Source organism: Podarcis erhardii (assembly GCF_964252035.2).
Source record: "Podarcis erhardii genome assembly, chromosome: W".
NCBI classification, from domain to species: Eukaryota; Metazoa; Chordata; class Lepidosauria; order Squamata; family Lacertidae; genus Podarcis; species Podarcis erhardii.
This window is the reverse complement of record NC_138506.1, coordinates 11232489-11304577: the sequence shown is the minus strand read 5'-3', so window position 1 is coordinate 11304577 and position 72089 is coordinate 11232489.

Here is a 72089-nt window from a genome sequence, read left to right as displayed (position 1 = left end):
TGGTAAAGGAAGCCTATGGAGGACAGGGCCTAAAGCGCGCCCCCGAGCGGTGACCCCGGGGGAGTCCCTAGTTGACGTGCATCAGCAGGGCTGCCCCTGCTGGTGTTAACCCTTCCCGGTCTTCAAGCAATCAGGCTGAAGCCGGATAGTTGATAGGACCAATGCCTAAGCCAATACCGCTCATCACCTGTAACCAATAAAGTTGTGGCCTAATTTTAACCCATTAACCTAAATTACTGTGTCCTGTGTCTTTATTTCTACTGGTGGGAGGCGGGATCTCGCCACGCAACACGTTTTACTGCTTTCCAGGCACTCACAGTGGGTTTAGACACTTGCCTGCTCAAAATCCCTACTGCGTAGCTAATATCAGGCCTGCTCCACTGTGATATGTACAGCAAACTCCCAATAGCTGATTGATACAAATCAGGTTGCTCAAACTCAGAGCTTTCATCAGCTTGCAAAGCCTTAACAAAACCTAAATCCATGGGAGTAGTTGCCCCTTTGCAATCCTGCATTCCGTAAATTGTTAGCTGTTGTTTGATTTTCTTTTCCTGGCTAAGCAACAAACTGCCATCTTCTGCCCAGCACACGTCCAGAGCAAGATAACTTCGCAACACCAAGGTCTTTCACTTTGAACTTTTTGGATAACTGTGTGGAAAACACTTTGATCTGTTTATCTGTCTTAGAGAAAAATAACAAATCATCAACCAAGACCAGACAAAACTCTTGTTTATCCTTATCACCATGCACATACAGACAACTGTCTGCAACGCTGTGTTGGAAACCTAAAGAAACTAGAGCCACATCTAAACACTTGTTCCAATTTCTTGCAGATTGTCCTAGGGGCGCATCAGAAGATGGCTGACAATAACATCTCTCCGACCCACACGAGGTAATTTGGAGGCTGTGATGGGAGTAAATAGCCTCCCTACCCCCCCCCCCCAGGATTGTGGGGGAGGACTGCCCTTGCCTGCTGTGCCCTATACCACCCCCAAATTTGTGGGGATGGGGGCACTAGGCACAATGCCCTCCTGTGGGATTTCGGCGCTCCTGGACGCCGTCTGATCTGCGCCACTAGCTGCAAGAACTTCAAAAGAAACAATTTGGATGAAGTGAATACACATATTTAAAGGAAGGAGGGGGAGTAAAGACTGCTAACAGAAGAGATCTCTGATAAAACAAGACGAGTCGGAGGAACAAGTATAAATCATGAGAAGATACACCAAGACTCGGTATGCCAAAGGGACTGATGGGGGAGGGGGAAAAAAAACTTTCCTTTCTTTCTTTTATGTGATTAAACAAGAACCCCCCCCCCCACAAGTCAGAAATGTCGTTTTAAGGACTTAAGCTGTGGATTTAAGGCTGTGTGGAGATAAACTTTCAAACCAAAGCATGTTTTAAGAGCGTGGAATGTATAAGGGCTCTGGAATGACGCAGTTAAAAATGCCATCACCATATTGGGAAGTTCTGTCGGAGGACTTAAGTCTGGGAGGAGAAATGGAGAAATAGAGCTGTTTTTATATTATGGGTGAAACTCCTCAGAGGGACTTAAGAGCAACAGTTCTGTAATTAATGATGGAAAGAGCGATGTTATCTATGAAGGCAATGATATATGGAAACCATCTCGATTTGAGGATTGGAAGAACGGAAAAATTCACACAGGATTATTATTGGTGTTTATCGGCTTAAGGAGACTATCAGAAGAGATCATAAAGAAAAAAGGGGAAATATATGAACAAGATGTGAAGTGGAAACAGCAAGATAAGACTGGATAGAAGTATGAACTTTGTTTGGACTGATTTGGACATTAACGCAGTAGCAAGAAGATGATCAGAATCCCCTTTCGGATCTTGAAATATGGGTCCCCTCAACAAAAATTTAAAATTCGGCTTTGTAATTCAGAATTTATGTGATGTGATTTGATTTGATTTGATTGGCCGGTTAATAAAAATTATTTTTTTAAAAAAAATAATTCTTGCAGATTCTCGTAAACCATACAGTGCCTTGTGAAGTTTGTACACGTTGCCTGACCCAGACTCAAAACCAGGGGGTTCTGCTAAATAGAGTTCCTCACTCAAACTAGCATGTAAATAAGCTGTCTGGATGTCAAAGTGGTTTACTTTTAACTTGCGTTTCACTGCAATTGCCAGCAGCAGATGCAAACTCTCGCTTCTAGCTGTGGGAGCAAACACTTCGTCAAAATCAAGCCCCGGTCTTTGGGAAAAACCCTGAGCCACTAAACGTGCCTTGTACTTAAAATCCCCAGTGGCTAACAGCTTGAGCTTGTAAACCCACCTGCACCCCACTATTTTAGCTCCTTCCGGTGGTGGTGTGGGCGTAAACACTTCATACTCAACTAGAGAATCCATTTCCTCTTGCATAGCGCTTTTCCAGTGCAAAACCTGGTCCTCTGGTAACGCTGTGCCCTATACCACCACCTGTTTGTAGCTTTGAGGTTCAGCAGCTACATGAAAAACATTAGCAGTACCAGGCTTAAAACGATCTGGGGGTACTCCTTTATTCTCCCTCTGAGACCTTCTGGGAGTGAAACTGTCTTCGCTTTCACTGTCATCCCCCTCAGATTCTCGCCCCCCTTGAGGAGAGTGGAATTCCTCCTTTGGCAAAAACTGACTGCCATTCTCATTAGTCTCAACAGAAGAATCCTCTTCTTTGTCTGTGTCTGGTTTTCTTTTAGCTCTCAAAGATTCCCCCTTTGATATTTGAAACCAAACCTCAGAATTGGCATGCAGCTTCTCCCAGCCGCTATGCTCACAGAACGTAGCATTTCTTGAAACAACCAGCCCATTTTTACCAACAGCAAACCTGTAACCTTTGCCCAAATCTTGGTAACCTACAAAAATAAGCTGTTGCGCTTTGGGATCACCCTTTTCCCTCTGTGCTCGAGGCACATAAACCCATACTTTTACACCAAAAGTACGCAAATGATCAACTTTGGGCTTTTTGTTGAACGATTTGAAATAGGGCATTGTTCCAATTGATCTATGAAAAATGTGATTCTGTACATAACACGCAGAAAGAAACGCTTTGGCCCAATAAGCTTTTGATAGACCAGCATCCTCAAGCATTGAGTGCATCATCTCCTGAAGACTCCTATTCTTTCTCTCACATAATCCGTTTTCTTCCGGACTATAGGGGTTCGTTTTTCTATGACCTATGCCCTTTGTCTGTAACCAGGACTGAAAAGGTCCAGACATAAACTCGCCTCCTTGATCAGACTGCACCTTGGCCACCTTGAAAGAAAATTGCTTTTCAACATAGTTCACCCAGCTTTTGAACTTGGTAAACACTTCACCTTTGTGCTTCATGGGGTAGACCCAACAAAACCTTGTGGCATCGTCAATGATCGTTAGCACATAACGTGAATTACCCCTGCTGAGTGCGAAAGGACCCACCACGTCAGCATTCACAAGCTGAAATGATCTTTTGCTCACCCTTTCACTTCTGGAATAAGACCCACAGTGGCTTTTAACTTTTTTACACACATTACAATCAAGGAATTTGTCACAACCCTGTAACACACACCCATCACTCAATTGTGGCATTTTGGTTACACTCTGCCAATGGGCATGACCTAATCTCCTGTGCCATAGATGCAAATATTTTTTATGAAAACCTTCATTTTTACATACAGGTTGTGTGTCATTGCTAGCTAGTACAAACTCTTGAACACAGTTTTTTAACACAAACAACTCATTTTCTGCCAGAGCCCTCCCCAATGTCTCTCCACCTTTCTGGATCTCACAGTAACTGTCCCGAAAGAGCACTACAAACCCAGCTTTCAGTAGACTGGAAATGGACATCAGATTGCTCCTCAGCGGACTTCCAGAGGCGGCGCCATCGGCAATCGATCGGGAGGGAGAAGCCCCGCAGAAATCGGGTCTCACCGCTACAGCGAAGCGGGAGACCCTTCCGAAAACCGCAGGTGGGTGAAGCCTGCGCCCGTGGGACTCGACGGGCACCTTTGCGCCCCCCTCAAACTTGCAAAGGAGCCCTGCAAAGGGCTCCGGAGCGGGACGGGAGTGCGGCGCAGTGCTGAGAGTTGATCGCTACTTCCGCGGAGCGAAGCTGCACAGCTGTTGTCAGAGAGCGCTGTCCTCTTTCCTGTGAAACTTCGATTTGAAACAACTACCCGTGAGTAGGAAATTGGAAAAGACTGAAAGATCAAAGGAATAGTTCCTTTGATCGAGAATTTGAACTTGAATTTGGCACTGAAGCGGGAAGGCGCAAACAGGAAGTCCGCCTTTCCGGTCTTGTAAATAGATCTAAAGCAAAGACAATGGAACTATGAACTGTGAAATTTGACTTAGAAGGATTCAAATTTCAATGCTAGATAAAAGAACCCCCACACCGAGTTGAGGGAGGGGGGTGAAGGAAAACATCTAATTTTCGGGAAAGAAAGGGAAAGGAAAAGACCACAGCTCTATCCTTGATATCGACATGCCCCAAAACACCAGCAAGGTCGTTTTGGGCACGCACCGTTTATAGACTTTGAAACTTTAATGTGAACTCTGTGAGCTCTGCAAGGAAAACTGAAAGGAAATTTTAAATTTGCCATTGTTTTATTGTAACAATTGGAAGTTGGGGAAGAGACTTTTGGAAACAAGTATTGCTAAGATAAATTGTTACTGTGCTCCCCTAGAGGAACTTTGTGTCATAACTGGGGATTTTCCACTGCAGCTGGCTACTCTCTTGCTACAAAAACAAGCCTGAACTCTGAGTGTGACCTTGGTTCTCAGACATAAAGTAATGGATCAACTGCAACCTCAAGATAAGCCACAGGAAAAATCAACAAGGATTAAAACCAGACAGCAGCAACGGAGACCATCATTAGCAGCCCCTTCTGCCCCAGAAAAGGAAGATACTATACAGCTGGGAGCAAAAGGAACGGGGTCTGAAGAGAATGTTTCCGCAACATTAGACAAAATACTTGGGGCCCTACAAAATTTGACAGTTAAAATTGACTTAAATACTACAAGTATTAATGATTTGGGCCAGAAGGTGAATTTAAACACTACAAGTATCAATGACTTGGGGCAAAAGGTGAATTCCAATACACAGGCTATTGACAGGGTGCTGCAGGAATCTAAAGAGACAAAAAGGATTGCTGAAGACGCGAAAGAGAAGGTGTTGGCGGTAGAAGAAAAGATACCGCCAATTAACAAACAGCTAGAGGACCATAGGGCACAATTGTCTATGTTTGAACTTAAGGATAAACAGACCAATCTGAGGGTCAGGGCGGTACCGGAATTAGAAGAAGGTGACCTGGGTGATTTTCTCACACAGGAATTTGAAGAGTTTTGGGGCCTGGACCCGGATAAACAAGAATTTAAGATAGTGAGTGCTTTCAGGCTTGGGAAAAACAGAAGGAAAAATAGGGCGAGAGACTGTTTGATTACTTTTAGATCAAAAGAAGAGAGAGACAAAATACTGAGTCTCCACTACAAGAAATCACTGGAAATAGAAGACGCCAGAATAGAAATCTTCAAAGACATCCCAAAATATCTACTGGATCTTAGGGCCAACTACGGAGACCTAGTGGACCTGTTAAGAAGAAATAGCATTATTTTCAGGTGGGAATTCCCTCAGGGTCTGTCTTTCACTTTCAGAGGGAAAAAAGTAAGGATAAGATCAGAAGAAGATAAAGTGAGATTTTTGAGAGACTACGAGAAAGATCTACAAAAAGAGGCTGAAGAAAAAGAGCCGAAAGCAGGACCATTAGACCTAGGAAGGCACCCCTTGGGATTGGACGAACCAGAAAAAGCGACACTGCCGATGGAACAAGAACAGTTACTGGGAGCAGTTGGAGGAAAAGCCAAATAACTACAACATGTCTCTGCAGATATTAACTTGGAACATTAGGGGTTTAAATTCCCCTGACAAGAGGAAAAGAGTCTTTCACCTGTTGAAAAAAAAACAATTGGACTTGATTTGCCTGCAGGAAACTCACGTAACTAGATTACACAGGAAAGTATTAGTAAATAAAAGATTAGGCCAAGAATTTATTTCATCAGACAAAGTTAAAAAGAGAGGAGTTGTGATCTACGCAAAAGAAAGTTTATCACCAAAATTTATCATCAAAGATGAACATGGAAGATTTGTGGGTATTGAAATACAATTTCAAGGAGAGAGACTCTTGATAGTAGGAGTATATGCACCAAATGAGGGGAAATCTGAATTTTTTAAGAAACTGCATGAGAGGTTGCTGGACTTTATGGACTGTAATATTATTTTGATGGGAGATATGAACGGTGTAGTGTCGACAAATATGGACAAGTCTGAAAGACAGATAGTGACAAAAGATGGAAGACTACCGAAAACTTTCTTTGAAATGACAGACAATATGGACTTAATTGATACTTGGAGAACTAAGAACCCCCTAGGTAGAGAGGGGACCTTCTTCTCTGAAGCCAAAATGACCTGGACAAGAATTGACCAAATCTGGATAACCAGAGGAATGACTCCTAAGATCCGAAAAGTGGAAATCTGCCCAAAAACTTGCTCCGACCATAACCCTGTGAAGATGGAAATGAAATCAACATCGACTGGCCCCTTCAGATGGAGGATGAATGAAACCTTGTTTAGAGATCCAGAAATTATTAAGAAGGCCAAAAAAATTATGAAGGACTATTTTGAAATAAATTTGAAGACCACTGTGGAAAAAAGAGTAATCTGGGACGCAAGCAAAGCTGTAATGAGAGGGTTTCTGATTCAACAAAATGCAATAAGAAGGAGAACTCAAGAGGAGAAAAAAGGAAAGATTCTAGAGAAAATAAGAGAAGGAGAGAAGAAGCTTAGAGCTAAACCAAAGTCACAGGAGATTCTGAGAGAAATTAAGTTATATCAAGTTCAATATATGAAAATGATAAATCAGGACATAGAATGGAAAATTAAACAGATGCGACAAAAGACTTTTGAATCAGCTAATAAATGTGGAAAGCTTCTAGCGTGGCAGTTGAAGAAGAGACAAAAATTAAATACTGTTACCAACCTTGAAGTGGATGGAAAGAATATACAGAATCCACAGGAAATTAGAGACTGTTTCCAGAGATATTTTAAACAATTGTATACACAAGGGCCACAGAATGAGATTAAAATTGATCAATTTTTGAATTCTAATGGATTACAAAAAATTTCTAAAGAAAGTAAATTATTATTGAACTATAAAATAAAATTGTTTCCTGCTTGGCAGGGGGTTGGACTCGATGGCCCTTGTGGTCTCTTCCAACTCTATGATTCTATGAAAATATCCGATCAAGAGGTAGAAGGTGCCATCCAGAATATGCAACTGGGCAAGTCTCCGGGGCCGGATGGGTTAACCTCCAAATACTATAGAACACTGAAAGACTATCTAATTCAACCATTAAAGGAGGTTTGTAATGAAATTATGGAGGGGGGGAAAGCGCCAGAGTCGTGGAAAGAAGCTTATATCACACTTATACCGAAAACTGAATCTGAAAAGACACAGCTTAAAAACTACCGCCCCATATCCCTGCTTAATGTGGATTACAAAATTTTTGCTGATATTTTGGCCAAAAGACTGAAAAAAGTGCTAGCAGAGGTGATACATAAAGACCAAGCTGGCTTTCTCCCTGGTAGACATCTATCGGATAATACGAGGAATATAATTGACATTCTGGAAAAGCTGCAAGTGAATATTAACTCAAAAGCAGTATTGATATTTGTAGATGCAGAGAAAGCCTTTGACAACATTGCTTGGAGTTTTATGAAGAAAAATTCGCAGGGGACAGGGGTGGGAGAAAACTTTGAAAACGGTATAGGTGCGATTTATTCAGAACAAAAGGCTAAATTGATAGTTAACAATGTGGTGACAGAAGAAGTTAAAATTGAGAAAGGGACACGGCAAGGCTGCCCAATTTCCCCACTGCTTTTTATTTTGGTCCTGGAGGTCTTGCTGAACATGATTAGAAGGGACCACCAGATCCAAGGTATCCAGGTCGGAGTTAAACAATATAAACTTAAAGCCTTTGCAGATGACCTAGTACTGACATTGTAGGAGCCAGTTTCTAGTACTAAAAGGGCCTTGGAACTAATCAAAGAATTTGGTCAGGTGGCAGGCTTTAAATTGAACAAGTCAAAAACTAAGGTTTTGGAGAAAAATTTAACGCCGATTGAGAAAGAGAGGTTTCAGAAGGAGACAGACTTAACATTAGTAAAGAAAGTAAAATACCTAGGGGTGAATATGACTTCCAAGAATGTTAACTTATTTAAAGATAATTATGAGAAGTGTTGGTCAGAAGTGAAAAAGGATCTTGAAATATGGTCAAACTTGAAGCTTTCCTTACTTGGTCGAATTGCTGTTATTAAGATGAATGTATTGCCGAGAATGCTGTTTTTGTTTCAATCATTGCAAATCATAGACAAGATGGACTGTTTCAAGAAGTGGCAAAAGGACATTTCTAGATTTGTCTGGCAGGGCAAAAAGCCCAGAATAAAATTTAAGATACTTACGGATGCGAAAGAAAGAGGAGGGTTTGCCCTGCCGGACCTTAAATTATATTATGAATCAGCAGCATTTTGCTGGTTGAAGGAATGGCTGCTTCTTGAGAACACAGACATCTTAGATTTAGAAGGTTATGATAACGCCTTTGGGTGGCATGCATATCTGTGGTACGGAAAGGAAAAAGTGCATAGGGCTTTCAAAAACCATATTGTCAGAAAAGCACTGTTCAATGTCTGGATTAAATATATATATATTTTTTATAAATATTTATTAAAATTTTTGAATATAAATGCACAAATAATAAACAATCTTACTTCTGTCACAAACATAGTTTCATCACTTCTTTGGGCTCCCTCGCATCTCCCGCTCCCATTTGCATCGTTAAAAGATTTTTCCAAACAAATTATCAACTTGTTTACAATCTCGTGTCCACTCATTCAAATATAATCTAGCAATTCTTCCAAAATTTTTTATATTTTCTTTAATCTCACTTATCATCAAATTTAAATCTAATTTAGTGGTGGCCAATTTTTTATAATCTAGCATCCTTCTTAACATTCAACCAAATTACAATGTTTTTGTAGATACATCTTAAATTTCTTCCAGTCTTCCTCCATCTTCTCTTCTCCCAGGTCTCGGATTCTGCCAGTAATCTCGGCCAGTTGCATATAATAATAATAATAATAATAAATTTTATTTATATCCCGCCCTCCCCAGCCGAAGCCGGGCTCAGGGCGGCTAACAACACTAAAACAGTACAACATTATAAAACATTATAAAAATGGATTAAAATGAATTAAAATCAAAATTGATGGCAACCATAAACTAAAGTTTTGTAAAGATTGCCAGAAGAGGGAGTCAGGCTGCGCCCTGACCAAAGGCCAGGTGGAACAGCTCTGTCTTGCAGGCCCTGCGGAAAGATGTCAAGTCCTGCAGGGCCCTTGTCTCTTGTGAGAGAGCGTTCCACCAGGTTGGAGCCGCAGCCGAAAAAGCCCTGGCTCTAGTTGAGGCCAGCCTAACCTCTCTGTGGCTTGGGACCTTCAAGATGTTTTTATTTGAAGATCGTAAGTTCCTCTGTGGGGCATACCAGGAGAGGCGGTCCCGTAGGTACGAGGGCCCTAGGCCGTATAGGGCTTTGAAGGTTAAAACCAGCACCTTAAACCTGATCCTGTACTCCACCGGGAGCCAGTGCAGCTGGTATAGCACCGGATGAATGTGATCTCTAAGCGAAGACCCCGTAAGGAGTCTCGCTGCAGCATTTTGCACCCGCTGGAGTTTCTGGGTCAGTCTCAAGGGCAGCCCCACGTAGAGCGAGTTACAATAATCCAGTCTGGAGGTGACCGTCGCGTGGATCACAGTGGCTAGGTCAGGGCGTGAGAGGTAAGGAGCCAACTGCTTAGCTTGGCGGAGATGAAAGAATGCCGCCTTTGTTATAGCTGCAATCTGCGCCTCCATGGAGAGGGAGGTATCGAAGATTACACCCAAACTCTTAACGGACGGTGCTGGCACTAATTGCACCCCCGCAAGAGATGGGAGTTGCCCCCTCAGCCCCCTGTCGTCCCATCCCAGCCAGAGGACCTCTGTCTTCGAAGGATTTAACTTCAGCCGGCTCCCACGTAACCATCCAGCCACAGCCTCCAAGCATCTGATCAGTGTGTCTGGGGCAGAGTCCGGGTGGCCGTCCATCAACAGATAGAGTTGGGTGTCATCAGCATACTGATGGCAGCCCAGCCCAAAACTCCGGACAAGCTGGGCGAGGGGGCGCATAAGGATGTTAAAAAGCATTGGGGAGAGTATTGCACCCTGGGGCACACCACACACCAAGGAGTGGCGGGATGACAATTCCCCCCCAAGCGCCACCCTCTGTCCCCGACCGGAGAGAAACGAGCGCAGCCATTGAAGGACTGTGCCCTGGATCCCCACGTCGGCAAGGCGGTGGTCCAGAAGTTCGTGATCGACCATGTCGAAGGCTGCTGACAGGTCTAGAAGAATCAGCAGCCCCGACCCGCCTCGATCCAGCTGCCTGCGGAGATCATCTGTTAGGGCGACCAGAGCCGTCTCAGTCCCATGACCAGCGCGGAAGCCGGACTGGAATGGATCCAGAGCCGATGTTTCATCCAGAAACCTACCAAGCTGTTCAGCAACCGCTCTCTCAATCACCTTACCCAGGAATGGAAGATTCGAAACCGGGCGGTAATTGGATAGATCTAAGGGATCTAATGATGTTTTCTTTAAGAGCGGGCGCACCACTGCCTCCTTCAGTTCCCCTGGGAATGTCCCGGTGCCAAGGGACAGATTGATGATATCCCCCAGGGGGGCCCGCACCTCGTCTGGACACGCTCTAATCAGCCAGGACGGGCACAGGTCGAGAGGACATGTGGTGGGCTTTCCAGCTCGGAGGAGTCTGTCCACATCGGCTGGGGATATCCGGTCAAAGTGGTCCAATACTGAACCCGAGGGCAGTCGAGGGGCCTCCAGTTCCTTTATTGTATCCAAATTGGCAGGGAGGTCATGGCGGAGCAACAAGACCTTCTCCGCAAAAAAGCTCGCAAATGCCTCACAGCTGTGTGTCAAATTGTTATTTAAATTTGGCTGTCCTTCGAGGGACGTTAAAGACCGAATTATACTAAATAATTGCGCCGGGCGAGAGCTAGCGGATGCAATGGAGGCCGAGAAGTAAGACTTCTTAGCGGCCTTCACTGCCATCTCATAGGTTTTCATAAAAACCCTATAAGATGTTCTTGAGGCTCCGTCACGGGCACCCCGCCATACTCGCTCTAGCCGTCTGAGGTCCCGCTTCATTTTCCGGAGCTCCTCGGTAAACCAGGGAGCCCGGTTTCTGCGGGGTCGCAGAGGGCGCTTAGGTGCGATCTCATTGATGGCTGCCAGGAGCTGGGTATTCCAGGCCTCAACAAGCTCAGTCAATGAGCCGCCAGGGGGAGAAAGGTCCCGCAAGGCTTGACGGAATCTATCAGGGTCCATCAGCCTTTGCGGGCGAGCCCAAATTGGCTCGCCACCCAAGCAGGGTGGGGGTGGAACGTCAATCCTGGCTTTCAGGGCATAGTGATCAGACCATGGCACCTTCATCGAAGGAAACATGATCACATCTATACCGATGCCAAAGATCAGATCCAGCGTGTGGCCTGCTTGATGTGTGGGGCCCGAAACAAACTGGGAGAGCCCTAGTGTCGCCATGGAAGACACCAGGTCCAGAGCCTGCGAGGAGGGAGTGGCATCAGCATGGATGTTGAAGTCCCCCAATACCAATAGGTTAGGGAACTCCAAGGCCCAGCCGGCCACCGCCTCCAGCAGGCCTGACAGGGTGGCTGCTGGTGCGCTGGGTGGCCGGTACACCAGCCAGACAGCCAAGCTCACCTCGGAGCCCCACACTAGGCCAACACATTCAATGCCGGGGATCGATGGCGATGGTAGAGCCCTGAAAGGACAATCTTCCCGGATTAATAACGCCACCCCTCCCCCCCGGCCCACAGTCCGCGACTGGTGGAGGACGGAGAAACCCGGGGGCGCCATCTCTCGTAAGGTAACAGTATCCCCTTTGCGCACCCAGGTCTCAGTCACACATGCCAGGTCAACCCCCTGCGAGGTGAAGAAATCTCGCAGGGTGGCGGTTTTGTTGCCTATAGACCTGGCATTGCACAACACCAGTGACGGAGGTGAGTAATCCTTGCTCACCCTACCCTCGTCTCTCGGGATGGGGCGCAGATTGGAAGGGGTACGAGCATATCCGTATCTCGATCCCCTTCGCCTATGACATCTGCCCCCACCGCCATACCTCCCTTGCCCCTCCACAGTAGGAATCCCAAGCCTCAGGCTCACCTCCATTTACAGAATATAAAAGCAAACAAACAAAAACAATTATACGAAAATAAAGCCAATCCCCACCCCACTCCACAACCACCCCACCCCAACCCAAAATAGACCAAAACAAAATAAAAATACATGGATAAAAATCACCGCTTATGGTGGTACAACAAAGCAAAACAAAACAAAAAACCCACACAGTTTAAAACATATAAAAACACTTCAAACAACCGCTGCCGCAGCACCAATGTCCCCAAAGGTGCGGCAGTGATGAGTGTAGGCCCCGCCCCAAGGCCTGATGGAAAGTGGGCCTGCAGGGGGAAGCCCTCCCCACACGCACGGCGAAGCGGCAGCAGTCCATCAGCTGCATCTGCCACTCTTCCAGTGTGGGTAGATCTTGAGTTTTCCAGTTTTTTGCGATTGGTATCCTTGCTGCCGTTGTTGCATACATAAAGAATGTTCGGTCCTTCTTTAGCACCTTCTGGCCGACAATACCCAGAAGGAAGGCCTCTGGTTTCTTAGTGAAGGTATACTTAAATACCTTTTTCAGCTCATTATATATCATTTCCCAGAAGGCCTTCACCTTAGGGCATGTCCACCAGAGGTGAAAGAATGTTCCTTCATTTTCTTTACATTTCCAACATTTATTATCAGACGAATGGTATATTTTGGCAAGTTTAACTGGGGTCATGTACCATCTATATATCATTTTCATTACATTTTCCTTCAGAGCATTACATGCGGTGAAGTTCAGCCCAGTGGTCCACAACCTTTCCCAATCCTCAAACATAATGTTATGCCCAATGTCCTGCGCCCACTTTATCATAGCCGATTTAACCATTTCGTCTTGTGTATTCCATTTTAACAGCAAGTTATACATTCTAGATAGTACCTTAGTCTTTGGTTCTAACAATTCTGTTTCTAACTTCGATTTCTCCACCTGGAACCCTAACTTTTTGTCATTTTTAAAAACTTCTTTAATCTGAGCGTAATGTAACCAGTCTCGCACCTTATCCTTCATTTTCTCCAAACTCTGCAATTTCCAATTGTCTCCATCTTTTTCTAATATTTCCCAATATTTTGGCCATTTGGCCTCCATATTGGGTCTTTTTCGGGCCTTAGCTTCCAGAGGTGAAAGCCACCTTGGAGTTTTATTTTCCAATAAGTCTTTATATTTTGTCCAGACATTGAACACTGCTTTCCTGACAATATGGTTCTTAAAGGCCTTATTGATCTTAACTTTGTCATACCATAAGTATGCATGCCAACCAAAAGCATTGTTAAAACCTTCCAGGTCCAGTACATCAGTGTCTTCGAGAAGTAGCCAGTCTTTTAGCCAGCAGAAAGCTGTGGCTTCATAGTACAACTTTAAGTCTGGCAGGGCAAAGCCCCCTCTTTCTTTAGCATCAGTTAATATCTTAAACTTAATTCTGGGCTTTTTGCCCTGCCAGACAAATTTAGATATATCTTTCTGCCACTTCCGGAAGCACTCCGTCTTGTCCACAATCTGTAGTGTTTGAAACAAAAACAACATTTTTGGCAATACATTCATCTTAATAGCAGCAATTCGGCCTAACAAAGAAAGCTTCAGTTTTGTCCAACTCTCCAAGTCTCTCTTAATTTCAGACCAACATTTTTCATAGTTATCCTTAAATAGACTCAGATTTTTTGCTGTTATGTTTACCCCTAGGTACTTTACCTTTTTAACCATAGTTAGTTCTGTTTCTCTCTGAAACCGTTCTGACTCTGTATCTGTCAGATTTTTTCCCAGCACCTTGGTTTTCTGTTTGTTTAATTTAAATCCCGCCACCCGACCAAAGTCCTGAATCAGTTGTAATACTCTTTTCGTACTAGATTCTGGCTCCTGCAGGGTCAAAACTAGGTCATCTGCAAAAGCTTTAAGTTTGTATTGTTTCGCTCCGACCTGAATCCCTTCCACCAACCGGTCCCCTCTGATCATGTTCAAGAGCACCTCCAGAACCGAGATAAATAACAGAGGGGAGATCGGGCAGCCTTGTCGTGTTCCTTTTTCAATTTTGAACTCTTCTGTAACCACATTGTTAACTATCAATTTGGCCTTTTGTTCTGAATATATTGCATCAATCCCATTCTCAAACCCCCGTCCCACTCCCATTTCTTTTAAATTTCCCTTCATAAATTTCCAAGAAATATTATCAAAGGCCTTCTCCGCATCTATAAAAATTAACACTGCTTTTGTGTTTATATCTGTTTGCAAAAGTTCCAGAATGTCAATAATGTTCCTTGTATTAGCAAACATGTGTCTACCTGGGAGAAAGCCTGCTTGGTCTTTGTGAATTACCTCGTTTAAAACTCCTTTAAATCTACTTGCCAAAACATCTGCAAATATTTTGTAATCCACATTTAAAAGGGAAATGGGACGATAGTTCTTGAGTTGTGTCTTTTCAGTTTCCAGTTTTGGTATCAATGTGATAAAGGCTTCCTTCCACGATTCCGGCGCCCTCTTCCCCTCCATAATTTCGTTACAGACCTCCATCATTGGTTGGATCAAGTAGTCTTTTAATGTCTTATAATACTTGGAAGTCAAGCCGTCTGGCCCTGGAGATTTGCCCAGTTGCATGTTCTGAATGGCTTGTTCAATCTCTTGTTGTGTTATTTTGTTGTTCAGGATTAATCTGTTTTTTTGTGACAACTTTGTTAGTCCATTTCTTTCCAAAAATTGTTTAATCTCAACCTCGTCTTGCGGCCCTTGAGTATATAATTTTTTGAAGTATCTCTGGCAGCACTTTCTAATTTCCATGGGGTTCTGAATATTTCTTCCTTCGATTTCTAAATTTGTGACTGTATTTAATTTTTGTCTCTTCTTCAACTGCCACGCAAGCAGTTTCCCACATTTATTCGCCGATTCAAAAGTTTTTTGTTTCATTAATTTAATCTTCCACTCTATTTCCTGGTTTATGAATTTAGAATATTGTGCTTGGTAGAGTTTAATTTCTCTCAGAATCGGCTGTGACTTCGGATTTGATCTTAACTTCTTCTCCAGTTCTTTGATTTTCTGCAAGATCTTATCTTTCCTTTCATTTTGTGTCCTTTTCTTTACGGCGTTCTGTTGTATCAAGAACCCCCTCATCACAGCTTTGCTTGCGTCCCAGATAGTTCTTTTTTCCACCGTAGTGTTCATATTTATCTCGAAGTAATCCTTCAAAGTTTTTTGGGCCTTCTTAATAATCTCCTGGTCTCTAAACAAATTGTCATTCATCTTCCATCTAAAGGAACCGGTTGGCAATAGTGTCATGTCCATCTTCAGTGCATTATGGTCGGAGCAGGTCTTTGGGCAGATTTCCACTTTTCTAACCTTGGGTGCCAGACCTCTAGTTATCCATATTTGGTCGATTCTTGTCCAAGTCAGCTGGGCTTCAGAGAAGAATGTTCCCTCTCTTCCCAGGGGGTTCTTGATTCTCCAAATGTCAATCCAGTCCATATTGTCTATCATTTCAAAAAAAGTCTTTGGTAGTCTGCCGTCTTTTGTAACATTTTGGTTTTGTGACTTATCCATGTTAGTCGTTACGACCCCATTCATATCTCCCATCATAATGATGTTGTTGTAGTCCAGATAGTCCAGCATAATCTCATGCAACTTCTTATAAAATTCCGATTTCCCGTCATTTGGTGCATAAATTCCTAGTATCAGAATCTTTTCTCCTTGATGTTGTATCTCAATTGCTAGAATTCTTCCATGTTCATCTTTGAATAAAAATTTAGGTGACAGGCTCTCTTTTGCATATATCACCACCCCTCGCTTCTTTACTCTGTCCGAAGATATAAATTCTTGGCCAAGTCTTTTGTTTATTAACACCTTTCTATGGAGCCTAGTCACATGTGTTTCTTGTAAGCAAATAATGTCCAATTGTTCTTTTTTTAATATATGAAAAATTTTCCTCCTTTTTTCCGGGATGTTACAACCATTAATATTCCAGCTCAAAAGTTGCAGAGACATCCTGAATAAATCTGGTTATTTTTCGGGGGGTGGTACCTTATTCACTGGGTCTTCAAGATCCAAGGGTGCAGGTACCTCTGGTGTTTCAGGCCCTGGAGGTAGCTCAGTTCCTTTGTGAAGGTCCTCTCCGTATGCGTTCAGAAATTTATCTCTATCTTCCAATGTTCTGATTTTAATCTTCTTCCCTCTAAAGGTGAAAGATAATCCTTGGGGGAATTCCCACCTAAAGATGATTGAGTTGTTCCTTAGCAATCTTGTCAGCTCCAAATAGTTAGATCTGAGATCCAACAGTTGTTTAGGAATGTCCTTGTAAATCTCAATTCTTTTGTCCGAAATGTCCAGTGACTTTCCGTAGTGTAGGCCCAGAATCTTGTCCCTTTCCTCCTTTGACCTCAATATTATCAAACAGTCTCTGGGCTTCTCTTTCTTTATAAGTCTTCCAAGCCTGAAAGCTGAAACAATTTTAAAATCCTTTTCCTCTAAGTTCCAAAATTTGGAGAATTCTTTGGTCAAAAACTCAGCTAGGTTGCCTTCTTCCACTTCTGGTATCGCCCTTATCCTTAAATTGATCTCCCGGTTCCGCAGTTCGATCATAGAAAGATAGGTCTGGTGTTCACCTACTTGTTTGCAGAGTGGTCTTACCTCTTGTTCTAAATTTTCAAGTTTTTGGCTGGTATCTTCAGCCAATTTCCGATTTTCCCCTGCAGCCTCCTTCAATTCTCCAATTGCTTGTGTATTCTGTGCTACTTGTCCAGTTAATTTATTTAAACATTCTGTGTTTTGGTCAATTTTATATGTTTGCTCATCGACCTTCTTGTCCAAAGATTCTACTTTCTTGTCCAGAGATTCCAATTTTTCAAAGATTTTCTCTAAAATAGCAGTGCTTGCCCCTGAGGCCATATCTTCCAATTGTAATTCCTCAGTTTCTCCCTCCCCTGCCCGTGGCAGAGAGGCAGCTTCTTCCTCAGAAGGCAGGGTAGGCACAGATGATCTACGTGTCTGTGAGGCTGCGGTTAAAGTTGTCAAAGTTGTTTGTCTAGCTCTTCCTCTCCTTCTTGCACCACTCATTCCAAAGTTATCTAAAAGTCAAGGTCAAGCTGAGTTGTTCCCATGAGAAAGCAGCGGCCCAGATGGTAACAGTCAAACAGAGGGCTGGGAAAAGGAAAGTAAAATAAAAGTCACTGCTGTAAGTCCCATATCCTCTAGGGGGAGTTTAAAATGTTTCTGAGGAAGAGATCAATTCCAATAAAATTAATAAGGTCAGATTTCAAAGTCCAAGAACCTTCAATAAAAAATTTTCCAGCAGAGTTAGGATTTAGTATTTAACAGCAACAGTGTTTCTAGTGGTGCATACTGGTAATCCAAATGCTGCAGAGTAACAAGTTCAGACTCTCTCAGATTGTTTCAAAGTTCAGATTCAAAGTATCCAAGCTGCAAACTGCAAACTGACAGCTCAATTTCTCAGGCAGCTCCAGCACCTGGGTTTTTTACTTAAAATGTAGCTCCAAGAGAAGAAAGGTATCCCCATGCAGCTAAAACTCATAAAGTCCAGCACATGAAATTATTATTCCACTTAAGATAAAGTTCAATGGGTGCTCAGATCAGTTAGTTTAAAAGATCTCTCTTTGCCTCCACTCAATGTCTGGATTAAATATAAAGACTTTTTGGAGAACAAAACCCCAAGGTGGCTATCACCTATGGAAGCAAAAGCTCTGAAAAAACTCAATATGGAGACTAACTGGCCAAAATATTGGGAAATTTTGGAACAGGAGGGCGATAAATTGAAATTGCAGAGTTATGAGAAACTTAAAGATAAGGTGCGGGATTGGTTACATTATTTTCAAGTAAGAGAGGCCTACAATTCGGATAGAAAAATTGGCTTCCAGGTGGAAAAATCAAAATTAGAAACAGAACTGTTAGAACCCAATGCTAAGATATTATCAAGAATGTATAACTTGCTGTTGAAATGGAATACTGAGGATGAAACGGTAAAATCTGCTATGATAAAATGGGCACAAGATGTTGGACATAATATTATGTTTGCTGACTGGGAACAGTTGTGGACCACCGGAGTTAAATTTATGGCATGTAATGCCTTAAGAGAGAATATTATGAAAATGATGTACAGGTGGTACATGACCCCCGTCAAGCTTGCAAAAATCTATCACTTGTCCGACAATAAATGTTGGAAATGTAAAGAAACTGAAGGTACATTCTTTCACCTTTGGTGGACGTGCCCAAGGATCAAGGCTTTCTGGGAAATGATTTACAATGAAATGAAAAAGGTATTTAAATATACCTTTCTGAAGAAACCAGAGGCCTTTCTCCTGGGCATGGTCGGCCAATTGGTGTCAAAGAAGGATAGAACTTTCTTTATGTATGCTACAGCAGCTGCAAGAATACTCATCGCAAAGCACTGGAAGACACAGGATTTACCCACCTTGGAAGAATGGCAGATGCAAGTAATGGATTATATGGAAATGGCAGAAATGACGGGCAGAATACGAGATCAGGGAGAAGAGTTGTTGGAAGAAGATTGGAAGAAATTTAAAACCTATTTACAAAAACATTGTAAAATTTTTGAATGTTGATGACATTGAAATGAAATGAAGGGGTTCTAGTAAAAAAGGTAAAATACAAATATGAAATAAGGGATAGATATTAGATGAAAATTAGGAACAAACAATATGAGAAGAAAGATAATTAAGGATAAAATTAATAAGAAGGAATTTGCTAATTAATTTCAAATTGGAATACAAGAAAGGGGGGCGTGAGGAAGTCAAGAAAATAGGTTTATGAATGGTAAGAAATTAAAGAGAGGGATTTTCTTTTTTTTTCAATTTTTTGAATATTCTTTTAGTGTTTTAATTTTTTCTTTTTCTTTTCTTATGTGTTAACTGTTTGTTTTATTGTATTCTGATGTTTTTTGTATGTTTATATATTTTGTGTTTTTCTTTATGTAACCTTTTTCTTTGATAAAACTTAATAAAATATTTTATATATATATATATATATATATATATATATACAGATTGCTCCTCAGCAAAGGAACACACAAAACGTTGTCCAGGTGCGTGCGTAGACAGGAGACAAACACAGAGCCACCCGACTCCACGTCAGATTTTGTCAGCAATGAGTTGTGAGTCCGGGCAGCCAGCCATATTTACAGGATTTATTACGCCCTTGAAGCTATGTACAAAGCAAGTTCAAAAGTTCGACACTTTCATGGCGGGTCAGTTGTCCCGACTGTTTTTTCTTTCGTTTTTGGCCAGCAGAACCATTTCCAGAGCCCGGCCCCCCTCCTTCCTCTCTGACGAGAGGTACTTGGCCCCGGAAGTGCATCCTCCCTCTCAGATTCATTACCTCCTGACAGCCCTTCGTTATCTCCCTCATCCGAAGACGAGCAGCTGCTAATTAAAGGAACTTTCTCCCGATAAGTTCCCATTCTCTCCCCCCTCTCTGGCTCCAGTTCCCTGACAGATTTCCTCCCGTCAGCCAACGCCACCTGGCTCCGTGGTGTAGCAACCTTCTTGGCAAAAAACGCTTCTGAAACAACAATATGTCAGGAACTCCCTGAATCGATGATCCAGGTGTTTCGCCGCTCATCAGGCCACTCGACCACGGCCGTCACAAGTTGTGCCGTCTGCTTTTTCTTTCCAAACTTCTTCTGCTGCTTGTGCTGCTTTGGACCCTCAGATACGGCCTCCTCCGGACACTGTTTCCTCAGATGCCGAGTAGAACCGCACCGGTAACAACACCGAATAGCAAACGCAGCCTCTTCGCCAGCCGTAGCTCGGGTACGTTGTTTAGGCTGTTTCTCTTCAGAAATGCTGCCTGCATTCCTCACAAGCCGATCGCTTCACAAAGCACTTGAAGCCGACAACTCCTTGCCGTCACGCCTCTGCCATTCCTCCAGCAGCCTGCCAGTGACATAATCCAGAGTCAGATCTTCTTCACGCATAGCTTCCAGCGTGAGAACGAGATTGTCCCAGCAGTCAGGGAGGGAACTAAGGATAATGCAGACCTTTTCCTCCTCAGGAAAATTACAGCCTCTCTCTTGAAGTGCCACAAACTTCAGCTGCAAATCGTGAAGATGGTTCTGCATTGTGACTCCTGGTTTTTAGCTCAGACTTGTGCAGAGCCTTCCAGATAGACAGCTTCGAAATAGCCGTCTCCCGAATGTGGAGATTTCTCAGCACCAATCACACTTCTCGTGCAGAATCGAGCCTACGCACATGTGGCAGCTGCAAATCATCCAGTCCCAGGATTAACGTGACTTTTGCTCTTTGGTCTCTATCTCTATCTTCAGCATCAGGCTTCAAAAGCGGTTTGTCCACTGACTCCCAGAGAAACTCTCTCTGCAACTTAGCCTGCATGCGCTGAGACCGTAGCAGTTGTGGTTGTTGAGCCGTTCAAATGGCATCGCAAATGGAAAAGCCATCGCTTCTGAGCAGTGTTCCACAACACACAGGAACCAGCAGCCCACACCTTACAACTCCAGAGAGCAATCTGCAACATCCAGCTTCCAAACACTGCAGCTGGTGTCTGTCCTTAGCAGCTCCAAACATCCAAACACCCAGGAGACGCAGGTCTTGCTGGGTCAGCTTCTGGCGTTGACACATACACATGACACAGCTACCTCTGATCACCTCCGGCCAGTCTTCGCCAACTCCTACGCTAGGAATCTGGGAGACTGTTGACCCAGGCATCCACTGCTTCAGAACTTGCTGCAACCAGTCTGCACCAATCTGTGGTCCATAACCTATTGGTAAAACCTATTGGTGTTTCGCAACTTTCTGACTAGTTGCAGGACCTTAGCCAGACCTAGCAGAGTAAACGCAGAATCCACGGAAGCAATTGGCGACTTGGCTGCAGACAGGATAGATGAAGCAAGAACCAGGAACTTAGCAGAATCCGAGACCTGGGAGAAGAGAAGACGGAGGAAGACTGGAAGAAATTTAAGATGTATCTACAAAAATATTGTAATCTGGCTGAATGTTAAGAAGGATGCTAGATTATAAAAAATCGGCCACCACTAAATTAGAATTAAAATTTGATGATAAGTGAGATTAAAGAAAATATAAAATTTTTTGGAAGAATTGCTAGATCATATTTGAATGACTGGACATGAGATTTGTAAACAAGTTGATAATTTGTTTGGAAAAAACTTTTAACGATGTAAATGGGAGCGGGAGACGTGAGGGAGTCCAAAGAAGTGATGAAACTATGTTTGTGACAGAAGTAAGATTGTTTATTATTTGTGCATTTATATTTAAAAACTTTAATAAATATTTTTTTTTTTTAAAAAAAGGAACTTGTAGTTAGGTGTTTATTATATACAGCGGACTATTTACAGGAACAGAACACAGATCTTTAGCTAGCTCTCTCTGACACGACTCACAACTCCTACACTCACTGACACACTGAACCACTGAACACTGAAATACTGAACACTGAACTAACACATTCCAGTTAGTAGGCCATTAATTATTACTCCCTTGAGAGAGCTTGACCAGTCAGGGAGCTGTCTCCATGCCTCTGTTATCACCAGGCAAACTTACTCCTTCAGATTGCCTTCTGGCTGTCTGCCAAACCTTAATTGCCTCTGTGTGAGTAGCTGCACGTACACAGTTTCCCAACATGTTCAGCCTCTCAAACAGCAAAGATAGGGGATGGGCCATCTTCCAACCTGTGTCCCCCCCCCCCGAACCAGGGACCCGGCTGCTACTCACTGCTCCTGACAGACAGCTGTTGCCAGCCTCCACCTTACTCCGCAGCTTCTTGGCAGCTTCTCCAGGAAAAACACCGGGAACGACATTCACCCTTCAGCCAGTCACTGCGTCTAGTCAGACGTCCAGAAACTCCGAGCACGCTGGCCAGCTTTTGATGTTGACCTTCTGACTCTCTACTGCTGATCAATCACCGGCTGGACAACCCCATAACCTGTGAGAGATTTATTGCAAAGTGTGCTAATAAATCTTGCGCCCACACGCTTCCTCTGTGGTGAGCTTTGCAGAGTATGCAAAGTCGTTAATAATAATGACCATCATTGGTGGGCACAAACAAGACAGGATGGGCAGGGTTAAGAAAGCATGTAATAAACAGCACAGCTACAAGTGTCTTTGCCCACATCTTCAGGCATCAGTAACAAACTGACCCTACAAAATCAGATAGGATAATGTACATGTCACCTCAACAGATACCAAAAGCTGCACTCAAGTCCTTATGGAGCAGAAAAATTTGTCCTTAAAGTGCCTTGCAGATTTTTCACAACAGGCCTCTGATGTCTCCAATATGTGACTAATAAGGGTAGATGATTGCCACCTCCATTGCAAAGTAGCTTTCCTTAGTGGTATGTGGGCTTCCAAGTAGTTTTTTTTCTCCACAGTCACCACCACACAGCAGGCATGATTATGTGCTCTTGTGTGAGCCTCCTTCATAATAAGACTTACACAACTTGTACTGTTTAATTGCCTGGAACTCCACAGTAAACTAGCTGGCTGCCCAACTTCCACAGTGCCAAAGAGGGCATTGGGGGGCAGTTGTATATATAATTAGCTACTGGAAAATCTCAGAGCATTCAGGGATCCATCAGATTTCATACATTTCTGGGAGTGCACCATTTTAGTTGGTCCCTGATCCTTGCATGATTGCAGCAGTTACCCTCCCAACATTCTAATCTGATTTTGTGGTGCACCAAATAACTGAGTGAGCAAAGCTGGGTCAGATTGACTCTGCTCAGCTCACCCACTTGGGTCTTGGTAATATGAACCAAATCAACTCCTTCACATACAAAGCATGAGTGAATTAGATTTTATTGTGAACTGGCCTGGCATTCACCAACTGCACTACCAGGGCAGGACACAGTGCATGACTTACTTAGATTCATTCATTTTGATAGGTCTACTCTGTGTAGAACTTATTTGGCTACAACCCTGTAATTTTTAATAGAAATACACCACTGTGGGAAAGACTGTAGCCAGGTGATCTTCAATGCCTGCTCAGTCTGCGGCCCAGATGCTGTCACTGTTGATAGCAACTTCAAGGCCCCTCCTTGAAGAACTCTCTTAGGGTTCTTTGTCTTTCAGCTGGGCTTGAACTGGAGAGTGCTTCAAATAGAGGGCTGTTCTCTAAAATGGAACACATGGCCACTATAAACAGAAGCAGCAGTCTGGAACAACTCTGCATTGTATGTGTATTTAAATTGGTCATGGAACTGAAATCTTAGGTTTCTGCTTCTTTTTTAATTATGTTTTTATTGATTTTCCAATATGGTTCCAATAGCAGCCTCATTATAAAAATACAAATTTTATCCAATTAATACAATTATTGTCAGTTATTAAAATATCAAATTATACAATTTAATCAAACTGGCCTCCCCGCATGCTAAATTTGATGACTTCATTCTTCTACATTTTTTCTGCATTCCAAAATCTTAATAATTTTCATTCCATTCCGTTCATATATATATAATAATCCCTTATATAACAGCTACAATCTTGTGATTTCATTTGTGCTGGTATATTAGGTAATTTATAAAGTTTCAAGTGAGGAACTCTAACTGTAATCCTTATTCTTTCCTGCAAGTGACAGTTTCCCCCCATTATGTTTTCCTATCCATATACGGTGGTACCTCGGGTTAAGAACTTAATTCGTTCCGGAGGTCCGTTCTTAACCTGAAACTGTTCTTAACCTGAGGTACCACTTTAGCTACTGGGGCCTCCCACTGCCGCCGCGCCACCACCGCACGATTTCTGTTCTCATCCTGAAGCAAAGTTCTTAACCCGAGGTACTATTTCTGGGTTAGTGGAGTCTGTAACCAGAAGCTTCTGTAATCCGAGGTACCACTGTATGGTGTTATATCCTTCATTCCTACAACTGTTGATGGTTCCTGTCATGCCTTGGGAGAAGCAGTTATCTCACAGTTTCCAAAAGTCACTGCATCACTTTGTCCGTGATTTCGCTTTCAGTGAACAAGTCGTCTTCGCCATTTTTCCAGCCTAGGAAGAACAGTCTGAATCCAGACTGCAGATGGTTAATCCAAAAGCTTCTATTTCCCCAACTGGTAGACTCCTTTCCTCCCTGCTGCTCATTTATGGCCAATTGTCCTAACTGAAACACATTCCTTTATGGCTAATGGAGGTTAGGGAGGACTTTGCTCCATATTTTCAAAGCATAGCATTCCCCCCTTCCCTCGCAGTCCCTTTCTTTCTCTCTCTCACACAGTTCTAGTTCTGTTAAATTACATATTTATATTTCAATTTCTTCCATCCTCACTTGTACATATCAAATGTAGAGAAAAACTTTAAGCAAAGTGTGAGCTCCCCTCCCCCCATCGTCTCTTTCACCGAATGAAATCCCCTCTCAATCCAAACCTTTTAAATCCTTGTGGCTGGGTTGTTTTCAGTTTCTTATCTCATCATCTCTAGCACACACCTATAGTTTACTCCAATTTACCAGACTGGCCTCCAGTATCAATAACTGAGATCAATAACCTTATTTCACAGTTAAAAAATAATAAAGCACCAAGCATAGACAATTTGCCCCTAGAACTGTTGAAATCTAGCATTGACTGGTGGGCCTCCCTGCTGGTGGTAATATTCTCATTTATCTATTCATCCGGGTTATTTCCTGAAGTCTGGACCACAGTGGTAGTCATCCCTTTATTCAAAAAGGGCCTTACATCCAATCCGGCTAGTTATAGACCAATTAGTTTGCTGCCTGTAATTAGCAAATTATATGCAAAGCATCTTTACAATAAACTAGTTGATTGGATAACTGATAAACCTATTCTTGCCGAAGAGCAAGCAGGATTTAGACAAGGCAGACCCAATATAGACCATTGCTTTGTACTAGCCCATTGTATAAATAAGTATGTTAAGAAACCAGGTGGTGTGCTATACGCAGCTGTAATGATCTCAGGCGGGCAAGCAAGCTCTGATAAGAATTAATGAGTCTCTGACAGTTTTATGGTATGTTTATTTACAATTAACACCCAGAGAGCGGCTCCAAGCCTGCCGCTCTTAGCTACGAATTGGTCACTCTGAGTCTCTGCCCCTTTCGCAGCACAAAGGGTGCCAAAGTCCAGTCGGTCCTCTCTTGTAATTCCGTTGCATTTTAACCCTTTCACCTCTTCTGGTTTGGGGAGAAGGTGGGTGGACTCCCCCTCCCCCCCGTTCTCAAATGAAGAGCCCTCTAAATGCTGCCTCCCTCCTGATTGCATAGCAAGCCCCTCAGTGCCATCTATTTCCTCCCCCTGTCAGACTGAGGGTTACAACTCTGATGAGGAATGGTGGGAACCTCCTCCTCTTCCTGCTCCTGACCAGGATCCTGAAGCTGCCCAGGAACAGTGGTGCAGTATAAATGTAGAGACTTGGTTTGCAGAGGGACATAGTTCAGAATACAATAGCTGGGCAGAGCTGAGTGGGGAACAGTTAGGAGAAGCAGAACAGGAAGAGAGAGAGAGCTAGCTGACTCCCCTTCACTGGAAAGTGTCCAACCTCTCTCTCCAAAGGCAAGGAGTGCTGATAAAGTTGCTATGCAGAAGGCTTGGTGGTTGCAAGATCAGGTGGCAAGAAGGGGAACTGATGGGGATGGCTCAGGGGGAAGGATGAGGAAAACCTAATGGGAGCACCGTCACTCCTAGAATGCTGCTTTGTTCTTTGTCTGTGATCATTAAATACTTTTAAACTTGCTTTGCTCTGCTGATGCATGACCAAAGGGGGGATGGAAGCCATTTCCCCGGTGCCTGACACACACCCCACCTGCGAGCTTTCCGAGTTTCCTGCTCTGAGTCTGGGAACTCTTGATGAAAGGGGGCTGAACTTACCCACTCTCGCTCTGTCTCTGACTGCATTCCCTCATCTCCAGAGTCAGACTCTGGTTCCCTCTGTAACGGCATTCCTTCATCCTCAGAGTCAGACTCTTCCCAGGCGATTCAGCTACATCCCTGACAGCAGCTTTCTTTTATCTGAAAGCTGCATTTGATTCAATCTCTCGAGTAAGACTGTGGGATAAATTGAACTCTTCAAGTCTAGATAAAATATTTTTGTTCTTGATTAAATGTCTACAGTGGTACCTCGGGTTACATACACTTCAGGTTACATACACTTCAGGTTACACACTCTGCTAACCTAGAAATAGTGCTTCAGGTTAAGAACTTTGCTTCAGGATAAGAACAGAAATCGGGCTCTGGCGGCGCAGCGGCAGCAGGAGGCCTCATTAGCTAAAGTGGTGCTTCAGGTTAAGAACGGACCTCCGGAACGAATTAAGTACTTAACCCGAGGTACCACTGTATATAAAAACACTGCTGAAAGTGCTTTTCTCTACAAATGTGACACCAAAGAAAATCCCCTGTGTTGCAAAACGGAACACTGAACAACAAGCAACACATCAGCTAATAATATACTGACAATATTTTTATAACACTATACTGTTTCAAAATTCATATACAGAAGGCATATACCGTATTTTTTGCCCTATAGGACGCACTTTTTCCCCTCCAAAAATGAAGGGGAAATGTGTGTGCGTCCTATGCGCACCGACCCCTCTCGCTCTCCAGGCTTCGCGGACCTCTCCTTAAGCAGCAGGAGCGCTCCCGCTGCTTGCGGAGAGTTGCCTGCATGCCGAAGCCTGCGCGCGCTGAGCTCAGCGCGCCAGGCTTCGCGGACCTCTCCACAAGCAGCGGGAGCGCTCCCGCTGCTTGCGGAGAGTTGCCTGCATGCTGAAACCTGCCCTCAATGAGCTCAGCGCGTCCAGGCTTCGCGGACCTCTCAGCAAGCAGCGGGAGCCAGTGCTGGGCTCCCACGGCTTGCAGAGAGCTGCCTGTTTGGAGACTGGGGTCGGGGGAAGCTTGGGCCTCCCCCGCCCCAGCCCCGTGCCTGGGGGAAAATAATTTTTTCCCCTTTATTTCCCCCCCAAAAAACCTAGGTGCGCCTTATGGGACGGTGCGTCCTATAGGGCGAAAAATACGGTAATATGTGGAGTCACAAACTAATAAGAATCAAATAAATGTTCCATGAACAGGAATGGTAGGAGTGGAAAGTTACTGTCAAAGATCACTGAAATGGAGGCAGAATGCCTTTCCACAGTCAATATCTGTCAGATGGCAAGGGTGGTTGCTCATGAGTAACCAGGCAGGACTCCGACGTGTCTTTTACAGGTTTTATTTGGTGCAAAACTATTTACAGTGCAGAACCCCAAAGTTCATGTCTGCCTCAATCACTAGCAGAATCCGGGAGTGGCTTTTTCCGGTTTTGTCCCAACATAAGAACTTTGTTACCCCCAGCCTTTTCTTTCCTTCCTTGCATTTTACACCTCTGCGCAGGGTGGGCGACAGAAGGGGTGTGCTTTCCTCCTGGCCGGCTTGACCAGGAGCGGTGCTGGGGCCCACAACAGCATCCCCTGATCCCTTTCCCTCTTTCCCACTGGAGGTGTGGCTTTCCCCACTGCAGGAAGAGGAATTGCTTCACAAGACTTTTGGAGGATCCCTGTATCCCAACGGCCCCTCTACCTCCCTTCCCTGTTCTGATGGCAGTTCCCCGACATCCACCCCCCCTCAAAACTCTGCTCCCCGTTGGTAGTGTCCATGGCTGCTTCCCACTCACTGGTTTCAGCAGGAGGGGGGGGGGGAAGCTGATGAAAGAATCGTTTTCCACATCTGTGGAGTCAAAAACTGCTTCCCATTCCCTCGACTTTCCCTGCCCTGGCGGGAAGCCCCAGGCAGGTTCCTCCTCATCAGAGACCTCGGCAACCTCGTCCCAAATTCCATCCCCCAAGCCTGAGGATGTGAATCCCTCGAAGTTCCCCTCGTCCTCTGTAGGTCCAAACACTTCCCCAAATAACCTCTGCTGGGGTTTGGGCTTGTGCGGGAAGAGAGCGTGGAAATCCTCTAAGAGATACTCCTCAGTCACACGCTCCGCCGGAATCCAAGCATTCTCCTAACTGGCAACCAAGTACTCTAGTTGATGCCCATTCCACCTGGAGTCAAGTATCTCCTTTACTTCATTACAGAGTTCCCGTTCTTCTACGCTGGGTTGGGCGGGCCCCCCCTGTTCCCTCCCCGGGAAGCCGTGCCCCTCCCTGTAAGGCGAAAGCAGAGACCTGTGAAACACCAGATGTATCCTCATGTTATCTGGCAATTTCAGCCTGAACACCACTGGGTTGACCTGATGTATCACCTCAAAGGGACCCACTCTCCTGGGCTGCAGTTTCTTGCAGCCCCTGAGATGACAACCACACCTTGTCCCCCACCCAGATGACTTATCCTGGCCTCCTATGCTTGTCTGCCTCTCTCTAGTACGCCTCTTTGGCTCTCTCCAGATTCATTTTAAGCTGTTGGTGTATGGCCTCCATCTCTTCTGCAAAATGTTCTGTGGCTGGGACACTCCATTCCTCCTCCCCCCGCCTTGGAAAGGCCCTGGGGTGACACCGATAATTGGCAAGAAATGGACTCATCCCCATGGACACGTGTTCTGCATTATTGTATGCAAATTCTGCCAGTGCTAATTTCTCCACCCAATCAGTCTGCTGCTGATTGACGTAACAGCGCAGGTACTGCTTCAAAATAGCGTTTGCTCTCTCGGCCTGTCCGTTGGTTTCTGGGTGCCTTGCTGTCAAGAAGCTCACGTCTACCTGCAAAGAACTCATGAGTTTGTGCCAGAAACGTGAGGTGAACTGCCTTTCACGGTCGGATATTACCCTCGATGGGACCCCATGCAGTCGAAAGACTTGATCCACGAACAGCTTGGCAGTTTCCTCAGCTGTCACTGCATGAGAACATGCCACAAAGTGACACATCTTTGACAGCAGACCTGGGCAGGTCCATCATGAAGTCTATGGACACCACCTCCCAGGGTCTCCCCGGTGTTGATGAGGGTTCTAGCAACCCCGCCGGTGCCACCCTTTCCCTCTTGGCTCTCTGACACCTGTCACACCCTCGGACATATTCCCGTACATCCTCCCTTACCTTGAGCCACCAGAACTGCCTCGTGACTAACAACATGGTCTTATGTTGACCAAAGTGCCCAGCTGCGGGGTTGTCATGAAGCTTTTTGAGGACTTTGGCCCTCAGGGACCCTCCCGGTACATATAGTGCCCCTTTGTAGAACAACAGCCCCCCTTTCTGTGACTGGCTGGAAGTGACTGGCTGAAGGGTGAATGTTTTGCCAGGGTCCACGTGCAGGAGCTGCTACTCTGACGCAAAGACCTTCGTTAAGTCTTCAAAAGCCTGCTGCGCTTTCTTTGTCCACACAAACTTTTTCTTCCCACTGAGACAATCAGTTATGGGCACGGACAGATGCGCAAAGTTCTTGATAAACTTTCAGTAGAAGTTGCTGAAGCCCAGGAACCTCTGTACATCCTTCTTCATCTTTGGGCTTTTCCAGTCTAACACTGCCTTCACCTTCTCCCGATCCATGGCCAGTCCTTTATCTGATAGCCGGTACCCAAGGAACTCTACTTCCCAAGCATGGAACTGGCATTTCTCCAGCTTGACCCATAACTGATGCTCCTTTAGTTTCTCCAACACTTGCCGAACGTCCCGAACGTGCTGTTCCTCATACTCAGAAAAGATCAAGATGTCATCCAAAAAGCAAATGCAGTTCTGGTACAGTAGGGAGCCCAGTACGTGGTGCATGAAGGCCTGGAAACACGGGCTGCCACCCTGTAATCCGAACGGCATAACGAGATACTCAAATGCCCCTAGGGGGGTGAACATGGTCGTCTTCCATTCGTCTCCTTCCCTCACCCTGATCAGGTTGTATGCTCCTTGGAGGTCAAGCTTGGTAAAAATTCTGCCCCTCCTGACTCTCGCCAAAACGTCATCAATTCTGGGCATGGGGAAGGCCAGGGGTTCTGTTAGGCTGTTCACGATCCTAAAGTCCACCACCAGACGGCGCTCTTTCATCCTCCTCTTGTCCACAAAGAACACGGGACTACCTCCTACTGCCTTGGATTCCCTGAGAAAACCTCTACTCAAGTTCTTATCAATAAACTCCCTTAAATCTTGTATTTCTTGGTTGGACATTGAGTACAGCTTACCCGCCGGCAGCTTGGCCGCTGGCACCAAATTGATCTGACAATCATATGGTCAGTGGGGTGGTAGCTTGTTAGCCTCCCGCTCGCTGAAGACGTCCTCAAAATCCGCATATTGCTGCGGAATCCTCTTCCTCTCCCCCAGACTTGCCCTGGCGACCTCTTTCATGGTTCCTCCTCCCCCAGTGTTCCACACAGTGTGCCAACCCAAAGGTGAGGGACCGCTGGTGCCACGACACCACTGGGTTGTGGAGAGCCAACCAACTCATTCCCAGAATAATGGGAGGTCCTGCCAAGGTGGCCACATGAAAAGCAATGTTTTCGGCGTGTCTGGAGACTCTCATTCTCATGGGGGGGGGGGTTGGTGAGTGACCCCCCCCAGCAACTCTCTCCCATCAATGGTGGTGACTTGCAAGGGAAAATCTAGTGGTAGCAGGTGCAACTGATGCTCCAAGGCAAAGTCTCTGCTGAAAAAATTGGCACTCACTCCTGAATCGATTAACGCCTGCACTTCCATTGGGTGGCCATTAGGGAGCTCCGGCACCACCTTGACTGCTATGCCCGCCTTGTGGGAGGGGGCACAGTTGGGGCCCTTCTACTGGTTGCCCGCCTGACTGCTGCCCCTGTTTACCTGCAGCCAGGCATTTTTGTTTCCCTGCTCCTTATGCTTCCCTCCTTCCTCCTCCTTAGCTGCCACCCCCACCATTCCTTGCCAGCCTTTACACTGCAGACAAGCCTTGGCAAAATGGCCCAGACGCTGGCAGAGGAAGCACTTTTTGGCTGACTTCCAATCCCTTCCCTCCTTTTTCCTTGGGACCTCAGCCTTTGAAATTTCCTGCATGCGGGCTCCATCGATTTCCATTGGCTCTGCCGGTGGCAGCCTGTGTGAAGTTCCCGCTGGTGTTTCAGGAATGCGGTTGCCATGATACAGTGGAATTTGGTGGATTCATGGAGATTGCACCACCCTAAGGAAAAATCATATACATATTATGCAGGAATTCGTAATACCCAGCATAAAATTGACTTTTTCCTAACATCAGCATCATTACATACATTTACTAGCCGATGTGACATTGATATTCCCATTATAGCTGATCACTCAGCAATAATACTGGAATATAATTTATCTAAAACCCAGGAAGGCATGAGGAGATGGTATCTTAATATATCATTATTAAATGAAAAAAACTTTATTCAGTATATAACCCAAGAAACACAAATGTATTTTACAAATAACTCCAAATCTTCAACGTCAAGACTGATGGAATGGGAAGGATATAAAGCTCACATCAGAGGGAAGATAATATCCTTTTCTGCCAACAAAGCCAAGCTGCAAAGATTAAAAGAAAATAATCTAAAAACTTCTTTAAAAACACTGTGGGGCGATATGGCAAATAACCCATCTAAGATTACATATGAAAGAATACAACAACTAACATTAGAACTGAATAATATACTAGCTCAAAAAACTGAGTTCAGCCTACCAAGTCTAAGACAAATATATTGGGAACAGGGAGAAAGACCGACAAAAATTCTAGTTAATCATCTAAAACAAAAGAAAGCAAACCAGCGGAAATGACTGGCAGAATCCGAGACCAAGGTGAAGAAGATTGGAAAAAAATTAAAGTTTATTTACAGAAACATTGCAAAATTAAGGAATGTTAGAAGGTTGTTGGAATGAAGTAATGTGGTTTTAGCAGAAATGATATAAAGGATTAGGTTAAAATTGATTTATTAATTGGTGAAAGACGAGAATTACAGTATATTAAGATAAATTATTAGGATAAAAACAAAGCTGGAAAGGATTTGCTGAAACATCTAATTGAACTAGAATACAAAAAAGGGAGGTGTGAGGAGGTCAAGGAAATAAGTAAAGGAAAGAAAGCTATGTAAAGGTCTGATCTGTTTTTTTTTATTGTTTGTTTGTATTTCTTATGTCTTTTGTTTTCTTTTTCTTTTTTATTGTTCCTTTTTGTAATTTTCAAAAATTGAATAAATATTATATTAAAAAAACAAAACAAAAGAAAGCGAACCAAAGAATACCCTTAATAAGAAATGAAAATAACATCGCAGCAACCTCATCAGTAGATATCAATAATGAATTTTTTTAATTCTACAAAGAATTATATGAAGGGCCAGAAAATATATCAGAGGATGAGATGGAAAACTTCAAGATATTAAAATACCAACTATTGAAGATCAAAAAGATATGCTATCAGCACCCCTAAATATATTAGATATTGATAATGTAATAGAAACAATAGGGAATGGGAAATCACCTGCACCAGACGGTTTTCCTATAGAATGGTAAAAAATATTCAAAAATCGACTAGTCACCAGACTTCTAGAAGTCTATGAGGAAATAGCTCATAAAGGTATATCTGCTACAACATTCAATGAAGCTTTAATAATAATTATACCAAAACCTAACAAAGACCCTACTAAATGTGCAAATTATAGACCAATATCATCAATGAGGTGAAACTCGAAAAATTAGAATATTGTGGAAAAGTTCATTTATTTCAGTAATTCAACTTAAAAGGTGAAACTAATATATGAGATATAGACTCATGACATGCAAAGCGAGATATGTCAAGCGTTTATTTGTTACAATTGTGATGTTTATGGTGTACAGCTGATGAAAACCCCAAATTAACAATCTCAGAAAATTAGAATATTAAATGAAATCAGCAAAACAAGGACTGCAAATAGAGCAATATTGGACCTCTGAGAAGTAGAAGCATGCACATGTACTCAGTACTTGGTTTGGGCCCCTTTTGCATCAATTACTGCCTCAATGCGGCATGGCATGGATGCTATCAGCTTGTGGCACTGCTGAGGTGTTATGGAAGACCAGGAAGCTTCAATAGCAGCCTTCAGCTCTTCTACATTGTTCGGTCTCATGTCTCTCATCCTTCTCTTGGCAATGCCCCATAGATTCTCTATGGGGTTCAGGTCAGGTGGGTTTGCTGGCCAATCAAGCACAGTAATCCCATGGGCATTGAACCAGGTTTTGGTACTTTTGGCACTGTGGGCAGGTGACAAAATCCTGCTGGAAAATGAAATCAGCATCCCCATAAAGCTCGTCTGTGGAAGGAAGCATGAAGTGCTGCAAAATCTCTTGGTAGATGGCTGTGTTGACCCTGGACTTAATGAAGCACAGTGGACCAACACCAGCTGATGACATGGCTCCCCAAATCAACACAGACTGTGGAAACTTCACATTGGACTTCAAGCATCTGGCATTGTGTGCCTCCCCATTCTTCCTCCAGACTCTGGGTCCTTCATTTCCAAGTGAGATGCAAAAGCTGCTCTCATCAGAAAAGAGATTTGGGGAGCCATGTCATCAGCTGGTGTTGGTCCTAACAAAGACCCTACTAAATGTGCAAATTATAGACCAATATCATCAATGAATGTTGATGCAAAGATTTTGAATGCAATATTGGCGGCAAAATTACAAAAAGTTATTCAAGACTTGATACCTAATAATTAAAAAGGTTTTATAAAAACAAGACAAGCTACAGATAACATCAGATTAACAATAGATTTGATAAATTTAAATGCAGATGAAGAGGAGTTTATGATATTGTCATTAGATGCAGAAAAGGCTTTTGACAGAATATATAAAGAATTCATAGGGTTTGTGTTACGTAAATTTGGTTTCCCTATAGAATACTCTAATTGGATTAAAATGATTTATAAAAACCCAACGTTCCAGATTGTTACAAACGGAAGAATTTTGAATTTGATTAGTTTAAATCGAGGAACGAGACAAGGATGTAAAACACAACAAAGATAATTACAAAATTGTATTATTTGCGGATGATATCCTTTTATTTATTACAAAACCAGAAGAAACAATTCCCAAAATTATGGAGAAAATACTGTAAAAACCTTTGGCAGAATATCAGGATATTCTATAAATTGGACAAAATCAGAGATTTTACCAATTGGGCCAAGGGCTACATTGTATAAAGGTAAAGGTAAAGGACCATTAGGTCCAGTCGTGACTGACTCTGGGGTTGCAGCGCTCATCTCATTTTATTGGCCGAGGGAGCCGGCATACAGCATCCAGGCCATGTGGCCAGCATAACTAAGCTGCTTCTGGCAAACCAGAGCAGCGCACGGAAACGCTGTTTACCTTACCGCCAGGGCGGTACCTATTTATCTACTTGCACTTTGACGTGCTTTCGAACTATAGGAACCATCAATTTCGGATGTGCAAAGACTTTATTAAATACTTGGGTATAATGATTTCATCAGATATAGACCAAATTGTAAAATTAAATTTGAATCAAATTATTAATGAGATTTCTTTGGATATTGAAAGGTGGGGACCTCTAAACCTCTCCCTTTGGGGAAAGGTTAATGTCCTCAAAATGAATGTTGTTCCAAAGCTTTTATACATTCTTAGAGGATTACCATTACATATTCCCAAATTTTACTTCCAAAAAATAAATCAACTATTTAGATCATGCCTATGGGGTACAAAGCCACCAAAAATATCACTACATAAAATGCAACTTCCAACTAAGGAAGGTGGCTTTGGCCTCCCAAATCTGGAACTATATCACCAAGCCTACCTGCTGAGTAAGACTAACGATTGGAGAGCTAGCAGGAATCCTAATTGGGCTAGTCTCGAATACAGTTTCTTTGAACCTCTTGTAGGGTGGACTAAACTCAGCTCCAGTTTTATGAAACACCCCTATTATCCTGGAGACTATTAAAGCACCTATAAAATTTGGATGAATATAAATAAAAATAATAAGGATGACCCCTTTCAGCATGAGAAATTAACAATATGGGCCAACCCAAAATAAAAACTTGGAAATCAAGTACCGTAATAATTTGGCAAAATTGGATGAAAAAAGGAATTTTGACATTGAATCAATTAATTGATGAAAATTACAAATTTGTGGAACATAAGACTTTGTAAGTAAAGTGTGGATTAACCATTGAAACAATGGCAATACACCCAATTGAAACATATGTGTGAGGAGAACCCAAGCTTACAGGGTTAAACAGCTCAGAGTGTACGTCCTGCCTACAGTGGGGTGGGGAGACTCTGCGTCACTTCCGAGAGTCTCAGTCCTTTGTTCTATTCTGCTTTTGCTTTTAAGAGGAGCAGATGTGTTTTTTCACGATGCTGCGCGCTGTGTTAGATAACGGTTAGTTCTGCTGTAATAAACTGCTTTTAGTTATTAGTATCTCTGTGTGAGACTCTGTTAATGCACACGGAAGACAGCAGCTTTCTCTGGACGCTGCTAAACACTGCTATTTTGCTCAGAGCATCGGAATGCGGACTTTGGAATGCAGAGGCCTGGCGCAGCAAAAGTGGGCCGGACGCCAGCCTTATCTGAGCAATAAATCTTCAGATTTATTGGAAAGGCAGTTTGGTCCCGACGCTATAGCAGCATCAGAAACACCCTTGCTGCTACAATATTTAATTTCTGCAACAAAAACAACGAACTCTACACTTGCACTATATAAAACCCTACTCAGCAGAAAGAAATACGATTTAGAATATGATAGACAAAAATGGAGTGAAGTGTTAGGGGTACAGATAACAAATGATATATGGTAGTCAAGTATAAAATCAACAGAAATAGCTTCTATGGATTTAAGACTAAGACTTATTCAGCAGAAAATAATATTCAGAGTCCACTGGACTCCAGCAAAACTTTACCAGAATAAAATAACAAATGCAGACAACTGCTGGAGATGTGGAAGTAAAAATGCGAACTTAGTACATATGATGATTAACTGCCCGATGAGAACATCATTTTGGTGCGAGGTGAGGATATATATAGCAAGAGTAATAAAGAGTTTGTGACAAGGGAGTAAATCAGTCACTGATTCAATGGTCAACAACAAATTTGTTGTCTGTGTTTTTTCAGTTGATTTAGGACAAATCTGATGCGCTGAATCCAAAAATCACATTGGTTTTGCTCAATCAGGTCAAGTTTTTGAGCTATGGCCACATGTCGTTCTTTATGTTTTTGTTCACATGTACGCTTGTGTGGAGCATTTTAGAAGAAGTTGGTGGGGGTAAAATGCCATGTCGAATAATTGTTTTGATTGGAAATGATTATTTTAATGACAAGAAGTATTCAGGTCCGATAGTTCTGGGTGATTATGTTGAAAAGGGATCAGTTTGAAGTCATAAAACCTCGAAATCTTCCATAAATTGGTGCGGCTGGGACCAACAGAAAGAACCGGAGCAGCCTCAAGTATCCTGATCTTCAATCAGCACGTTGTCCTGTAGCTCATTGTGATGAAATTCCAGTGCCTATCTTCGGAGAACTTCCTGACATTAGTGACGAAGATGCCTCCAGTGTTGAAGGACATGAAGAAGAAGAAGTGGTTCTTGAAGATGATGCTCCACATCCATTTTCCCAAAAGGAGTTGAAAATGAAATGAAATGAAATGAAATTAATTTATTACGGTCATAGACCAGAAAAAAAACAAAAACAACGGTAGTTTACAAGGGGAGTAATGGTGTCAATTAAAAAATTATACATAAAAGCAATACACATATGCACACACACACACACACACACACACACACACACACACACACACTACAATATATGTATAGACTTAAAAAAAGAGTGGGCTTGTCCATGGGTCAAGTCTTTTACTTTTTTACAGCTAATGCCCTCCGCTTGATCGCAGCCGCAGAAAATTTGGCCACTTTCAGTGTTACTTCTGGGTTTTTATCTCCTAGTAGGATTTTCAGCCGCTGAGATTCAGATCGACCTGGAAATTTCTGAACGATAGGGGAAATAAACAGTGACCTGATATCCCCATAGAGGTCGCAGTGTAGCAACACGTGTGAAGCCGTTTCCACCTCTTTCAGACCACATGGGCAGACTCGTTCAGCGTAGGGTTTGCCCACGTATCTGCCCTTTAGTAAGGCAGATGGCAGTACATCAAATCTGGTAAGGGTAAACGCCCGCCTGTATTTTGCGATTTGTAAATCCAGCAAATATGGTGTTAGATTGAACCCTTTTCCATAATCTTGGATAGCTGGATATTTATCTATCTTGCTCATATGGTCCTGAAGCTCTACATCTCCTATTCGCTGGCTCACCATCCTTTTAGCCTTTTCAAAACCTGAGGCTATAAGTTCTTGTGGGGAAAGCCCCAGGCCCTTCAATTTTTCATAGAGCAACAATCTCCATTTAGACTGGAACGGGTCTAATAGAGTCAAAGGAGCCACTCCCACTGGGAAAAATATGAGTTTTAGCCAGAAGTGAATCTTCAGGATCCATATCCTGGCATTGATAGGGAGTTGACCTACCTCCAGCCTAATGGCTGTGTTGGAAACACAGGTAGGTAACCCTAGTAGGGAGCGGTAAAATTTAGTTTGTACAGATTCCAGGGACTTGAGTTTTTGACAATTAAATATCTGGGTGCCATACATCAGTTGTGGAAGTATTTTTGCGACAAAGACCTGGGAGGCAGCAGGAACATATTGACCTCCTTTTCTATAAAAGAAACTTATGATAGCTCTGGAAGATATTTGCGCATTTGCAATGGAATTCTTAATCTGATGGCACCAGGATCCCTTCTCATCAAAGATTATTCCAAGATATCTAAAGGATGTTACTTGCTCAATAGGTTGGTTATTAATTTTCCATTTATGTCGGAGTTTTCTCTTGGAGAACACCATAATTTTTGATTTAGTGTAATTTATTATTAGGTGTTCAGCTTCGCAATATTCTGTAAGAGCTCGTAAAAGTTTTCTTAGTCCCACACAAGAGAAGGAAATAAGTGCCGCATCATCTGCGTACAAAAGGACTGGGATTGGTATATTATTTAGGTTTGGGGGATGAGTACTTGCATCCTCCATCTTTCTAACTAAGGAGTTTATGTAGAAATTAAATAGAATAGGGGCAAGAACACAGCCTTGCTTGACACCATGGAAACTTTGGATTTCCTTTGATAGGTTCCCATAACGGTCACATCTAACACGGATCCGAGTATTTTCATGTAGTCTACGGATGAGAAGCAAAAGACGTCTATCGATGTTTGTGGCACTTAATTTTTCCCAAAGTCTGTGCCGGGGTATCAAATCGAAAGCTGATTTGAAATCTATAAAGGCTACATAGAGGGAGCCTCCTTTCTTTGAGGTGTATTTCTCCACTAGATGTTGCAATACCAGTCCTTGGTCTAAAGTTGATCTATGTGCCCTGAAACCAGCCTGGGCTTCCTTAAGGATGTGCTCCCATTCCAGCCAGTCCGCAAACTTTTCACGTAAGTGAGTTGCGTAAAGTTTGCTAATAATGCTTAAGAGACTGATTGGTCTGTAATTGGCTGGATCAAGTTTACAGCCTTTCTTGAAAATGGGAACGATGATTGCCAATCCCCAGTCCTCTGGTATTATTGCTGTTTGATCTATGCTGGTGAATAGGGTGGCAAGGACTGGGGCCCACCAGTCAATATTGGCTTTGAGAAGCTCAGGGGAGATATTATCTGCTCCCGGGGCTTTTCTGTATTTGAGTGCCTGAATAAGCCTCCTGACCTCCGCAACCGACACCGGAGGCCACTCATCACCTGCCGCACACTGTGTTAGTGGCTGTGTCAAAGGCAGAGCTGAATATAATGATTGGAAGAATGCCTCCCAAGTCCCTGCAGGTATAGTATACTCCACTTCTGAGGAGGTAGATCGCACTCCATTCGCTACCATTCTCCAGAAGGTGGCCGAGTCTCTCTCTCTGGATGCATCTATTAGGCATTTCCATTCTCTTTTCTGTGCCAGGAGTTTTTTGTTTTTAATCAGGATTTTATAATTTCGTTTATCTTCAAACCAGACCATGGGGAGTTGGGGTAAATTGGCAGATCTATAATTCTTGTATTTTTTCAGTAAGTTTAGCTTCATGTCCTGGCATTCTTGATCAAACCAGGGTTTGGAGTTTTTATATACTGAGGATTGCCTATTTGACCTGTTCCTTTTTTCCTTCAGGGAATCTTGAAGGAGTGAAATTAACTCCTGAAATAAATTTATTTTTAATTCATGGCTTGAGGAAGTTATAAGGTTATCTCTCTTAGTGAGGAATTCCTTTGAGCATAGCCTACTTGAAATTTCCTTATGCAGTTCATCTGTCCATCTAATACGAGAATATCTGAGCTCCAAAGCTGTAGGGCTCGAATATTCGATTTTCTCAGCGCAGGATAAATCCTTTCCCGCAACTACAAGTGCGCTTAATGGCAGATGGTCACTATCTAAGCGCTCCTCCACTTTGCATTCCAGAACTTTGTTTTGAAGATCATACGACACGATTATATAATCAATTGTGGAGGCGCCATTGTTAGATATAAATGTGAATTCTCCGACCTTCTCCCCCTCAGTATGGCCATTCAGTATAACCAAGTCCAACTTATTGACCAGGTGTAATAGGCATAAGCCAGCATAATTACAGCCTTTATCCTTTGAGATTCTAGCTGGTATTGAGTGGGCTTCCTCTATAATGGGGGCTGTTTCATGGAAATGGGCATACAAAGCCTCATCAGATTGTCCAGTTCTGGCATTTAAGTCGCCAGCCACCACTACAGAGGCATCAGGGAATTGATTTAATAGTTTGTCAAGATACTGTTCTAACTGAGCCCAGATATTTCTTATCAGTCTTTTCTCTCTTTGTGGGGGTAGGTATACGTTAATCAGCAGCAAGCTGTGGGTTCTCCACTGTACTTGCACAGCTGTGGCCAGATGGTCTAGTGGGTCTAGTTTTTTAAATATGGCCCTTAGCCTTGTTGAGATTAAAGTAACTAACCCACCTTTAACTCGCCCCCCTCTAGTACTCAAAAGACCTGGGAGGGAGAACGCAGAAAAGCCATTTAACTCCACTTCGCTTGTGCTCCAGGTCTCCTGGAGAAACACAATGTCATGTCTCTGGATATATTTAGTAAAGGATTGGTCAGAAGCCCTCTTTTGCCAACCTGCAATATTCCAAGTTAGCAAGGTAAGGTTGCACGTTGTCTTGCCAAAAGTTGATCTTAGTCAATTTGCCTTTAAAAGGTTTTTAGGGCCTATCTTTTTGTCTATTGATTGAGTTTCGTTCATTTTGGCAATGTCCATAGATGTATTATCGCCCAAGTACTCAATGGAATCGAATGAAGGGTGCAACGTGCTAACATTAGTGATCAGTACTCCTTTTTTTGGCGAATCTACCTTGAGGTGTTCTATTTGTCTAGTACCAAGTTCGTCCTCATCTAGGTATCTCATGCTGGTCCAAGAGCACGTTGTGGTTGTCATAGGGATGGTTTCCTTCTTAGATGGTAATTTGTTACTGTCCCTTACGCACTGTGTTAGATCTGTTGCTATCAGGTTTATCTCTGCAACTGCAGAGGTATTATAAAAGTAGTCTTTCATGGTTGCCATAGGGATGGTTTCCTTCTTGGATGGTAGTTTATTACTGTCCCTTGCGCACTGTGTTAGATCTGTTGTTAATAGGTTTATCTCTGCAGTTGCAGAGGTATTATAGGAGTAGTCCTTCATGGGGTCTATCTTGGCTTTTTCAGAAAGGTACTCTTTCTTTAATTGGTCCGTTGCCGGATCTTTCTCTCTTGCTTTTTCTTGAACATTCATCTCTGTTAGCTTATTTCTAAGGGTCTCCAATCTTCCCAAGATCTCAGATTGGGCAAGGAAAGGCAACAATCCAAACTGATTTATTAATGCCTTTTCTTCTGGATAGAAGTTATCAGTCCCCTCATTAGGCAGTCTCATCTCCTGTCTTAGTTTCAAGGGCCCTTGCTCAATATGTTCCAGTTTGTCTTTTGAGTGTCCTCTCTCCTCCTTTGATTTACAAGTAAATCTTATCTCAGTTGTAATATCATCAGGAAGCAAATTCAAACATGTGCTGTTTTCAAAAAATCTTGTTACCGTTATCCTTTTCTTTAACAGCAAGTGTCTTGATCTATATATATATTTGGCCAAGTTTTGATCTTTGAAGGAGGCAATCACTTGCAGAGAGTATCCATTATAGAATATGAAATCTACTGAGGTAATGTCATTTAATCTTATTTTCCCTGGCAGCATATCATCTAAAGTATTCACAAAATGCACCGAGCGTTCTTTCTGTGTAAGGAAGCCCTTTGGCTTCGGGTAGTTTAGAAAAGCCAACTTCCTATCTGCCAGTATCAGTTTCCATCCTTTATCCTGGGACAGATCTTGCCCTGCTACTGGCTCATCTTGAGATCTGCCATAATCAATGATATGGGGTGAGTCTTCTTTAATATTTGTGGATCCTTGAGGTTTCAGCATAGAGCACCCGAGTAGTGATTTCGTTTCCTCACTTGTTTTGTTAGGCAGCAATGGTGTTTCTTTCAAAGACTTCAGCTGGATCTTTTTTTCTGGATCCACACTGTTATTCTCTCTGCTGCCATGTGTAGTAGGTTTGTTAGAGTTTGTTTTTGATTTTGTTGGAATCAGCTTATATAGTCTTTTCCAACATACTTTACATGCACGTCGGTTTATGACAGATTTCCTTGCAGTTTTTATGTTCTTACTTTTCTTTTTAGTTTCAGCTTTCTTCTTGTGGGATCTCTTGCTGATACCTCGCTTCTTTTGATTTACTTGAGTAGAAGATTCAGTTTTGGGGACAGAGACATACAACCCTATGTCCTTTCCTTGGTGTAAATGATTTTCCGCTGATGATCCTTGTGTGCACTTGCTGGTTGCTGGTTGCTTTATATGTTCTGGCTCTTGAGAGATGGTTGGTGGATCAGCACCATGAAATTCTGAGCCTTTAGCTTGGAGGGAATAATTTTCCACTAGTGTCAGGAGCAACCCATTTGTTATTGTTAAATATTTTTTCATAGCTGCCAGGTCCAGATTTATAGAGAGCAGCCAGTCCTGAGGATAGCAGTCATTGTTTTCCGTCTGGGAGCCCATAGATGAAGTCTGGGTTTTCTGGGAGTTTCGGGTTTCTTCCTGTAACTCTGAGGATAATATCTCAGCCAAGACTATTTCATGGGCCAGGCTCATTGTATTTCTATTTTGGTTGTTATTCTCCGAGTCCTGTATTCCTCTAGGGAAGGTTGAGTGATCTTGAGCAGCAGAGGAAAAGAGAAGGGCCTCATCCTGCTTCAACTCAAACATCTCAGCCATCTTTTGCTCATTTCCATTTCCATTCTCGTTGTCCCTTGTATGTGAAAAGTATTGCGTGATTTTACTCTGTTTCTCAAGGCACTCCTGGAACAATGGGCTTGTCACTATCCCCAGGTCCCTACGTTTCTTTCTAGTAAGTACCATTTGTAAATCTTTGTTACCAGTCAGGGGTTATTCTTCCTGTTTCAAAAACTTGTCTCTTAGGAAGTCTCTTAGGAAGTCAGGGACTCCACCCAACTGTAGACTAAAGTCCAAATTGAGGCAAGATTTGGGATAGCAGTTTGTAATTTGATAGCTTATAGTTCAGAGCATAACACGGAGTTGGTAATAAATTAGCTGTCACCCGTTTTCCTTATTATCGAACAGACTTGAGGAGAGCGGCAGCGTGAGGAGTAAACCCTCCGGACATTAAGATAACAAGGAGGGCTTTTTTTAAAAAAAAAACAACAAGCTAAAAGAACTATTAGAACTATTTAACTACTCTGGAGGAGTTAAAGTATATTAAAAAGGAGTATCAAAAGTTGGCTCGGTGTCGAGCCTATTTAAAAAACAAGTTTAAGAACTTGCCTCAGATAGCCTCCAGAGCTCTGCAGCTAGTTCGGCGGCCATCTTCCTCCTCAAGGAGTTGAATGATCTAGTTCGTGACCTCAGCTTGTCAAAGGACTCTGCCAAACTGTTGGCATCCAGACTGAAGGAAAAAAACCTCCTCTCTGACAGTGCTCCCATCAGCTTCTTCCGCAACAGGCATCAAGAGTACCTCCGTTTTTTCTCGGAAGAGAAGGACTTGGTGTACTGTGCAGATATTGCACAGCTTCTGCTCAAGCTTGGAGTGCCACAGTACGAACCCAAAGATTGGAGACTGTTCATTGACAGCAGCAAGCGATCACTGAAATGTGTTCTGCTACACAATGGCAACCAGTTTACCTCTATACCCCTGGCTCACTCGACTACACTGAAGGAGAACTATGAAGCGGTGAAGTATGTGCTGGAGAAAATTGGTTATGATCAGCATAAGTGGTTTATTTGTGTTGACCTGAACACGGTGAACTTTTTGTTGGGACAACAGTCTGGCTTCACCAAGTACCCATGTTTTCTGTGCATGTGGGATAGTAGGGACCGTGCTCAGCATTACACAAAGAAGGACTGTCCTGTGCGGGAGGAATTGGTGCCTTGCAAAGAAAGGAACGCCATCAACGACCCTCTGGTGGACAGAGACAGAATACTCTTCCCACCGCTGCACATCAAGCTCGGCTTAATCAAGCAGTTCACCAAGGCTCTGGACAAGGATGGTGACTGCTTCACTTACTTGTGCCAGGCTTTTCCAGGATTGACCATGGAGAAGTTGAAAGCTGGCATCTCTGACGGTCCTCAGATCCGTCAGCTCATCAGAGATCCAGAGTTCGGAAACTCAATGAACGAAGTGGAACTGGAAGCATGGAAGGCATTTGTTCTGGTAGTGAAGAACTTTCTTGGCAACAATAAGGCCCGAAACTACGCAGAACTTGTCAACAACATGCTGACTGCTTTCAGAAACCTGGGCTGCAACATGAGCGTCAAGATGCACTACCTATTTTCACATATGGACCGGTTTCCTGAGAACCTGGGTTCAATGAGTGACGTGCAGGGGGAGAGATTCCATCAGGACATGAAAGAGATGGAGACCAGGTATCAGGGTTGCTGGGATGCAGTCATGATGGCTGACTACTGTTGGACTCTGAAGAGAGACCTCCCTGCTGCTGAGCATTCCAGGAGTTCCAAGAAACGGAAGTTCAAGCCCTGAAGTTTGAAAAATGGTGAAGCAACATGCAATTTACGTGTACTTACCTTTATCAATGCCCACTATTCAGTTTACAGTAATCGATGTCTCTATCAGGTAATCAATATATGTTGTTGGAAAAACATTTTTTTCTCTTAAAAACATATTTAGGATGATATGTGTTGACAAAAATCAGCTGATAATGCCACAAAAATGTAATCAATTTTGTCACAAGATCTGATTTTTTTCAAATCAACATAACACAAAAACCTGACCTGATGGAGAGAAACGGATGCCATTTCCTGATTCAGCAGTGCAAAAATATCCTAAATCAGTTGTAGAAATCTAGACAACATTCAAAAAGTAAAAAATTGTTGCCCAGTGAATGCTCATACCGAATAACCATCATACTATAAGTACTCTATAGAAGCAATGTCGTTTGGCTTTACTACACCTGGCAGCATATCATTTAAGATGTTCAGAAGATGCTTTATGTGATCTATCCGTGATAGAAAGGCCTTCGGTTTTGGGTAGTTGACAAAAACAAGTTTTTGAGGTATCAATATCAAATTCCATTCTTTTCCCTGGACCGAAGTTTGCCGGGCAACTGAGTTATCCTGTAATATGTCACAATCAATGTTATGGGTCATATCTTCTCTAATATCCGTACTTCCAGATGTTTTCCTTCCAGGGTTCAGAGGTGTTGCTTCTGTCACTTCATTTGTTTCGATACCCTGCTTCGGGGTTACTTCCTCAGATGTTGACTGGATCTCTGTTGTGTTTGATCCCACTTTACTTTCCTCTTTGTTGTCCTGTGGGGCAAGTTTGTTTGGGCTGGTTGTGGATGTCGTTGGAATCAATTTATACAGTTTCTGCCATTTTTTTTTTGAATGCGATGGGTTATATTCGATTTCCTTGATGTTTTAATGTTTTTGCTCTTCTTGATTGCTTTGGCTTTTTGGCTATGTAGTCTCTTACTGATTACTAGCTGCTTCGTATTAGCTGGTTCAGAGGGGGCTGATCAATGAATCAGTAACATTAGGCTCTGTACCTTTTTATTGAAGTGTGCAAGTTTCCACTAACGTCAGGAGTAGCCCATTTGTTATTGTTAAGAATTTTTTCATAATGGACAGGTGGTCCTATCAAATGAAGCTGGTTCTGAAGATAACCGTCTCTCTCCTCCGCTTGGAAGCATATGGAAGTGACCTGCTGGCTTTGGGAGTTTTTTTCTGACTCAGAAGGCAGCCTCTGGGAAATTATGTCAGTTGTATTTGTCTTGTTGGATTCCTCAGCCAGGGCCAGTTCTTGAGCCAGGATTACTAAGTGATTTGTATTCTCTGGTTCTTGTAGGGGCCCTTTAAGGCGAGTTGGCTGATCCAAAACAGTGGGAGGAGGAGGAAGGGCTCCATGCAATGTCCACTCGCTTGGCACCCTCCTGCTCTCCTCACACTGGGGAAAATATTGTGTGATTTTACTTTGTCTCCCGCGAAATCCCTGGGAGCTGACCAGCAAGGCTGGCACAATTCCCAGGTCTTTGCAATTCTTCCTAGCAAGTACCATAATGTACCACAATGTTTATATTATCTGTCTGCAACTTAGGAATCAGTTCTCATCAAAATACAGCAGTCTTGAGTTTTATGAGGCTGGGGGCGATTTCATCCAGCAGGGGGGAAAACATTTTGAGGATGTGTTACAGCTGCTCTTAGGCTCACTTGTTAGCGATTATGATAAATGAGTTGTTTGTAGTTTGTAGCTCACAAACGATCTTGCGTTTGGCGTTTAGTACTGCCTGGGAGAGTACTCAGCCCAACCCCACTTCATGCAGCTTTTAAGGGAGGGTAACAATATACAAGGGCATAAAATAATAAATTAAAACAATACAAAAAAATTCCCAAGAAAATAAATTGTTGTTGAACTATAAAATATCTGAACAAGAGGTGGAAGGTGCCATAAAGAACATGCAATTGGGCAAATCTCCAGGACCTGATGGGCTAACCTCCAAATACTATAGAACTTTGAAAGACTACTTGATTCAACCGCTAAAGGAGGTTTGCAATGAAATTATGGAGGGGAAAAAGGCGCCAGAGTCGTGGAAAGAAGCTTACATCACACTTATTCCGAAACTTGAGTCTGAAAAGACACAACTTAAGAACTACCGACCCATATCCCTGCTTAACGTGGATTACAAAATTTTTGCTGACATTTTGGCTAAAAGATTGAAAAAAGTATTAGCAGAGGTGATACATAAAGACCAAGCAGGCTTTCTCCCCGGTAGACATCTATCTGGTAACATGAGGAATGTAATTAATATCTTGGAAAAGCTACAAGAAAATATCAATACAAAAGCAGTTTTGATATTTGTAGATGCGGAGAAAGCCTTTGATAATATTTCTTGGAGTTTTATGAAGAAAAATCTTCAGGGGATGGGAGTTGGACAAAACTTTGAAAATGGTATAGGTGCGATTTACTCTGAACAAAAGGCTAAATTGATAGTTAATAATGTGGTGACAGAAGAGTTTAAAATTGAGAAAGGGACACGACAAGGCTGCCCAATTTCCCCACTGCTTTTTATTTCGGTCCTGGAGGTTTTGCTAAATAAGATCAGAAGGGACCACCTGATTCAAGGTATCCAGGTCGGAGTTAAACAATATAAACTTAAAGCCTTTGCAGATGACCTAGTATTGACAATACAGGAGCCGGTACTTAGCACTAAGAGGGCTCTAGAACTAATCCAGGAATTTGGTCAAGTGGCAGGTTTTAAATTGAATAAGTTAAAAACCAAGGTTTTAGAGAAAAATTTGACTCCGACTGAGAGAGAATGGTTTCAGAAGGAAACAGGTTTAACATTAGTAAAGAAAGTAAAATACCTAGGGGTTAATATGACTGCTAAGAATGTGAATCTGTTTAAAGATAACTACGAGAAATGCTGGTCAGAAGTGAAAAAAGATCTTGAAATATGGTCAAGCCTGAAGCTTTCATTGCTTGGTCGAATAGCTGTCATAAAGATGAATGTATTGCCAAGAATGTTGTTTTTATTTCAATCATTGCAAATTATTGACAAGATGGACTGTTTCAAGAGGTGGCAAAGAGATATTTCTAGATTTGTCTGGCAGGGCAAGAAGCCCAGAATAAAATTTAAGATACTTACTGATGTAAAAGAAAGAGGGGGATTTGCCCTGCCAGACCTTAAATTATATTATGAATCAGCAGCATTCTGCTGGTTGAAAGAATGGCTGCTTCTTGAGAACACAGACATTTTGGATCTAGAAGGTTATGATAACGCGTTTGGGTGGCATGCATATTTATGGTATGGCAAGGTTAAAGTGCATAGGGCTTTTAAAACGCATATTGTCAGAAAAGCATTGTTTAATGTCTGGATAAAATACAAAGACTTTTTGGAGAGTAAAACCCCAAGGTGGCTTTCACCTATGAAAGCGAAAGCTCTGAAAAAACTCAATATGGAGGCCAAATGGCCAAAATACTGGGAAATTTTGGAACAGGAGGGTGACAAATTGAAATTGCAGAGCTATGAGAAGCTTAAAGATAAGGTGTGAGACTGGTTGCATTATTTTCAAATAAGAGAGGCATATAATTTGGATAAAAAGATTGGTTTTCAGGTGGAAAAGTCAAAATTAGAAACTGAACTGTTAGAACCCAAGGCTAAGATACTATCAAGAATGTATAATTTGCTGTTGAAATGGAATACTGAGGAAGAAACGGTAAAATCTGCTATGATAAAATGGGCACAAGATATAGGACATAATATTATGTTTGCTGACTGAGAGCAGTTGTGGACCACTGGGGTTTCATTTACGTCATGTAATGCCCTAAGAGAGAATATTATGAAAATGATGTACAGGTGGTACATGACCCCAGTCAAGCTTGCAAAAATCTATCATTTGCCCGATAACAAATGTTGGAAATGTAAAGAAACTGAAGGTACATTCTTTCACCTTTGGCGGACGTGCCCAAGGATTAAGGCCTTCTGGGAAATGATCTATAATGAAATGAAAAAGGTATTTAAATATACTTTCCTGAAGAAACCAGAGGCCTTTCTCCTGGGCATAGTTGGCCAATTGGTGTCAAAGAAGGATAGAACTTTTTTTATGTACGCCACAGCAGCAACAAGAGTACTCATCGCAAAGCATTGGAAGACACAAGATTTACCCACCTTGGAAGAATGGCAGATGCAAGTAATGGACTACATGGAAATGGTGGAAATGACTGGCAGAATCCGAGATCAGGGAGAAGAGTTGGTGGAAGAAGATTGGAGGAAATTTAAAGTCTATTTACAGAAACATTGTAAAATTTTTGAATGTTGATGACACTGAAATGAAATGAAGGGGTTCTGGTAATAAGGTAAATTAGGTAAGAATGGACTGATGTTAGAAGAAGGTTCGAAGTTAATGAGCTTGCTGAACAAATTTTTAAAGTGGAATACAAAAAAGGGAGACGTGAGGAAGTCAGGAAAATAAGTTAATCAAAGAGGGGAGGAAAAGAGGGATTTTTGTTTTTTCTTTGTTTTTTTTTCCTTTTGTTTTTATGTTAATTGTGAGAATTTTTTGCATTTTTGCATTTTTGTGTTTATGTATTCTCTTTTGTGTTTCGTTATTGTTTGCTTTATAACCTTTCTTATTGTTAAAACTTAATAAAATATCATTTAAAATAAAATAAAATAAAATAAAACAATAAACCAGAGCTCTAAGAGAATTTAATTTAACACAGTGAAACAAAAAAATTAAAACGGACACTAAAGATTGGTTATAAGTAACTTGCTTATCAGGTTATAAGTAACTTGCTTATCAGGAGCAACCTTAGAGCTCTAGCCCTGGCTTCCTGTTTCCAGCGGTGGGAAGTGGTTAACTCCCATGAGACCGGACCCCAACCGTGCCGATAATTCAGGGCTGATATGGGGGTAATTGTCGGAACTCCGTTCGACCGAGCTGCTCCTCTGGTCGAGTCCTCCGGAATCTCCTCTGACGGTGATTAACGACCTAAGCCTTTGATGAGGCTCCAGGCACGTTCCCATTACGCAGAGTATACAAACAGCAGCAGAAGGACAAGAAATATGAGCCTACATCGCTACGTTTTATTTCTAACTACGCAGGACAATAAGAATATACATCTGCTCTCTGTGAAAGCAGAGAACCAACTGGAACAAAGGAACAGGAAACCAGTAACATCAACATCTGTCTCCCGTTAGACTTCCAACAGTTTGGAATGTAAACAGAGTCTTGTGACTCCAAGCACTGCACAGTGGCATAACAGAAACCTAACATCTCCCCCCTTTGTGTGAACACCACTGGGCAGTGTGTCAGTACAATCTCAGTAGAAACCCAATTTCTGTACATAGGTACCGTGTTGATCCCTTGGAACAACCTTGGACAATAAATCAACAGGAATTTCATTACCTGGCATGTAGGACACTGTTACGAGTCCTTTCTGAACACATTCCCTAGCATGTTGCAGCTTCAATTGCAAGTGCTTCATGCTTTGCTTACAACCTTCAGAAGTCAGCAAAGCCAAACATGCTTTGTTGTCCTGATAAACCTGGATTGGACACTTTACAGGAATTCTCATGTCTTTACACAATTGTAACAACCATTCACAATCCACAAGTGAATAAGACAGTGCATTCAGTTCAGCTTCACAAGAACTTAAGCTTACTGTTGTTTGCTTCCTGCAAAACCAATCAAATAGACCCTGATTGTACATGTAGCAAACTCCAGACATGCTTTTCCTGTCTGTAGTGTCACTTCCAAAACTTGCATCAGCAAATATCTCAAGACCGCTAGACTTCTGATTGTTAAATCTCAGTCTGTAATGCATAGTGCCTTTCAAATAGCGTGCTATGCGTTTCAGAGCTTTCCAATCCTTAACCGTAGGATTGTTGACATGTCTGCTTAGCAAATTAGTGCTATCTGCGATGTCAGGTCTTGAACATCTGGCAATGAAGTTTAGTTTGCCTAGCACACTTCTGTACAGTGTAGTGTCAGCAAATGCTTCTTCAGTATCATCTGCCTGATAACCTGTTGTCATTGGTGTGTCTACAGGGTTAGCATCCATTAGGTTTAGTTTGGCTAGCACATCAGCAATTTTCTGTGACTGGTGTACTAAAATATTACCATCTTGGTCTCTCCCTATATCTAGACATAGGTAGTTGGATACCTCACCAAGAGCTTTCATGTCAAAGTGCTCTTTCAGTTGAGCTAGGGCGCTATTGTACATCTTGACATCTTTCCAAAATAAAAGAATATCATCAACATAAAACAAGCAATACAGCTTCTTTTGCCCTTCCTCTTTGACAAATACACATGGATCAGCTTTACCTTGCTGAAAACCTAGAGAAAACAATACTTCAGTGAGTTTAGAGTGCCAGCATCGTGCACTTTGCTTGAGACAATATAGGGACTTCTTCAGAGAACAAACAAATCCCTGTTTTACCTGTACACCATGAGGTGGAAGCATATAAAGAGATTCACCTAAGGTTCCGTACAAAAATGCTGTATTCACATTGTGATGAGAAACATGTAGATTCTCTTCTGCAGCAAGTTTGAGCATAAGTCTAATGCACTCATATCTCACAGTGGGTGAGTAGGTCTCATGATAGTCTTCTCCTGGTACCTGTGAAAAACCTCTGGCTACCAATCTGGCTTTGTGTCTGACTATCTTGCCATTTTAATCTGTCTTTGCTTTGAATACCCATTTGCTGCTAACCAGCCTCATTCCTGGGACTACTGGAACTAGCTCCCATGTTTTGTTCCTCTCTAAGGAATCAAGCTCAGCCTTCATGGCGGTTAACCATGGCTCAGCATCCTTTGAATTCAAAGCCTGGATCTCTTGGGAACTTGAAGGTTCAAATGCCTTCTTGGAGCTATTAACAGCAGTTACAGCTTTTGCTGCTTTAGCAAATTCATCAACAAATCTCTTTGGAGGTCTACCTTTTGTGGCTCTTTCAGACCTGCGAATCAAGCGTAAGTCTTCAACACTCTCCTCTTCTGTGGCGTTTGGAACTGACAGGGTTAAAACTCCGTGGTGTCCTGTATCTGGGAGGAGTTTAAGGCAGAGAAGTGCGTCACAGTCTATGCCACTGAGCAGACTTGCTTTCGCTTCTGTCTGAGACGCAGCTCAGCTCCGAGGCTGCAGGCTGCGTTGTGTGCTTTTGGAAGCACGGAGATGCCGGAAAGCTCCGATGGAATGAGACTGATTTATGGCTTGTAAATAAGCGCTTCTAGAGATAAGAACCGAACTGTCTTTGGACTTGATTTATCCCTTATCTCACACGGACGCAGGACCGCTGCTACTCTGCTCTCCTGCCAGGTCAGAGCTGCGCAGGGAAGCCTGACTGGACGCAGGAATTGTTTACACGAATAGGTTATGTAAGTTCCGCGTTTCCTGACAAGTGTGAGAAGGGAGGAAGACTGCCAGCGTTGCGTTGCTGAGAGCTCCTGCCAGGAAGTGCAGTGAGGAATGCTGGAGAGCGGAGCCAAAAGCCAAGGAAGACGGCTGCTTCGGAGGTCCAGCTTGCTGGCAAACGTGTGAGTATGCTGAAAGCCCCGGTGGGTGGAAGATGGCTGCTGCCCAGGCACAGCAGGGCCATGAGAGCTATAATATCTCCTTCGAAAGACTGAATGGGGCCAATTTGGAAGCCTGTGAAGCAGACGTGGCTGATGCTCTGGAGAGAGAGCAAAGGGTGCTAGCAGGCACTGAAGACGGCATGTCAGGCCGCAGTGGGAGCCAGACCAGAGGGGGCTAGAGGATGCCCAAAGGGAGCACAAAGCCCAGTGGGGGCTGAGACTGTGTTGGGAAGCTGTTTCTATGCTTCTACACATCTGTGTGATGGACTGTGTGCTGGAGAGAGGCTGGGAGCTGGGAAGAGGAAGGCAGTTGCAGTCTGTTCCTCAGGCAGCTGGGCACCCAGGAGTGGGGGTGCAGGCCGATCCAAGAGCTCTGAGAAAGCCAAAGTCTCCAAGAGTTGTTTGTGCTCTGAGGCGAAGTCCAACAGCGAAGGGCATTGTCCGCTAGAGGCGCAGGATGCCGGAAAGGAGAGTGGCCGGCGTGGAATGTCAACAAAGCAGTTTCCCAAGGCCAGTTCTCAGCAGCGACGTGGGAAAGCAGCAGGCCAGGAGAAAAACAAAGACAAGGCATCTTATCACCTCACAGCTGCGACGGTGTCTCTGGGAAAAGGCAAAAGCCTTAGTCGGGGGGAGGCTGTGGCCATGGCGACCGGTGGGGGTGCAAGCATCGCCATGGCAACTTTGGAAAACAGCCAGAGAGACGTTTTATCTCTTGTAATCGATTCTGGCTTCTCATTGCCTCGTAAAGTCTCGAGAGCTCCTGAGAGACTGCAAGACAGTTAAAACTGGATGCTATGTCACATTAGCAGATGGGTCTCAGAGACCATTGACTGAATCTGGGTTTTTATATTGTTCTTTTATAGATCACGCTGTGCAAGCTTTTGTAGTCCCAGAGCTTGCGCATTCTCTTCTAAGCGTGTCATCACTCACTGCTGATGGTTTCGATGTTCTGTTTTCTAACAATTTGTGTTCCTTCTACAGGGATGGGAAGAAGATCTACAGTGTTGAGAAAAAAGACAGGCTCTTTCTGGTGCAGATGCCTATTGAAAATGGGGCTGGTGGAAAAATGGGACTGGTGGAAAATGGGGCTAGTGGAGAGTCCATTAAAGATGCCCAAGTGCAGTGTGCAAATGTCCCACCACACGATGATTGTGTGCACCTGTGGCACAGGAGGTTTGGGCACGTTGGGTGGTCATATGTGAGGAAGGCCACTGACAACACAATTGGGTGTAGGTTCAAGGCATGTGACAGATACCTAGATTGTCAAGCCTGTAAGCAATCGAAGGTCACAACATGCACGTACCCCAGGTCAGAGAGGAGAACCAGCAAACCCTTTGAACTTGTGCATGCAGATTTATCAGGTCCCATGCCAACACCTTCTTTAGCTGGGTCTAAATGGGTTCTGGTTCTGATTGACGATTTTTCGAAGCATTCTTGGGTTTTCTCGCTTAAATGTAAATCAGAAGCAGCTGCACTGATCAGGGATTGGATCACAGCGGTAGAGCTGCGGTTCTCTACCAGGGTGATTTCCTTTCAATCTGATCGCGGGGGGGAGTTCACATGTTCTGCGCTGCAATCGTTTTTCAGGCAGAAGGGTATCAATCATCGATTGTCTGCCCCCTACAGTCCGCAACAGAACGGGGTTGCAGAGAGGAAATTTCGCACGCTACAGGAAGCAGCGAATGCTATGTTGGCAGACTCAGGTCTGCCACAGCGCTTTTGGGCTGAGAGTTATAAGACAGCATGTTTTCTGCAGAACAGGGTGTACAATTCCAGTGTAGGCAACACACCGTTTTTCTTGCTGCATCAGAAGAAACCGAAAGTCCACTACTTCCGCGTTTTTGGCTCTGAGGCTTGGGTCCTCATTCCAAAGGCCATGCGCAGAAAGGGTGAGCCAAGATCTAGGAAGATGATCTTTGTAGGCTATGAGCCGGGTTCAAAGGCGTGGCGTTTCGCATACCCTACTGGCAACCAGTCGAAGCTGCTTATTAGCGGCAGTGCTGAGTTTTGCGAGCAGAGTGGGTGGAAGCGTCTTCACGGGAACCCGGATGTTCTGTTAGACTCAGATGAGGAAGAGGAGGAGGACGAGGCTGAACCTGTTGCTGAGGTGCACAGTCCCCAGCCACAGAGCCCAGAGCCGGGATCTCCAAGGGAGAGGCTCCGTATCTCTCCAAAAGGGAGTCCCAGGACCCCTCCACAGGTCTCTGTCAAGTCTGAGCTAAGGAGTCAACCATCCTAGCCAGCAGAACCCGCTGTACACCCAAAACGGCGCAGCAGGTCAGAGGGGGATGTTTCTGACACAGGGGATAGTAGGGTTGATCCAGGTGAATCAGGCGCAGTTCCAGAATTCACGCTGAGGAGGTCAGCAAGGTCAACCAAAGGGAAGCCACCTGAAAGGTATGAAGCCACAAGTGTCTGGGTTGGTGTGGCTAGATGTGAACCTGAATCCTTTGAGGATGTTCAGAAGTTGCCTCAGGAAGAAGCTAGCAAATGGCATGAGGCGATGCAGAAGGAGATGAACTCAATGGAGTCTCTTGGTGTGTTTTCACTCACACAATTGCCGGCTGGAAAGCAGACTTTGGGCTGCAGATGGGTTTACCGCTTGAAACCCACAGCGGCAGGAGAACCACAGTATAAAGCGAGGTTAGTGGCCCGAGGATTCACACAGAGAAAGGGTGTCCACTTCACAGAGGTATATTCGCCAACCTCGACAACGGAGACTTTGAGAACGCTTTTGGCGATAGCAGCACAGAGAGGTTGGAAGGTGAACCATTTTGATGTAGATGTCGCCTACCTGAACTCAGATCTCCAGGAGGAGTTGTACATGCTTCCTCCTCCAGGGTTTGAAGTCAGTGAGCCAGGCGTCATGTGGCGGTTGCACAAATCCATCTATGGATTACGCCAATGTGCCAGAAATTGGAATATGTGCCTACATGAAGCCTTAGAAGAGCTAGGTTTTAAGAGATCTCTTGCAGACAGTTGTCTTTACATTAGAGATTCAGGCTTGAAACAGCAAGTGGTACAGGTGTTCGTAGATGACCTTTTGCTTATGGCACAGACAGGTAAACAGGTAGAGAAGTTTGCTAGAGAGCTTGGAAAGCGGTTCAAGCTAAAGCAGCTTGGAGATGTCAAGTCCTATCTAGGCGTAGAGATCACAAGAGCAAGTGATGGAAGCTTCAAGTTCAAGTTCAAAAAGGTAAGATTGAACAGTTGCTTGAGAAGTTCAGGATGACTGATTGTGCAGGTGCCAGATCACCCATTGAGGCTGGATATGTGAAGGAGTGTCAGCAAGTAGAACGTGTGGTGTTCGAAAATACTGAACTCTTTCAGTCAGCTCTGGGTGGTCTGTTGTATCTGTCACAGTGGAGCAGACCAGACATAGCATTTGCTGTCAATCTGCTCAGTAGAGAGGCTTCAAGTCCTAGTGTGCAGGCCTGGAATGGTATAAAGCGGGTGCTAAGTTACCTGCAAGATACCAAAGACTTTTGCCTCAAGATGTCAGCTGAGGGTGGTGTCAAGCTGACTGCTTGGGTGGATTCGGACTGGGCTAACCTTGAGGACCGCAAGTCAGTGTCAGGCCTAGTGGTAAAGTTTGGGGACTCAGTAGTTGGGTGGAGGTCCCGGAAGCAAAGTCTCATAGCGCTTTCATCTACTGAAGCTGAGTTCAGTGCGCTAGCAGAGGTTTGCAGAGAGCTGGAGTTCTATGTGTGTTTGGTCGAGGAAATCTGTGGAGAGAATTGTCTGCCCGTTGTGGTGCATGAAGACAATCAACCGTGTCTCAAGTTGGCTGAAACAGGGCAATTCAAGGCGAGGACCAAACATTTGGACATACATTTTCAAAATGTGTGTCAGAGCGTTCGTGAGGGGCTAGTTGCTCTGAAATACTGTCCCTCAACCAAGAACCTCGCTGTTGGTTTCACAAAACCATTAACCTTCCAGAAGCACGAGGAGTTCTGTGAGGGTCTGTGTATGGGGAAAGCATTGTTGGCTATTGTCCCCAGATGCAGGACAAGAGGGGGTGTGGAGTTTGGAACTGACAGGGTTAAAACTCTGTGGTGTCCTGTATCTGGGAGGAGTTTAAAGCAGAGAAGTGCGTCACAGTCTATGCCACTGAGCAGACTTGCTTTCGCTTCTGTCTGAGACGCAGCTCAGCTCCGAGGCTGCAGGCTGCGTTGTGTGCTTTTGGAAGCACGGAGATGCCGGAAAGCTCCGATGGAATGAGACTGATTTATGGCTTGTAAATAAACGCTTCTAGAGATAAGAACCGAACTGTCTTTGGACTTGATTTATCCCTTATCTCACACGGACGCAGGACCGCTGCTACTCTGCTCTCCTGCCAGGTCAGAGCTGCGCAGGGAAGCCTGACTGGACGCAGGAATTGTTTACACGAATATCTTCTTTCTTAGGAGAAAAGTGGCCTATAGTGAACAGTGGTTCCTCCAATTCTCAATCAGAGCCTTCAGAGTGTCGCATAGAGGTTTTCACACTCTTGAAATCCTCTGAATCATCTGATTCAGTCTCAGATTCAGAATCAGAACCTTCATCAGTGGGTGTGGGGTTTTGCTGCTGCTTATCCTCAGTCTCTTCACTGTCATCAGGATAACATTGGAAAATTCCCACATTCTCCCCCCACTTGGCATTGTACTCAACACTTCTAGTGAGCCTAATTGTCTTAGAGTCAGTCATCATTACTCTGTAAGAACCTTTCTGATACCCTAGAAAGATACCATGCAAACCGTGTTTGCTTAAGTTGAAGCTTTGTGGTGTGTGAACCCACATGTTAGAACCAAAAAATCTCGCCAGACCTGAAGCTTTATTATGAATCAGCCGCTTTTTGCTGGCTGAGAGAATGGCTGCTTCTTGAAAACACGGATATTTTGGATTTAGAAGGTTTCAATAATGTTTTTGGGTGGCATGCATATTTGTGGTACGATAAGGTCAAAGCACACAAAGCTTTTAAAAACCATATTGTCAGGAAAGCACTGTTTAATGTTTGGATAAGATATAAGGACTTGCTTGAAAGTAAAACGCCAAGGTGGTTGTCACCAATGGAGGCTAAGGCTCTGAAAAAACTCAATATGGAGGCAAATTGGCCGAAATATTGGGAAATTTTGGAGCAAGAAGGAGACAGATTAAAACTGCAGAGTTTTGACAAACTAAAAAACAAAGTACGAGATTGGCTTCATTATTATCAAATAATGGAGGTTTATAATTTGGACAAGAAAATTGGCTTTCAGGTGGAAAAATCAAAATTGGAAACAGAATTGTTAGATCCTAAAACTAAGAATTTGTCAAGAATGTATAACTTGCTGCTTAAATGGAATACTCAGGATGAAACGGTGAAATCTGCTATGATTAAATGGGCACAAGATCTTGGACATAACATGATGATGATGATGATGATGATGATGATAATAATAATAATAATAATAATAATAATAATAATAATAATAAATTTTATTTATATCCCGCCCTCCCCAGCCGAAGCCGGGCTCAGGGCGGCTAACAACACTAAAACAGTACAACATTATAAAACATTATAAAAATTAATTAAAATCAAAATTGATGGCAACCATAAACTAAAGTTTTGTAAAGATTGCCAAAGGAGGGAGTCAGGCTGCGCCCTGACCAAAGGCCAGGTGGAACAGCTCTGTCTTGCAGGCCCTGCGGAAAGATGTCAAGTCCTGCAGGGCCCTTGTCTCTTGTGACAGAGCGTTCCACCAGGTTGGAGCCGCAGCCGAAAAAGCCCTGGCTCTAGTTGAGGCCAGCCTAACCTCTCTGTGGCCTGGGACCTTCAAGTTGTTTTTATTTGAAGACCGTAAGTTCCTCTGTGGGGCATACCAGGAGAGGCGGTCCCATAGGTACGAGGGCCCTAGGCCGTATAGGGCTTTAAAGGTTAAAACCAGCACCTTAAACCTGATCCTGTACTCCACCGGGAGCCAGTGCAGCTGGTGTAGCACCGGATGAATGTGATCTCTAAGCGAAGACCCCGTAAGGAGTCTCGCTGCGGCATTCTGCACCCGCTGGAGTCTCTGGGTCAGTCTCAAGGGCAGCCCCACGTAGAGCGAGTTACAATAATCCAGTCTGGAGGTGACCGTCACGTGGATCACAGTGGCTAGGTCAGGGCGAGAGAGGTAAGGAGCCAACTGCTTAGCTTGGCGGAGATGAAAAAATGCCGCCTTTGTTATAGCTGCAATCTGCGCCTCCATGGAGAGGAAGGTATCGAAGATTACACCCAAACTCTTAACGGACGGTGCTGGCACTAATTGCACCCCCGCAAGAGATGGGAGTTGCCCCCTCAGTCCCATGTCGTCCCGTCCCAGCCAGAGGACCTCTGTCTTCGAAGGATTTAACTTCAACCGGCTCCCACGTAACCATCCAGCCACAGCCTCCAAGCATCTGATCAGTGTGTCTGGGGCCGAGTCAGGGTGGCCGTCCATCAACAGATAGAGTTGGGTGTCATCAGCATACTGATGGCAGCCCAGCCCAAAACTCCGGACAAGCTGGGCGAGGGGGCGCATAAAGATGTTAAAAAGCATCGGGGAGAGTATCGCACCCTGGGGCACACCACACACTAAGGAGTGGCGGGATGACAATTCCCCCCCAAGCGCCACCCTCTGTGCCCGACCAGAGAGAAACGAGCGCAGCCATTGAAGGACTGTGCCCTGGATCCCCACGTCGGCAAGGCGGTGGTCCAGGAGTTCGTGATCGACCATGTCGAAGGCTGCTGACAGGTCTAGAAGAATCAGCAGCCCCGACCCGCCTCGATCCAGCTGCCTGCGGAGATCATCTGTTAGGGCGACCAGAGCCGTCTCGGTCCCATGACCAGCGCGGAAGCCGGACTGGAATGGATCCAGAGCCGATGTTTCATCCAGAAACCTACCAAGCTGTTCAGCAACCGCTCTCTCAATCACCTTACCCAGGAATGGAAGATTCGAAACCGGGCGGTAATTGGATAGATCTAAGGGATCTAATGATGTTTTCTTTAAAAGCGGGCGCACCACTGCCTCCTTCAGTTCCCCTGGGAATGTCCCGGTGCCAAGGGACAGATTGATGATATCCCCCAGGGGGGCCCGCACCTCGTCTGGACACACTCTAATCAACCAGGACGGGCACGGGTTGAGAGGACAAGTGGTGGGCTTTCCAGCTCAGAGGAGTCTGTCCACATCGGCTGGGGATATCCGGTCAAAGTGGTCCAATACTGAACCCGAGGACAGTCGAGGGGCCTCCAGTTCCTTTATTGTATCCAAATTGGCAGGGAGGTCATGGCGGAGCAACAGGACCTTCTCCGCAAAAAAGCTCGCAAATGCCTCACAGCTGTGTGTCAAATTGTTATTTAAATTTGGCTGTCCTTCGAGGGACGTTAAAGACCGAATTATACTAAATAATTGTGCCGGGCGAGAGCTAGCGGATGCAATGGCGGCCGAGAAGTAGGACTTCTTAGCGGCCTTCACTGCCATCTCGTAGGTTTTCATAAAAACCCTATAAGATGTTCTTGAAGCTCTGTCACGGGCACCCCGCCATACTCGCTCTAGCCGTCTGAGGTCCCGCTTCATTTTCCGGAGCTCCTCGGTAAACCAGGGAGCCCGGTTTCTGCGGGGTCGCAGAGGGCGCTTAGGTGCGATCTCATCGATGGCTGCCAGGAGCTGGGTATTCCAGGCCTCAACAAGCTCAGTCAATGAGTCGCCAGGGGGAGAAAGGTCCCGCAAGGCTTGACGGAATCTATCAGGGTCCATCAACCTCTGCGGGCGAGCCCAAATCGGCTCGCCACCTAAGCAGGGTGGGGGTGGAACGTCAATCCTGGCTTTCAGAGCATAGTGATCAGACCATGGCACCTTCATCGAAGGAAACATGATCACATCTATACCGACGCCAAAGATCAGATCCAGCGTGTGGCCTGCTTGATGTGTGGGGCCCGAAACAAACTGGGAGAGCCCTAGTGTCGCCATGGAAGACACCAGGTCCAGAGCCTGTGAGGAGGGAGTGGCATCAGCATGGATGCTGAAGTCCCCCAATACCAATAGGTTAGGGAACTCCAAGGCCCAGCTGGCCACTGCCTCCAGCAGGCCTGACAGGGTGGCTGCTGGTGCGCTAGGTGGCTGGTACACCAGCCAGACAGCCAAGCTCACCTCGGAGCCCCACACTAGGCCAACACATTCAATGCCAGGGATCGATGGCGATGGTAGAGCCCTGAAAGAACAATCTTCCCGGATTAATAACGCCACCCCTCCCCCCCGGCCCACAGTCCGCGACTGGTGGAGGACGGAGAAACCCGGGGGCGCCATCTCTCGTAAGGTAACAGTATCCCCTTCGCGCACCCAGGTCTCAGTCACACATGCCAGGTCAACCCCCTGCGAGGTGAAGAAATCTCGCAGGGTGGCGGTTTTGTTGCCTATAGACCTGGCATTGCACAACACCAGTGACGGAGGTGAGTAATCCTTGCTCACCCTACCCTCGTCTCTCGGGATGGGGCGCAGATTGGAAGGGGTACGAACATATCCGTATCTCAATCCCCTTCGCCTATGACATCTGCCCCCACCGCCATACCTCCCTCGCCCCTCCACAGTAGGAATCCCAAGCCTCATACTCGCCTCCATTTACAGAATATAAAAGCAAACAAACAAAAAACAATTACACCAAAACAAAACCAATCCCCACCCCACTCAACAACCACCCCACCCCAACCCAAAATAAACCAAAACAAAATAAAAATACATGGATAAAAACCACCGTTTATGGTGGTACAACAAAGTAAAAATAAAAACACTTTAAAATATATAAAAACATTTTAAACAGTTGCTGCAGCAGCACCAGTGTCCTTAAAGTTGTGGCAGTGGTGAGTGTGGGCCCCCCCCTGGCCTGGTGGAGAATGGGCTTGCAGGGGGAGCGGTCCTCCCCAAGACTCACCGGCAAAGCGGCAGCAGCAATGTCCCGAGGCCTCCTTGGAGTCTTTTATGCTGAGGTGGAGTATAGGGCCCATCCCCAGGCCCAAGATGGAGAATGGGCTAACAGGGGGAAGAGCCCTCCCCACAAACGCACGACAAAGCGGCAGCAGCAATGTTCCGAGGCCTCCTTGGAGCCTTATATGCTGAGATGGAGTATGGGGCCCGCCCCCAGGCCCAAGGTGGATGGCTGACTGGGAACAGTTATGGACCACTGGTATGAAGTTTACGGCATGTAATGCCTTAAGAGAGAATATAATGAAAATGATTTACAGGTGGTACATGACCCCAGTCAAGCTTGCAAAAATTTATCATTTGCCCGATAATAAATGTTGGGAATGTAAAGAGATTGAAGGTACATTCTTTCACCTTTGGTGGACGTGCCCAAGGATTAAGACCTTCTGGGAGATGATCTATAATGAAATGAAAAAGGTATTTAAATATACCTTACAGAAGAAACCAGAGGCCTTTCTCTTGGGCATGGTGGGCCAATTGGTGCAAAAGGAGGATAGAACTTTTTTTATGTACGCCACAACAGCAGCAAGAATACGCATCGCAAAGTATTGGAAGACACAAGATCTACCCACCCGGGAAGAATGGCAGATGAAGGTGATGGAGTACATGGAACTGGCTGAGATGACAAGGAGAAGAGTCGGTGGAAGAAGATTGGAAAAAATTTAAAGTTTATCTTCAAAAATATTGCAAAATTAAGGATTGTTAGAAAGATGTTGGGAAAAGGAAATTATGTGGTTTTAGTAGAAATGACATAAAGGATTAAGTAAAAATGAGTTGGTGAAAGAGAGAATGTAAAATTATATTATATTAAGACAAATTATTAAGATAAAAATAAGGTTGGAAGGATTTGCTGAAATAACAAATTGAATTAGAATACAAAAATGGGAGGTGTGAGGAGGTCAAGGAAATAAGTGAATGTAAGCAAGTGATGTACAGGTTTGATTTTTTTTTTATCTTTTTTCTTCTGTTTTCTGGCTTTTGATGATGTTTATATATATATATGTATGTATTGTTTCTTCTTTTTTATCATTGATTGTTATTATTTTCTTTTTTTTCTTTAATCTTTAAAACCTTAATAAAAATTTATTTTAAAAAAAAAGAACCAAAAAATCTCATGTGCTTGATGTATGGTTTCTTGCCAAACATCTTTTCATAGGGGGTACAACCAATCGGTGATGATAATCTCCGATTATAAGTGTAAACAAAACAGCTGAGCGATTCTGCCCAATAACTCTCTGGAAGATTGGCATCATGCAGCAAGGTTTTCAAGCCTTAAGCAATGTTTGGCTTGCCCTCTCACAAAGTCCATTCATCCAAGGAGACCGTGGACTTGACAAATCATGTTGAATTCCTTTCTCAGTCAGAAAAGCTTCAAACTGCTGAGAAGTGAATTCTCCCCCTCGATCTGTAAATAGACACTTCACCTGTTTACCATGCAGATTTTCCAACCAAGCACAGAATTCCTTGAACCTAGGAAACGCTTCTGATTTCTGCTTGAGATTGAACACATAAATATACCTGGGAAATGAATCAATGAGTACCATAAAGTATTTGGCTACACCCAAAGAGGGTGTTAGTGGACCAACGAGATCAGCATGCACTACCTGGTATGGTTCTGTAGCTTGTCTACTAGACACCTTACCTTTTGCAGCCATTTTGACCTTGTTTGCTGCGCATGCCTTACACTTCATGTGGTACCTGCAGGGTTTAATAGTCATACCTTCAACTAAGACAGGCATTTTGCAAACTGCCTCGAAGTTCAAATGACCAAATTTCCGGTGAAAATCTTGAATACATCCTGCATGCAAAACCTTGTTAGTATCTGCAATACAAGTTTCATCCTGCACAACATCAACAGAATCATCATAAGGCAATACAAACAAATGATCAACATAATCAGCATGCAATACAAAGTCATCTTTCTTGGTGATGGTGCACTTCCTCTTCTTGAAGGAAATGTCTATGTCCTGTTCAGTCAGCTGCGAGACATTTAATAGGTTGTGTGCAGCATCTGGAACAAAAAGAACGTTGCGTATCGATGCATCCAAGCTGTGAAGAACAACCGTTCCATAGCCTTGACTCGAGATCGTGTGGTCATCCGCCTGGTGGATCGCACCTTCCTGCGAAGTAAAGGACACGAACAGATGCTTGTCTCAGCAAACGTGCCTGGTGGCTCCCGGTGGTCCCAGCAATTCAGATAACACCGTCGATGCCGGGAAATTGGGAAAATGCTGCAACTCAACCCTGAGAACAACAACACCGTGCATATCCTAAGAACGGTTACATCATTACCGAACCAGTGGGAGAGCTGATAACAATTTCCCCACCACAATGAAGCCAAGCCAGTTATGGAACGAGCAGCCTTAACATTCTCTCATGGAACATAGCGGGTTGGGCCAACAAACTAGGGGACTGTCTGCAGTGGAGAATAGATTGAATTCACAAACTGCAATTAAGTTAAGATCAATTATAATAAATAATTTATCAATAGATTCCTCCCTGACGGCTTACGAAAATCTCATTGAGTCCTTGCAGGATGTGGTCTCTGTCAACATAAACTCAGCCAGCAAGCCATGCACTCTTGGTTTGACCAAGAGTGCTGCACAAAGAAGGAAGCCTTAAGGAACGCTTATTTGGCCTATAGAAACGCTGGACTAAATTACTTACCTCCATCTTATTTCAAAATCAAAAAAGAGTATAAAGCCCTTTTGGCCTCAAAAAAAGGGCAGTCCGAACAAAATTCCTGGTCCCTGCTATTGAATGCCTCACTAAACAATGAAACTAAACTCTTTTGGCAACTGGTCTCAGACTCAATGAAAAATAGTTGTTCAGCCCCCAGCTGTGTCATTCCAGCTCAGGTTTGGGAGAACCACTTCAGAAATATATTTATGGAAACTCCAAAACTCTCTTCCAGCTTCCAGTATGATGACAGGTCAGAATTGTCACTGCTCCCTAATTGGAGGCTGGTTACTGTGGAGGAAGTCCATACATTAATTGGGAATCTGAAGAGTGGAAAGGCTTTATCCCAGCGGAGTTGATTACATCAAACCAGCACTGGTGGGCTCCGCTTCTGGCAGTACTTTTTACGGTAGTAAATAACTTGATTAAGGTACCATATAGCTGGAAACATGCTATAGTAGTCCCAATCTTTAAGAGAGGCCACCCAAATGTACCTTCCAATTATAGGCCAATTAGCCTGCTCTCAATAATTGGGAAGCTGTATGCCCGTTTCCTCAGTAGCAAACTGACAACTTTTCTAAATGAACATAATATACTATCTGAAGCCCAGGCAGCTTTTCGTGAGAACCATTCAACAACAGACCACTGTCTAATGCTGTTCTTCCTAGCCGAGAAGTATACCAGGCCTCTACAGGGTAAACTCTTTGTGGCCTTCATGGATCTGAAATCAGCATTTGACTCCAGATCCCAGCTATGGTCCAAATTAAATCTGATTTTGCAGGACAAACGACTTTCTTATAAAACGGCTTTCTTATAAAAGCCCTGTACAATGGAACCAAACTGCAGGTCCGATGTGGTCGACAGGGACAGCTATCAAACAGCATCGAGATGACTAGCAGGGTGAGACAGGGTTGCATTTTGGCCCACACATTGTTTTCTCTATTCTTAAATGACCTAGAAGAGAACTTAATGGATCCAGATGGACACATTCCAAAAATAGGAATGAGAAGTGTGGGAATGTTCAGGGATGCAGGAGAGGATATATTGACTGATTATATCCTTATCCAACTTGTGTTAACAAGTTCCCAAAATATCAGCAGAGTAAAACATTCCCCTTTTATTTAAGTTTGCAACGGCAGCGTGTGCTCAGGCTTGCTTAAGCCTCTATAATAATCAATCTGGTAATTTCCCCTTTATTCCCTCTTAAAATAGAAGACACGACACAGTCCTTTACAAAAGTATAAAAAGAGTTTACTCACATTCTGTTCACAATCGGATCCCAGAAGGCAGACTTAAACTTAGTGAAGTAATATACATTTGCAATCTATCTAATAAGAAGATAGTCCCTTTCTCCGCTCTTGGCTGGGAGCCAAGAGGGCATCTTTCACTTAGCAGATGTTGCTTCTTCGAAGGAAGAGAAGAGAGAGAGTGAGAGAGAGATGGCTGCCCCTGCCCTGTGCTTTTATCATTTACCTGCACAGGTGAGGCCACACCCACCTCTAGTCACATGCGGAGGAAGTCTGTCCCAGGAAGTTTACCTGCTGGCTGGACAAACATCCCTCCCCATGTCTAAACATGTACACTCTAGGAATGTTGTAATTGACTGCTCTTGTCTTTTACATCCCACAAGAAGGACCCCCTTGCTGTTATATGCTGATGATGCGGCCATCATCTCACGTTCCAGACCGGGTTTGAATTATCTGCTGAGGAAATTCTCTGATTACTGTTCTGGAAATGGTTTATCCATTAATTATGAAAAATCTAAAATTTTAGTTTTCGAAAGAAGCTGCTCCCGTTCTAAATGGGTGCTGGATGGCCATAACCTTGAACAGATAAAATACTTCAGTTATTTAGGGCTCACATTCCATCATACAGGATCTTGGAAGCACCACTGGCAAGCCTCCCTTCAAAAGGCGGAGATTACAAAGCTAGCCATACTCAGATTCTTTTTCACAAAGGGTGGCAAATATGTTCCAGCAGCCTTAAGGGTTTTCAAAGCAAAACCCGTTTCCCAACTCCTGTATGCAGCAAATGTCTGGCATAATGGGGACCTGCCAAAGCTAGATGGCTTTCAGGGAAAATTTCTACGATCTCTGCTGCAGGTACCCAACTGCATCCCCAACTCCGTACTTTTGTTACAAGCTGGTGAATGCCCAATTTCAACTAAAGCGTGGTGGGCTGCCCTAAAACATTGGTTCAGGATTTCAGTGTTTAATCTAGGGAAGTGTTTGTACCAACACTTGACCAATGAGGAATTTGTCAGCAAATGGCAGAAAACCATGGCTAAAAAAGCCACCTCTATTGGTCTGTCACCCCCCCCCAACTGTATTACCTGGGTTATGAAGGCACCCAAAAGATGTTAAAGCAAAGATTATGGGATAATGCACACAGTGACTTGCGATCTCGATCACACGCAGCCTGTAGTCCGCTGGCAGTAGGAGTACAATATGGGTATGTCTTTAAGTTAACATCTTACATTAAAAACCTGACAGTACCAAACTATTGAAGGCTTTTCACCAAAGCCAGACTAAATGTCTTTCCTTCTGCAGTGTTGGATGGCAGGTTGAGAGGAGCTCCCTACCAGGACAGACTTTGCTCGTGTGCTCAAGACATCGATTCCATAAAACATATTTTGTTGCATTGTGCAAAATATGAGCAAGCCAGGGCTGAACTGATACTACCCTTGCTGGTACCTTTCCCGGGAAAATCAGAGGCTCACTATGTCAGGTTCCTACTGGAAGACCGGACAAATGCTAGAACATTAGCAGTGGCAAAGTTTTTATCGGTGGTTGCAAGAACAAATGATCCCTAACTTTAAGTCTGAACAAAATGCTTGTTTAACCTGGAGGTAGGCTGTATGAATTGTCAAAACAAAATAAAAAAATTCCTTCCAGTAGCACATTAAAGACCAACTAAGTTAGTTCTTGGTATGAGCTTTCGTGTGCATGCACACTTCTTCAGATACACTGAAACAAAAGTCACCAGACCCTTCTATATAGTGAGAAGGTGGGGAGGGGTATTACTCAGGAGGGTGGTGGGAATGGGTGATTGGCAGATAGCTGTGATGAGCCTGTTGACGACTCTTAACGACTGCAATAGGTCTTACAGGAAAAAGCAAGGGGTGAGAAGGTGAAAAATGGCTTTGTCATGTATAATGAGATAAGAATCCAATGTCTTTGTTCAGACCAGGTCTCTCCATGGTTTTAAGTTTGGTAATAAGTTGCAATTCAGCAGCTTCTCTTTCCAGTCTATTTCTGAAATTCCTTTGTAATAGAACAGCTACTTTGAGATCTTGTATAGAATGTCCTGGGAGATTGAAGTGTTCTCCTACTGGTTTCTCTGTCTTGTGATTCCTGATGTCAGATTTATGTCCGTTTATTCTTTGGCGTAAGGTTTGGCCTGTTTGTCCAATATAGAGAGCTGAAGGACACTGTTGGCATTTGATGGCATACACAATGTTAGACGATGAGCAATTAAATAGTCCCGAGATGGTATGTGTGATGTTGTTGGGGCCAGTAATGGTGTTGTCCGGGTGTATGTGGCAGCAAAGTTGGCATCTAGGTTTATTGCAGGCTCTGGTGCCAGTGTCCGTGTTAAGTCTGGTTGTAGTATTATTGTGGGTTAGGAGTTGTTTAAGATTGGGAGGCTGTCTGTAGGCAATGAAAGGTCTTCCTCCCAGAGCTTGAGAAAGAGAACTGTCATTGTCCAGGAGAGGTTGTAGATCTCTGATGATGCGTTGTACTGTTTTAACTTGGGAGCTGTGTATGAATTGTGTATTACTTTGTAATGATTTGTTGGGTCTCTGCACCGTAATAAAGATTGATGATGACATTTCACCTGTTTATCACGCACATTTTTCAACCAGGCACAGAATTCCTTGAACCTAGGAAACGCTTCTGATTTCTGCTTGAGATTGAACACATGAATATACCTGGAATATGAATCAATGAGTACCATAAAGTATTTGGCTACACCCAAAGAGGGTGTTAGTGGACCAACAAGAACAGCATGCACTACCTGGTATGGTTCTGTAGCTTGTCTACTAGATACCTTACCTTTTGCAGCCATTTTAACCTTGTTTGCTGTGCATGCCTTACACTTCATGTGGTACCTGCAGGGTTTAATAGTCATACCTTCAACTAAGGCAGGCATTTTGGAAACTGCCTCGAAGTTTAAGTGACCAAGTTTTCTGTGATAATCATGAATACACCCTGCATGCAAAACCTTGTTAGTATCTGCAATACAACAAGTTTCATCCTGCACAACATCAACAGAATCATCATAAGGCAATACAAACAAACGATCAACATAATCAGCATGCAATACATAGTCATCTTCTTTGGTGATGGTGCACTTTCTCTTCTTGAAGGAAATGTCTATGTCCTGTTCAGTCAGTTGCGAGACGTTCAGTAGGTTGTGTGCAGCATCTGGAACAAAAATAACATTACGTATCGATGCATCCAAGCTGTGAAGAACAACCGTTCCATAGCCTTGACTGGAGATCGTGTGGTCATCCGCTTGGTGAATCGCACCTTCCTGCGGAGTAAAGGACACGAACAGGTGTTTGTCTTTGCAGACGTGCCGAGTGGCTCCCAAGTTGACAATGAAGAAAGATCTAGACGTCTTCTGGACCTTTGGAGGGTAGCGTGAGACCATAGCTTTGTGTTGCGTTGTCCTGGACTTCTGACCTTTGCCTTTTCCATGTGTTGAGCTTTTGCTGCACTGCTCTGTTGCCTTGAGATGTTTACAATCCCTTTTCACGTGGCCTAGACGTCCACACGAGTAGCATTTCACTGCCTTCAAAGCTTTGGCACCATCTAGTGGTTGCACTCCATTCTGGGATGACGTCTGTGAGGACTCCCCCTTAGTGATGCAGCTAGCACTACGCCAATCCGCTTCATTCAATATCACAGCGGTAACATGCGCTACCGTCAGCTGATCAGTAGGCAAAACAGCAAGCTGGCTGGCAATCGCTTCCCAACTTGAACCCAAAGAATGTAGAATCATGAAGGAATACACAGCCTCTGGAAAGGTGATTCCACGCTGTTGCAACTCATGCCTGAGTTTCTGCATTTCCATGAGGTGAGCACGTACCTCTGTTCCCACAGCAAGTGCCATATCATGCAACTTGGCATAAAAGAACAAAGAAGCTCCTGCCTCCGTTCTTAAATGTGACTCTCTAAGACTGTCCTACATCTGTTTGGCCGACGCAAAGGACATAGCTCTTCAGGGGACACAATAAGCGTCAGAGTTCCCCTTGCTTTGGAATCCTTAGCTTCCCAATCTGGGGTCATTGGAGCTGGGGGGGGCATCTGTTATCACATTAAACAGACCCTCTTTTTGTAGCAGGGCTTCTGCATACTGCACCCATTCCTGGTAATTCCCCTTTTTGAGCTTCAGCACCCCATCACGTTTTGAAGAGCTTCCATCACTTTTGGATTAGCCATCTGTATCATTAAAGCAGACTGAGTCTTGTTTACAAGCAGCTGCTATTCAAAATCACACTGCATGAGGCTTTTGCTTCTCCTGCTGCAGCCGATCAATGCTTTTGGCTAGAAGTTCAAAGTCTACCCTTACTGGCAATTACCATATTTTTCGCTCTATGGGACGCACTTTTCCCCTGCAAAAATTAAGGGGAAATGTGTGTGCATCCTATGGAGCGAATGCAGGTTCCTTGGCTTCAGCGATAGCAACACGAAGCCTCCGAAGTGCAGAGGGAACACTCCCTCCGCGCTCTGGAGGCTACATGTTGCTTTCGCTGAAGTCTGGAGAGTGAGGGGTGATGGTGCGCACCGACCCCTCTCGCTCTCCAGGCTTCAGGGATAGCCGCCTGAAGCCTTTGGAGCACAGCAGGAACTCGCGCTGCGCTCTGAAGGCTTCGGGTTCCTTTCGCTGAAGACAGGAGAGCAAGACTCTCCCAGCTTCAGCAGAGAGGGAGAACTGCACAGCACCCTTTCAGCGAAGCGGGAGGAGAAATGGAAGGGGCTCTGTTTCTCCTGCCGCTTCGCTGAAGGGGCGCTGAGCAGAAAGGGGGAGAATTTTTTTTTTCTTGTTCTCCCCCTCTAAAACAAGGTGCGTCCTATGGTCGGGTGCGTCCTATAGAGCGAAAAATATGGTAAGTAGGGACTGGCAGGCTTCCCAGGGCAATGAGCACATACCTCTCATCACTCTTCTTGACATGCAGAGAAGATAAGCTGCATTCCGTTCTGGTGCCCATGACCAAAAATGTTGGAACTCTGTTTGACCGAGCTGCTCCTCCGGTCGAGTCCTCCAGAATCTCCTCCGGCGGTGATTAACGACCTAAGCCTTTGATGAGGCTCCAGGCACATTCCCATTACACAGAGTATACAAACAGCAGCAGAAGGACAAGAAATATGAGCTACATCGCTACATTTTATTTCTAACTACGCAGGACAATAAGAATATACATCTGCTCTCTGTGAAAGCAGAGAACCAACTGGAACAAAGGAACAGGAAACCAGTAACATCAACATCCATCTCCCGTCTCCCGTGAGACTTCCAACAGTCTGGAATGTAAACAGAGTCATGTGACTCCAAGCACTGCACAGTGGCATAACAGAAACCTAACAGTAATTAGCCCTGGCAGCCTCCCCAGGGCAGGGGAGGACTGTCTCAAAGACCCACGGTTTGTCCGAAATTGCCGGCGTTCATTAAGATGCACCCAGCAGGACACTGGGTCAATGAGCACAACAACGGCCAGCACTCTCCGATGCCACTCCCATCTAGCCGGTCACATCTGTTTGGGATAATATCTATATTTTTAAAACAAACAGATGCAGTCTGATTCGGAAAAGCTGAAGGAAAAAAAACCTGCAGAAAAGACAGTCTCTGGCGTATGAGCTTGGACTTCAAAGAGATCTTCATCACGGTGTGTAGAATGTGGAGCCGATTGGTATGCTTTCCCCCCCTCTTTAAGATCAACAATTGTTTTTTCATGCCAACCCTCATTAGGAACTTAAATTGCTTTAAAAAAAACAAGTGCAGATGGACTTTTATTTATAATTGGGACCCATGCGCAGCTCTTTTTAATACTTGAAAGGAGAACAAAGGATAAGATGGCGCTTACTTACTACGCAGTTTTAGAAAATTCGGAACTAGTCTCCGATTAAGCTAAACAGGAATTAATTGCCAGCTGACAACGATTTGAGATAACATTTTGGACAACATATAATGCAGCTGTTTCTGAATGATTTTTTTTTTCATTTTGAGCAAGAGAAAAGGCTAAATTGATGTCTAGCGCCCCCCCCCCCAGGGCCCGGGGGGGGGGTGAGTAGTTTTCAGGAAGGCTGATCGATCGCCAAATGATTGATATATACATATACAACAAAAGGAACAGACTGCTTAAGAACAATTCAACACTTGATAACAGCCGGACAGGAAAGATTAATGATTTGGGAGCTGCCAAGATATCAAATTCAAAGAACTGGACAAAAGCCTGGACTGGATGGGGTCAGCTGAGGGGGGGGGAAAGCAGTGGAAGGGAACATAATATAAACAAGTCTGCACTCAGAGGTGGAAAAATTATTTGTGTTTTTTGACGTGTTGAAGATCGCAGAGCCAGAGGCAGAGAAGTTTGGAGAGATAAAATCGGATATGGAAATATGGAAACATCGTGAGAGGCAGGACTAAGAATTTGGAGTTGCTTTGAGGTTCAGGCCGTGGGAAGCCGTAAAACAAGAATTAAATTTGGAAGACAATTGGATTTTTTTAAATTTTAGGGTTTTTTTTAATTGGATTATGATTTGAATGTTAATTGGATGTTTTTATTGGGAAATTAATAAATGCTCTAACAACAACAACAAAAGAGCTCTAGCCCTGCACCTACCTCACGGCGGCCATCCTCCCCTAATGAAATTGAACTTCTCGTTTGTTCTTCGCTTCTCATTTTCTCTACCCAATCCTTTATTTTAAGTATTCTCTTCTCTTTCTCTTCTTTTTCAATTTCCTTTTTAAAATTTACTGGGAAGTCTTCTATCATCACCACTGGAGTTAGTGGGGAGTTTGCTGGTATAAATTTTCCTTTATATTTCACCCATATCTCAATGATATTTCTTAATAAGGGATTTTCAATATTCTGCCACTATTGCCTATTTGGTTTGATAAAAAATATATTCACTAACTTCTCCCTCATTTCCTGTGAACCACTCTCTAACCATTCTAACTCTCCTTGTTCTGTTATTCCATCTATGATATATTTTAACTGTCAGGCATGGAGAGTCCTCCATTCCCTTCGGTAACTTAACAGATAAGAATTAATGAGCAGTTGATAGATTTATAGTCCTTTTATTACAGCATCATGTTGCAAGCACAAATACACAACTCTCTGCAAGGAGAACAGTTGCTTAGTCTAATCATCCTTCCAGCTTCCGCAGCATTTTGGGCATCAACAGGAAGTTCCTCCCTCCCTCTGACTCCTTTGTTCTCTGATATGTCCGGATCTCCGAGTCTGAGGGGGTCCTCCATGCTCTCAAGTGATGTCTCAGCTAGGTGCCCCTTCCCTTCTGTTTCTGTCATCATTATCTCGTAACTGGGTAACTCCCCCCTAATCTGTTCAGTTTCTGCCTCTCTCTCTGCTTCTGAACACGCTGTCGGCAAGGGGTGGGGAGTGAATCATCTATCGGAGAGAAGCTGGTCTGCCATAGAATGCATTCCCCAGTCCTCGTCTTCAGTCCA